This window comes from Leuresthes tenuis, unplaced genomic scaffold (genome assembly GCF_036924035.1).
Source record: "Leuresthes tenuis unplaced genomic scaffold, fLeuTen1.0.hap1 SCAF_17, whole genome shotgun sequence".
Taxonomy (NCBI): domain Eukaryota; kingdom Metazoa; phylum Chordata; class Actinopteri; order Atheriniformes; family Atherinopsidae; genus Leuresthes; species Leuresthes tenuis.
The window spans coordinates 18007643-18060644 of NW_027325371.1; the positions used below are offsets into that span (position 1 = coordinate 18007643).

General features: G+C 42.6%; 6 protein-coding genes across 9 annotated transcripts; 1 reads left to right on the plus strand and 5 right to left on the minus strand.

The window, feature by feature from the left end:
* Positions 1–8958: 8958 nt before the first annotated feature.
* Positions 8959–11572, plus strand: ccdc97 (coiled-coil domain containing 97). The gene is made up of 7 exons (XM_072369381.1): positions 8959–9428; positions 9531–9695; positions 10214–10373; positions 10522–10610; positions 10681–10852; positions 10954–11077; positions 11300–11572. Exons 1-7 carry the CDS (start codon positions 9270–9272, stop codon positions 11439–11441), a joined length of 1011 nt encoding a protein of 336 aa, XP_072225482.1. The 5' UTR covers positions 8959–9269; the 3' UTR covers positions 11442–11572.
* A 1873-nt stretch (positions 11573–13445) lies between these two features.
* On the minus strand, positions 13446–18160 carry LOC140273038 (uncharacterized). Of its 2 annotated transcripts, XR_011907999.1 has the most exons (9): positions 17755–18160; positions 17466–17528; positions 16646–16779; positions 16502–16555; positions 16372–16417; positions 16065–16286; positions 15687–15949; positions 15221–15286; positions 14652–14803 (listed from the first exon to the last, which is right to left on the minus strand). XR_011907999.1 is itself a non-coding variant. In XM_072368563.1 (8 exons), the coding sequence occupies exons 1-8, from the start codon at positions 18005–18007 to the stop codon at positions 13892–13894; spliced, it is 879 nt and encodes a 292-aa protein (XP_072224664.1). In that variant the 5' UTR covers positions 18008–18159; the 3' UTR covers positions 13446–13891. The 2 variants fall into 2 exon arrangements, 1 of the variants encoding a protein (XP_072224664.1); XM_072368563.1 differs by lacking the exons at positions 14652–14803; positions 15221–15286 and adding an exon at positions 13446–13912 and having other exon boundaries at positions 15864–15949; positions 17755–18159.
* Positions 18161–19925: 1765 nt separating this feature from the next.
* Positions 19926–22507, minus strand: LOC140273614 (GTPase IMAP family member 7-like). The gene is made up of 2 exons (XM_072369232.1): positions 22385–22507; positions 19926–21032 (listed from the first exon to the last, which is right to left on the minus strand). Exons 1-2 carry the CDS (start codon positions 22431–22433, stop codon positions 20110–20112), a joined length of 972 nt encoding a protein of 323 aa, XP_072225333.1. The 5' UTR covers positions 22434–22507; the 3' UTR covers positions 19926–20109.
* Positions 22508–23702: 1195 nt separating this feature from the next.
* Positions 23703–30387, minus strand: LOC140272888 (uncharacterized). Its single transcript, XM_072368393.1, has 3 exons — positions 29598–30387; positions 27766–28058; positions 23703–25782 (listed from the first exon to the last, which is right to left on the minus strand). Exons 1-3 carry the CDS (start codon positions 29725–29727, stop codon positions 24901–24903), a joined length of 1305 nt encoding a protein of 434 aa, XP_072224494.1. The 5' UTR covers positions 29728–30387; the 3' UTR covers positions 23703–24900.
* A 263-nt stretch (positions 30388–30650) lies between these two features.
* LOC140272886 (uncharacterized) lies at positions 30651–40800 on the minus strand. Of its 3 annotated transcripts, none has more exons than XM_072368389.1 (16): positions 40445–40800; positions 39034–39208; positions 37449–37673; positions 36824–36943; positions 36428–36561; positions 36273–36317; positions 36140–36179; positions 35717–35815; positions 35447–35599; positions 35172–35311; positions 33542–33610; positions 32832–32965; positions 32543–32660; positions 32368–32442; positions 32129–32272; positions 30651–32003 (listed from the first exon to the last, which is right to left on the minus strand). In XM_072368389.1, the coding sequence occupies exons 1-16, from the start codon at positions 40586–40588 to the stop codon at positions 31917–31919; spliced, it is 1902 nt and encodes a 633-aa protein (XP_072224490.1). In that variant the 5' UTR covers positions 40589–40800; the 3' UTR covers positions 30651–31916. The 3 variants fall into 3 exon arrangements, with proteins under 3 accessions (XP_072224490.1, XP_072224491.1, XP_072224492.1); XM_072368390.1 differs by having other exon boundaries at positions 30652–32003; positions 35447–35590; XM_072368391.1 differs by having other exon boundaries at positions 30652–32003; positions 35447–35587; positions 40445–40799.
* A 1101-nt stretch (positions 40801–41901) lies between these two features.
* LOC140272887 (extracellular serine/threonine protein kinase FAM20C-like) lies at positions 41902–51613 on the minus strand. The gene is made up of 11 exons (XM_072368392.1): positions 51550–51613; positions 50152–50697; positions 48219–48397; positions 46369–46447; positions 45204–45296; positions 43881–43996; positions 43619–43799; positions 42781–42890; positions 42588–42669; positions 42437–42496; positions 41902–42333 (listed from the first exon to the last, which is right to left on the minus strand). Exons 2-11 carry the CDS (start codon positions 50694–50696, stop codon positions 42075–42077), a joined length of 1704 nt encoding a protein of 567 aa, XP_072224493.1. The 5' UTR covers position 50697; positions 51550–51613; the 3' UTR covers positions 41902–42074.
* Positions 51614–53002: the final 1389 nt, after the last annotated feature.

Genomic DNA, 53002 nt, shown 5'->3' on the forward strand with positions numbered 1-53002 from the left:
CATTATACGCACACACACTTACACACACGTCCTTCTCACTAAATTCCTCTCACTTAGCACTTCTGATCTGAGCACAGAGTGCTGACGGTGATATGCACCTGTGGGAGTACCGCCTTATCATGATTTTCTTAATGCCTAAATCATTAAACGGCCAAACAAGAAAACACTCTCTGGAGCAATGCATATCTTTCTATTGTCTCTGTATTTATGCGTTCTTTTAGCTTCCTTTCTGCCCACATCTGTGTTTTACTTTCCCTGTTAACTATGATTACAGTAGTGTCAGACAGGGAATTATCTTTGACAATAAGGAAGTGGGAGAACACCGTCATTACAACTGGGTAGCACCAGTCATTGCCAAGCTGACTTAAATCTGAGATCTTTATCTGTCAAATGGATTGTGGTGCCTTATCACAAGTACAATGTGTAATCCTCGACCTGAAAGGAACTCAATCACTACAATTTTAGCAATGAAAGAAGATAGATATTGAAACACATTCTCCCAGCTCACCACATACAAATGTTTGGCTAGCAGCCCTTGGAGTCCTTAAAGTGGAGCAATCTACATGTATTCTTGATGGGAAAGTTCTTTTAAAAATGGACAGGTCCATATTCTAAGTTTTAAGGATTGGGAGAGAAATACAGCAGCTCTTAAAGCTCTTAATGACCAAGCTCCATCATAACTTAAAGATCTCGTAGTGCAGTATTATTCAAACAGAGCGCTTTGCTCTCAGACTGCAGGTCTACTTGTGGTTCCCAGAGTTTCTAAAAGTAGAATGGAAGGCCGAGCCTTCAGTTATCAGGCCCCTCTCTGTGGAACCAGCTGGCAGTTTGGGTTCAGGAAGCAGACACCCTCTCTACCTTTAAGATACGGCTTAAAACCTTCCCTTTTCAGTTAGGGTGACTCAGGCAACCCTGAAACAGCACATAGTTATGCTGCTGTAGGCCTAGATGGCTGGGGGACCTCCCATGATACACCTCTCCGCTCTCTGTTCTCTTTTTTTCTCTATGTACGTATGATATTGTTGTCATTAACTTGTGTTTTGTCTTTCTCAGCAGGAATCCCTGGCCTGGTGTTATGGTGTTTATTGTCCCAGTTGGTCGAGGTGGATGGTCACCCTTCCTGACTCTGGTTCTGCCAGAGTTTTTTCTCCCCACAGTCGCCTCATGCATGCTCAGGATGGGTGATTGGATCGAAGAGAAGTTTCAGTGCAATCTGTTGGTTTCCATAGCATGACTACTTTTTTTTAAATTGATTTTGTACGTATAAATTGGAATAATACGGAATTGAATGAATTTGATTGGATTAAGATTGTATTCCAATGAATTGGATTCTAATTAGCTTGATTTGGACTGTATCGTTGAAGTCCCTTGAGATGACATTTGTTGTATTTGGTGCTATATAAATAAAATTGAATTGAACTGAGTTGAATTGAGTTGTACAGGTAGGTTTGAGCTCCAGAACTACTGGATAAGGGTTAGGCTTCTCCTCCTTTTTCAAAGCTGCCATGGTGACATGTGCCACGACCATGAAGTCACCAGCAGGGACCATTTTGACTAAAGTTCCATAGTACCTACAACATAAAACGTGTTTTTACCTAGAACAACATTTGCGTGCTTTTACCTCTCAAACAGCATCATTGACAAGAGTCGTGAACAATGATTTTTTTTCTTTCTTTCTTTTTTAAAAATCAATGAACATACTTTTCAACAAAAGCAAGGTTTGGCCTCTCAAGGGGTTTCTATTTCATATGGATAGTTTCTTCAGAGGCTGAGTAATAAAGATTTTGGTGAACAAGCCTGTCAAGTTTTTCAGGAAACCCTGCGGTCTTCAACGCTGCTCAGCTATTTTGAAAATGGTCTTAATGTGTTAAAGCTGCCTTTCTCACTTCCCTTCAGCATGACTGTCTCATTCTCTCCACGTCTGTCAGTATAAAACACCTGTTCCCTCCACCGCCATTCCCGCTCTTCTCTATTATTCAGGCTCTGCCCCAAGTGACATCACCTGATATATGACATTGCATTAAAAGATGAGAGAGGGCCCTTTCACGGTAAAAAATTCAGCACTTTATTCTCATCCATCAGTTAGTTTTACAAGGAGCTGACGGCACTTGTCATGTTCACATTATGCTGGTGAAGATTATAATGGATCCAACAGCAGTGCGTGAACAACACTGACCTTGGCAGCAAAGAAGAATTCACAAGATAACACACTGATAATTACAGGCAGGAGTCTTTGTGTTAAATATGCAAGATGATAGGTCTGTGTGCTCATTGTAGTTAATATGCAGGAAGTGTGGTCCCCAGGCAAAAAACTCCTTAGTCTGACAAGAGAGGGGAAACGAATCAGGACTGTGATCCACCATTGCCTCAGATAAGGCCCCAACCAGAACGCCGGGATAATCCTGCTGTGCTGCTTGCCTTTGTGTGCTTGTGTGTGGGTGTGTGTGATTGATTCCTCTAAGAGAGCATCTGCATGTGCAATGTGTCCAACTATGTAATATATCTGTATAATTCATCCGAAAGACTGTATCTAAAAGAGTGTCAGCACATTTTCATGTGCATCAGAGTCGGTCACAGAATAGCTGCCGTGTGTCCATGGATCAGTAATAAATGCCATTTTGAAAAAAGCTAACAGAGTGAACTGTACACGCACATTTCTCTCTCCTCGCTCCCACACACAAAGCTCTGTCTTGCTGTTTCAGTGGAGGCAGATGTTAATCTGATTATTATTAATCCTGTTTTAATCCACTGATGTCTGAGTTGTTGTCCCAGTAGAGACCTCCAGGAGGTAGAGTTTGAAACAGCCAGGATGAAAATGTGCGCCTCCAAGTGTGAGACTATGGTTCTCAACTGGCAAAAGGTGGATTGCCCTCTCTGGGTTAGGAAATAGTTGCTACACTCAGTGGGTCTACATGATGAGATTACCTCGATTATAACTATAGTTGGGTTATTATTCTTGGATATATGACGGTGAATGAATCGAATCACTGGCACGAAGCATGTCATACCCCGGTACGATAGGTAGCGCTGTAACCATTTCAGCTATCGCTAATAGAGCCACCAACAACAACAAACTCAGGTATTTGAGAAAGATGGCGAACGAAGAGCAAGATGAAGCTACATCCCTCTACATTTCGTTTGTGATGAGCATGGTTATGGCACAAACGCGATGCACTACGGCACATTCTCCATCGCGTTGTTTATTTCTTTCCAACGGTGATGACAACAACAGTAATATCGTCTCCTTCGACTTCCGGGTGATGATCCCGGGAAAAAATCTCGAGCATGCAAAGAACGCTCAATCCGATCTACAACGTGCTTCTGCCGTCCACATGCACGTTTGGTGTATTTTTGGATCGAGTTATCTCAGGGTCTTAATCCAATCCCATCCGTTTTTTGTCAGATTAAGGTGTCTACATGAACTGAATAACTCAGTCTTATTGTAATTTAGCCATTAATCCGATCCGATGGCACTCATGTAACCCCACTGACTGATTCAGATGCTGTAAAGCGGAGCCCAGATGCAATCCGCTCTCATAGTCACAAGCTGCTGGGTTGTGACAGGAAGAATGAGATCAAGAGGCCAAACTGAGCTTCCTCAGAAGCATGTTGGTGCTGATCCTTAGGGATAAAGTGAGGAAGAGCTTTGTTATCCAGGAGGGGCTCAGGGAAGAGTTCCTTCTCCTTTGCAGCTAGACGAGCCAGTTTAGGAGCCAGATTTAGATTTTGCTGCCTCTTAAATGTGGTGTTGACTATTTTACTAAATGTAGTGACACTATATTTGTTCATGTAGTTATGTTTGTGTCCAGAAATACCAAAAGACTATGAAACTCTTTTGTGGGGAGATAAGACTGGGTTAGATGACGGTACTATTTTGTACACTCGTGCAGATGTTGTGCCATTGAATCCCCTCAGACTTTTCTGGGACTGGGAGAAGGATAGCTGTTGAGAGCTGCTGCAGCTTCTCTTTAACAGTTTTTTTTTTACCAAAGATTTGATTCTTTTTTTTTTTTAATCAAAGGGTGAGTTATTTGACAGGAGAAACGGGAAAATATGGTTAAAAAGATCGGAATAGTGATTCGTAAACCGCACCCTGTAACAGTTGACAAGTCAAGACAAGTGTTGTTTTTAATCTCCTGAACTTAACCTCAAAGCCTAACAGCATGTCTGAACCCCTGTTTATCTCATCTCTCAGGAAGTCATATACAAACTCTTAAAATAATTTGCTGATGTGCAATTAATCAATAAGACAGGAGATCAACAGATTGCTAAAAGCAGCAGCTATAAAATTGAGTGTAACTGCGGGGGTGTTTATTATAAACCAGACTTAATAAGTCAGAGAGAACCTCAGTGACCCTCTGTTCAGAAAATTCACAGAGACCAAGTCCTCAAGGCATTAAGCTAATGCCACACGTATCAGGATAAGGTTTGTTATATTCAAGCCATGGGAGTACTACTCGTTTTATTGTGGGGATGAAGTTTTACAAACTCACTTAGATGGTTTTCATAAGAACACTGGTCATGACACTGTCGTTAATGGGTAAAGAAGGTGTGCTTTACTTTTTAATGACTAAACTAAAGCAATAAAGCAAGCGAGCGATTACAGACTTTATCCTCCCTGTCTTTGGTTTCATCTTCCCACAACAGGACAGAGCTGTAAACAAGTGTCACATGAACTGCAATCTGAGATCTTTCTTTTCCTCCTGGTATCATGATTCACTCACACTGTGATCACATTAGCCTTGTTTCTGCTCTCAACAATGGGAATCTTTTAAATCTATTAGGAAATTCCTGAGATGTTATTTCCTCATTTAGCTCCTGACTAAATGAGGAAAACAGCGGAGAAACAGTGAAAACTGTTGATTCACGTGAGTTTATGCACCAAAACTACTAAGTAGCTTTGTTAGCTGGACAGAAATTACTCGGTGTCATGTTATGGAAATCATCATCTATCCTCTCCTCCTCTTCATGTGAGATATAACTGACAGAATCTGACGAACAGCAGCTCTTACACACAGACCCTTTAATGAAATACATTTTTAGGCCTGTGTTCCAAACTACAGTGTGCACTTGTTTGTTCACGTGTCTTTCTCTCTTGGGGTCCTAACACGTCACTCTAAAACATATATATACTGGATGGTGAATATCTATTAAAGACTGGATTAAAACCAAAGACAACCCACAGGTCTTTTAATGCAATATCTATCATCTGCCATCCTCACCAAAGACAGGAATATATATATATATATATATATATATATATATATATATATATATATATATATATATATATATATTAGCAGGACCTGCTTTGACCGCTGGATAAGATGCGTTTGGACTTTGTCTTTATGTTGTCCATATATTATTCAAAACTTTGTTAGACCTCATTTTTAGTTTTGTTCCTCCCTGATATAATCTGCTCTTTTCCTGCCCCCCACAGTATGCTTCACACTCCCTCAGCCAATACCCCCCCACACACACACACACACCCGCCCCCATCCCTCCTCTTACGTTACATCTCCCTTTCGTGTTCTGCACTTTCTGCCACAGGTTTAAATAGCACAACCAACTGGTCACATCACTATATCCAGAAGCTCTTTATCTGAACACACTGGAGCTAGAGGCTAAGATTACACACACAGACACAGGCTGTCACATACACAGAAGTTTTAGAGGTTTATGGAGTCAAATTAAAAGTAGGGTAAAAATCTAACTAAACTCGATACTTGGTTTATAAACCAGACACAGTGCTTTCATATTGGTTTTTGTCTTGGAGAATGGTAAATGGTAAATGGACTTGTACTTGTATAGCGCTTTTCTAGTCAAACTGACCACTCAAAGCGCTTCTAACACTAAAGTGCCGGTTGTGAATACAATTAAAGCCATGCAGCTGCAGCAGTCCTGCAGCCCACCATAAGACAAACGCTGCCAATAGCATCAATAGGAAACATCACACTGTGGTAAGTCAACAGCCTCCTAACCTCTGTCCAGCGTTCTTTTTTCATGCTAAACTCGATCATGTATAATAATAGAATGACTGCTATAAGAAGGTTATCACCAGCATGCAGAGTGTAGTTCAAATTATCTTATGTGGATACACACACTACAAATCTTTCTATCTTGATTGTCCTTTAGGGGTTCCACAAGGCTCTTTTCTTGGACCACCTGATATATGTCAAATGTCAGTGTTATTATCATTACTTATCTCACTAAAATCTGTCATGTTTATGTCATGTGTTTTTGTACCGATGTTCATCAACTTATGTTGACTAAGCAATTAAAAAAAGGTAATTAGATGTGTCACCTGAAGAGCTAATCTCCGGAGCTCAGACTCTTTCCATCATCCGATGGGATTCCATGTTTATAGCTTCGGATAATTCTCAACCTGATCATCTTCTCATCCATAGGTCTTCACACAGGACAGACAGTAATAGGAGTGGAGAGAGGGTACAGCTGTGGCTGATGAGATGTACCGTGAGGGAGCAAGTGGGAAAATTTAGCTTTTTCAGGGGCAGTGTTGGGCAACCTGCCTTCCCACAAACACAGGCGCCACTGACGTGAGAATATCCAGAGAAAATAAGAGACACAGCAGGACTGGAGAGGATAATATATCCTTCTCTACTAACTACTTTGTAAACAAGCTCTCTTATGTCTAAGAGTTTAGGCTAACTTTAATATAGATTTCCAGTTTCCTGAAAAACAAACAAAAGAAATCAAACAATGTTTAATAAAATAATATAATCTGATTCAATCACATCTTAGTATCTTAGCTCAGTACAACCTGGTTATTAATATATTTTAGGGGATCCTGGACTGTTGCTTTGGGGATTTTAGAAGTCATGTCTCTTAAATGAGTCTCTCAGATGCTCAGTTTTATGCATTTGAATTTAGTTCTTGTATTAGAATAGCCTCTGACTTCCCCTTTCTCTTAAAGGCAGGAGATTGTGGGTGGGCTGCAAAGATAATTCTTGCAACGTTATTTGCTACAGTTTCACTCTCTGGGTTAGGGTTGGAGGCCTGTGTATTTCGTATCTCTCCTAACTTGGCCTCCATGATTGCCAGGAAGTCTAACTGAGGCATGCAGATAGACTTGGAAAGTAGGTAAATACAAAAGTGCACACCTAGTCTCTGTCTATGACATTTCCCCTGATATATGAGCCTGGAACAAACACAGAAGGGGGTAATGGACATGCTGGCACTCATCGACAGAAGGTCTACTTTTTTCTCATTAATGGCAGCTCAACCAAATTCAGGCTGCAGCAGCGATAGTGGAACTAAAGACCTGAGCACCACATTAAACAATGAACCACTGGGCTAACTACACGCAAAAACAAAGAAGGAAAAAAGTTAAATTATGTACCCAAAGGTAAAGTTCTCAGACAAGTACCCTGTAAGGTAGAGATATGTAAATACCGTGCACCTTTTGTTCAGTTTATTTAAACATCTAAGGGTGCATAACTTTACCTTTAATAACCTTCAGGCATAGGGAAATAGGAGAAACTCTTGATCGATAGAATGGACTGTATGGTGATGATAGGTTAACTGATCATTCTAATTTGACTGTAGCTGTGATGCCAGTTCAGTTCACATAGATTAAAAATGATAAAGCTCCTAATAAAATTCATAATCACAACAATTTGGCTTCTTCCATATTAAACAAAAAATGAATGACTTCAAATTATTATAGATTGCGGAGCTCAAGACAATTAACGTTTCCCAAATAGAACAATATATCTGGTGACAGCCGGAGTAACAAGTTGGGTGCTCTGCCCATAACAGTGCATTCAGATATTCGACTTACTATTCAGTCTACAGACTACCTCCCTCTTGCCTCTTGTCCTACCAACTGCAACTCAACATTTTACACGCTGATCAAAGCATTTACTATAAGCCAGCAGAGGCCCAATGAAAAAAGTTTCAGCTTCACAGTTACAACTACTCCTCTGATTGAATTGGTCACAGAAGTTGTTAGTTCATATCTCTCAGTTTGGTTCATGAAGGCGTCCTATAATAAAGCACCGCTATGAGCGGCAGGATGGAAAATATGAATCATATGAGTTTTTCACATTCTAGCTGACCTCATTCTCCACCAGAAGTTGCGTATTCTTTGCAACCTCTCATTCTAAATGAAGTAATTACCGGCTCTATCTGCCTGCATGAACAAATACCACACGGGCATGTTTTGGGGAGGAGGACAGTCTCCAAAATTAACATCACAACAAAATACAATAAGTTTAGCAGCCGATGAAAAAATGCAACTTCAAAGCAACCACAAACAGCAACATGTTTTCAGAGTCCATCCATCCATTTTCTATACCCAATTAATCCAATTCAGAGTCATGGGGGAGGTGTATCAGTCTACCAGCCTATCACAACTTGCCATTGAGAGAAGAGAGAAGCGGGTTGAAACCTGTACGGGTCGCCAGTCCATCACAAGGCAGACACAGAGTCTATAGAAATGGATAGTAATTACTAATGGATGGATGAAAACAAAATAAGTTGAAGAGCAGCAGAGCGAGAAGTATATTTGAAATCTCTACAGACCTCCATGACTGGACTGCAGTGTTGTTTTTGTAGCTTGGCAACAACTGAGCTGATGATGTCACTTGCAGTGTTGGCAGAAAACACAGGTGAACTCTTGGTAGACAACACCGAAGGATACTTGTCAACAGCCAACAGTTCAACATCCGAACATCCAGGATGCAGAGACACCAAGTGCCGCAATCCCTCCCCCTTTACTCTTTGTCTGCCTGTATACTGTAGGCTGAAAGATATTGGTTTTGAGTCAACAGTCACCAAGAGTTGGGTCTATTTCATTCCAAGTGTCTTGCGCTCATTGTCTGGAAGGGTGTAGGAACGTTTTTACAAGTCTGCACAGAGGGATCCGTGAGCTTACGAGTCGTTTATAAGTCTTCTGTATCTAATGTAATTGTCCCTGCGGTCTACAGTCTACCACTAGAGGGCGACAAAGACAATAGCTCAGCAGTGTCGTTGAGTGGGATAGGAACCATTCTTTTGGGCGCAGAAATAGGGGGTAATAATAAATGACGGACCGAAAATAGTCGGCAAAACAAGGGAAAGACCGTGCGTTAATTACACATCACTCAAAAATTGCGAAAATTGTGTCACATTTTTTCGACGAGGTCATATTCAGTACAGTAAGTTTGGGTCAATGGTCGCGATAACCTGATGATCTTTAGTTAACTAACGTCAACTGCTCTGTAAAAGCTTCAGTCATCACGTTGCCGAGCAGGTCGCCACCTTTAGTTATGTGGGGTGAGATCGACCTTCCCGTTAAAACGCAACGGGGTGCGTGTGAATATGAGGATAAAAGTGAAGAATCACAGGAAGCCGAGGCACCGTCTCAGAGATACTACCAAACCCGCCCGAAAGGCACAGACACCCGGGAGCCACTGCAGGACACCCCGGTGAGATGAGCGTCATTTGCCGCTCCATGTCCACGCAGTCGCCTCCAGTCAGATGTTGTGTTTCTGTGCCGCTACTTCACTGACGTGCGCTCCTGCTTTCAGGCTCAGACCAGTTGCGTAAAAGCCATGATAGAGGACGTAACCATGAGCGGCAGCCTCGTTAAGAGCCAGCAGATAGGAGAGGCTGAGCTGACCGTGGGCCAGCGCGGAGACGAGCTGCTCCATCAGTACCGGAGCAGACCGCTGGTGTTCATGGAGAGGTACCATGTACGTGCTCTAAAGCATAGATTAGAGTGTCATAAGCCCCTGCCAGAACAGATAAATAAGACACAACCCCGCCACTTTTGAGCTTTGTTTTTACTCTTTCATTTCACAGTAACACGCTCCAAGCGTTATTGATCTCAAAGGAGGCAGACTTTGAGGCAGAGAGGGGTCCTCTGGGCTACTCCACCCATTTAGGAGATCCACTTGAATTGAGATGTAAATTAATGGATTAATCTGTTTTAGTTTCATCCAGTTTTTCTACCAGGGAATGAAACTCGTTCTACAAAATGATCACAATCGTGTAATTACTGTAGTAGGACTAACTTCAGTTAAGGTCTCATTTAATCCTCTTCACTGGTCTTTTGGTTTAGATTTATTTTTGGGGGGTATTCTGTGTGGAAAGAGGTCAGATGATTGGTTCACAATGACAAAGTGTACTGGAGGACAGTATCATTTTCACAGTTTGTGTTAATATGTTGACATCCCTTCGGTGGCATTACCGCATGCTTTGGCATTTTCAGGCCTGTCTGAAGCCCCAGCACCTGCCTGCGTTCGCCCACGTCAGCTCCGACCCAAGAGCCCAGCATTACAGCAAGCTGGTGCTGGCACGAGCTGCGGGACGCACCAACAGGACCAAAGTCCGAAACCAGCGCTACGCTGCCCTCAGGGCTCTGCAGAAGGGTGGGTTCTGTGTTTCAGTGTCCGCTACGAACGCACCGCCGACTTTTCTTTCTCAAGGATTACGTTTACGGGAATTAGATTTGGATGAAACATTTAACACACAAAAAAAAGTCGTCATCTTTCTCTTCTACCTCGCCTCTTCTCCCAGAGGGAAAGTACTTCAGTGAGGAGCAGATGCGGATCAGGGAGCCGCTGCTGTACGAACAGTATATCGGTCGGTACCTGACCGATGAAGAGGTTGGTTTTATTTCAGAAGATGCGTTTGGGTTTTTGAGGGGGATATTTAGTCATCAAATCAATATTTCAGGTGCTGGAGCGCTCCCAGGAGGCCTTGTCGGACGGGGCAGAGGAGGCGCCGGGGGCAGGCGCCGGAGGGCTGGCCCACCTCCTCCTGAACTCCTACCAGGAGCGGCTCATCCAGAACCGTCTGCAGGAGGAGCAGGAGAGAGAGGACGGAGCGCAGGAGGAGGAGGAGGATGGTGAGGGTTGGAGGAAAAGTTTTAAAGAAAAAAGCTAAACTATTTGACTTGTTTCCCGTTGTTGCAGACTTCATTTGTGGCTTTGTTCTCCCATCACGTAGATGCCGAAGTTCAGCAGAGGGAATGGGAGCCGACTCCAGAGGAGAAGGCTCTGCTCAGGGAGGAGTTCGTCAGTCAGATGCACCAGCGCTTCCTCGATGGCAAAGACAAGGATTTCAACTACAGGTCAGCCGTTTGGAATCTACATCATAACTCCTGTGACTCCTGTAAAACACTCCTGTGCACGGTACAGCTGTCTTTCAAAGAGCAGCAGAGAAATGGGACGCGTGCGGGGAAGAGTCTGCCGGTACTCTTATCAGGGGAAGTGACAGAAAACACTGAGAAAAGGCTGCATTTCCTCCAAGGTTAATGGAACTGAGAAAGTGTGCGTTTCTGTGTGCGTTACAGTGAGGTGGATGAGAACCCCGACTACGACAACTTGGACATCGTCAGCAGAGACGCGGAGGACAGGTACTTCGACGAAGACGATGACGAAGAAGAGGAGGATGAGATGGAAGAAGACCACGAAGAAGAGAACATGGCAGAATAGTGCTCGATCCTCTTATCAGCAGCTCCTCTCTGCTCAGATCTATGTGTAAATACTAAATGTACAAAGTAATATGGAATTTTCTTTTGATTTTCAAACGCAGTCTGCAATAAAGGTTTGGGCTCTTTTTCCAACACAGCTTTGACTTTCTCCTTTGAAGCGCATGGAAACGAACAGGCCGCTTTGTTCTGTCGCGCTCTGAAATGGCACGACTCCAGCTCAGAGCACAGCCCCGTCCCCCCCCCGCCTGGTTTTCTTCTGTCTGCAGACAGAAGCCAGATGTGTTGCGTCCTGCTCGGACAATCAGACGCTCCTCAATACAAAACATCGACGCCACCCGTTTACTTTCTGTCGGTGGGACATGTGATCGGTGTTCTCACCTCATGTTGCTACAGATTTAAATGTACAGATACAGCTGATGTGGTAACTTGTATGTTTTCTATCTACCGTAAACGGGAAAATATGCATTTACTTTGCTGTTTCTAGAATGCACAGCGTGGATCAAAGTGATCTGATAGCGGTCCTTGTGTGTTTTGTGGCGCCGCACCACAAGCAGGGGATGAGTCATGTCTTCTCATGAATGCACGACTCACTCAATACGACATTACAATCATTAGTTTTCTTTTTCTTATTTTATTTGTCATTTTGCTCTTTCCAATGTGCACTATAAAATATCAAACAAGTGGCTGAATTTAAAACTTCAGCGACAACCAGTCCATACATATATACAAATAAAAGGCAGTTATTATCATTTTTTGCAGAAAAAACATTCACAATCTCCGGTATCTCCAAATTTAAAATAGTTTATCTTATAAATTGGTTCAAATTCAGTTTTTTTCAATGATAAAAAGTTGTTGACACACAAATCAGAATCAACCTTTAAAGGCCATTTTTCCCCTGAAAAAGCTGGAATGTACATTCTTTATCAAACTGAGAATCACACAACATGATACAGGATTTCAGCCATCCCAAGACCAGCGTCACTGTATTCAAAGTTTGATAATCAGCCAAATGCTCTGAGTGACTGGTTTTAGCTGCAGGCAGGCAGTTAATACCTGCAGAGAGTGGTTTGGCATCGTCTCGCGGACACAACAGAGACCTTCCCTGACAGAGACGTCTAGAACTGCACTGGTAACAAGTCAGATAGTCCGTCTCCTCTGTAACCCAGACGACCAAGACCTTTGAAGGTCAGAAAACGGGACAGTTGGAGGCAGCATTTAAAAAAAAAGTTACCCAAATTCTGCCTGGTTTTAGTTGTAAAACCCCCCCTCCCCAACTCTCTTTTTAGACCCAGTCATGATAGTTTTTTTTCTGAAGTCTTGTTATTCCCTCCCAAATTTTTAAAAACTCGCCGGCATCATATTCAAAATGAGCACCTTACCCCAGTGAACCAATCAAATCTTTCGACATTTGGTGCGTTTGTGCCACTTCAGGCAGCATATTGGAAAAGGCTTTTAATCAATAAAACATTCTGCCGTTCTTTATTGGCTTCTTTAGCTCCCTGTAATAATGTTTTTCGCTGTACTGATTCTCAAAGAGTTCAAATATCTGTCAGCTTTTCATTTGTTTCCTATTTCAGTCAGTTTCAGAGTGTAATATTCCTCTTGTAGTTTTAAAACTTTCAGCTGCATTTTGATCTTCTCTCTCCTCAGCTGATCGAGGTCCATCGTATCCACATCGGCTGAGACCCTGGACGTGTCTGTGGCTCGGCACGTGCTGTGAAGGGAGTCGTCTTTTAAGGCTGCGCATTTAGGCGACATGATGCTGGTCTAAGTAATGTGACTGCCGTGCCTTACCGCGCGCTGGGGTGAGAGACGGTGCCACATGTGTCATTTACACTCCCACTCTGAGGTTGAGATGAGGGGCCTGTAAAATGACAGAAAACACATGAAATTTCACAGCCGCGTTCACAAAAGTCGCGGCTGCATTTGGTGTCTGCCCTCACCTGGCTGGAGGATCTCCTCCTGTATGAGTTGCTGTTCAGGCATCGTGTGTGAGGTCGCGTTTCTGGTTGAACAAAGCCGGTCGCTGTCCTCGGATGCTGACATGTCCAGTTGCCCTTTGTTTCTCGTTTCTGTCTCCTCCTTTCGTTTTTTCTCCTCATCTTTGCAAAACAGAAATTATTAAGCATGTAAAAGGTTTGCAGGAACTGTGAAGACTAGTTTGAGCTAACCTGTGAGGTCACCGCCTGCCTCGGTTTTAATTACAATTCCCAGGGATGAGGAACCTGACAAACACACAGGCGTCTCGGTTTACTACTACTCTCCGTCCACCTTGTGTGTCCTTATTTTGCATAAACTCCCCTTCATTTTCTTTCTTCCCTCTCTTTTCATCACCTGCATTGATGGCCGGGTCTGACATCTGGAGGAGGTCCGTTTGTGCGGATGCTGCGATGGACTGCTCACCCAGAGTTGTAGCGCTGCTGTCTTCCGTCTCCTCTTCCATGTCTGAATTTACATCCAAACACTGACAGTCTGTTCGCAAAACAGCGCCCTGAGACGGAGCAGAGTTTTATTTTGAGTCTATAAAAAGCCTCCACAGGTTGAATGAGTAGCAATCATAATATGTGACAGTGGGTGCTGTATGCCATTGTTTTTAAAGAAGGCCGGAGGATAAACAGGCTTCTGGCATCAAATTTAAAATAAGATTCGTTAAAAAAAAAAGACTTTGTTTGTGTGACAGATGTTAACGGTCAGGTGCAGCTGCTGGGCTAAGATATAAGATGCAGCGAGTATAAACTGGACAAGGATCGGCTCGTGAATGATGTGGCCAAAAGAAAGGCTAAAGGTGGCAGTGCCGCGGTGTGGCAGGTTTCACTCATCTCCTTCTACTCCCAAACTTTGTGATGACTGATGTAACTGTCTATTCTCCTGTTTCTGTTAGGAAGCAGCAGGGAACCCAGACATTCCTTTCCCCTACAACACTCCCCAGCTGGTTCTGGGGTAGCCTAAGAACTTCCAAAGGCAGAAGGGACATAATATCCCTTCAGCGGGTTTTGGGTCTGCCCCAGGTTCTCCTCCCAATTGGACATGCCCATAAAACCTCTAAAGAGACCCAGCCAGGGGGCATTATATTCTCTATCTCTAAGGCTGAGCCCAGACACTCTCTGAGGGAGCCGCTTGTATCCCTGAACACATTCTTTCGGTCACTAAATCTCATGACCATTGGTAAGGGTTGAAACGTAAATGGACTGGCTCTGGCTCAGCTCCTTTTTTACCACAAAGGACCTCGTTACTGCTGATTGTGCCACAATCCGTCTGTCCATCTCCTTCTCCAACGCGCCCTCACTTAATGAAACAGAGATCCTGAGATATTTAAAGTCCTCCATCTTGAAGCAGGGACCCATCTCCAACCTGAAGGGAGAACTCCACTCTTTCCAGGTTCAGAACCAAACTCACAGTCATGACATGAAGAAGTCAACAGAACCACACCATCTGCAAAGAGCAGACGTGCAATCCTGAGGTTCTCATACCAAAAACCCTTCTATGGCCAGATCCTGGCCATAAACACTACAAACAGAATCTGTGACAAGGGCAGCCCTGGAGTCCAACACATACTGTAAACAAGCTCCACTTTGTACCAATGATGCCGACACAGCCTATGCTTTGGTTGTACAGCCCATAACAACGACCACGGTACCCTGTACTCCCGTAGCATCCCTGAAAGAACGCCCCAAGGGACAAGGCCGTAACCCTTGTTCAAGACCAGTTTTTTTCCTAAAGGCACATCTGTCCACAGAGAAATACGGGACAGTTTCACCGCCATCGATCTCTTTTCTCTACCTACCTAATCCAATCCACAATATGCCCTTAGTTTTAAAACTGTTAAGCCTTGAACCAATCCTAAACCTGTCACAGTTTAGTCATCCAATCATCAGTTAACTCCACTCACCTGTGCACACAGCTGCCTCTCATCACATGCAATCAGCCCAGCATATAGTCACCAGCTCCACACTCTATCCTTTGCCAGATTGTTCTTTGCCATGCAAGTCTTTCCAGCGTTCTCCTGCCAGCTTTACCGGTACCGACCTTGCCTGTCCCTGATTCCCTGCTTCGTCTGCCTCCTGGTAATTCGACCCAGCCTTCTGTCCCTGACCAAGAACTTTGCCTCTCCTCTCCTGATTCCTGTTTGCCGGTTTCTAAACCGTTTGTCTGTCTGCCAGAGTCTCAGTAAAGCCTTGAACCTTTTACCACTGTCTTCTGACTCCTTTGTACTGCAATTGGGTCCATACACCACCCGTTACAAAACCGGATGATGGCGATAGATGAAAAACGTACTGGATCATCAGAAACATTGGATGCAAAGGAGATAAAGCGAAAAACAAAATGTTAATCCAACAATGTCAACCCCAGCGGTAGAATGGCACCTGCAAAGCTTTGGCAGTGTTTTAAAGACATACTGCAGAATATAATCTTGCCATCTTACCATTTCTAGCCTGTTGATGACAATTTTTGGTTCCATGTGCAACCCCTGCTTCTCAGGAGTTGAAGTGATCAATTTTCGGTGACTTTCTGAAAAAGAAGTGTGATATTTTACACTCAAACACTATCAAACACTAAATCCTAAGATGCAAACATCAACTTCAGCAATAACATTTCTTCAGATAATTACTCCTGAAGAAAATACCTTTAATAACACTTTGGTCTTCAGGGTTATCTGCGGCAGGGGGCGCATCCTCGTTATTCTCAGGATGTCCTGAGTCTCCCGCCTCTCCTTTATTTCCATCCGGAACCCTCTCTGTCTCCTCCTCTCGTGTCTCGGGTAGCGGTTCTTCTCTGCTTGGAAGGAAGTCATCATCTTGAACGTCAGTGTCCTCAGTTTCCTCTGCAGACTGTAGGTCTGAGTCTCCTGTGGGGATAGAACCGTGTGCATACTGAATGGTTTCATAGAGCTTCTGGTTTTAAGTCACGGCTTGAAGAAAGTGCAGACAAACCTCCAGAGAGATCATCTGACTCGTAGTTCAATTGCAGGGGTTTGTTCTGTTACAAGAATATAGAATAAATATTCAGCATCGCTGGAGGCGTTGCTTTGTTAAATCCTGCAGTGTTTCGACCTTCGGTTACCTTCGCAGTGTTGTTTCCTCTCCGTCTGTATCCCTTTGTGGACAGGTGCCCTTGCTGTGATCGGTTAGGTTGACAGTTTATTAGTTGTAGCAGGATTTTCAGGGGAAAAGAGTGCATTATGAAAAAACAAAAAACAAAACATACCTCAAACCAGAACTGTAGAGGTTCGTTTTTATAGAGAATAGTGGATTTCCATTTTTTAGCCGAGCCTTTCCCCGCAAACTCCTCAAAGGCAGGTGGCGTAAATAAGCAGCCTCCACACTTTATACACTCCTCACCTAAACCAGAAATCCACACCAAGTATGGAAACAGAAACGGGTACATTACCAAAACTGGGTTAAGACACCACCTGGATTTGACTAAGCAAGTAGGTACGAGCCTCCCATTGGACAATTACAGCACAGATGATCATGTTTCAGCAAGCAACAAGTTATTCAACCCTAACTGATGCGGTGAGTAGCTCCTCATTTCTTAAACAACTGTGTCGGAAGACGCATCCTGTTGTTGTGGAAAAGATGTTAATCTGTTTTAGAAGGGTCAAATTATTGACAAATTATACTCATATTGGGTTAACGCATCATTAGAAACTGGAAGGAGAGCGGGGAACCATCATCTTTGAGGAAGAAATGTGGTCAGAAAAAAACATCTTGAATGATCGCGACCGGCGATCACTGGTGAAATCAAATCAAAATCAAACAGTAGAACTCGAGTAAGAGTGGAAGTAAGAGCATTTCCACTCGCACAATGCAGAGGGAACTCAAAGGATTGGGACTAAAGACCTTAAAAAAAAGAATCGAAAAAAAAAAAAAGGCTTCAATTTGCTGGGGAGACAAACACATCTACTGTTACTGGGGTCAAATAACTGTGTCTTTTCCCCGTCTGTCCACATCTTAAAGGCCTGGGAGGTCACTTCATTCACTTCCATGGACTTGTTTTTTGTCTTTTTTTCACCTTACCCACTTACCTCTCGCCAGTTTCTTTGTATCCAGGACGCCGTCGTTGGTTCCGCAGGTTACAAGCAAAAGTCCTAGATTTGTCAAACAAACAAAAAAAAAAAGCAACATAGGTGTTGCACATGTAGTTTACTTCCAGTATGTTCATCAGCAGAAAGCATCAACTCCGCACATTTCGCTTTAAATGTTGAGTGTTGTTAGAAACTGGCAGAAAAATAAAGTGGATGGTAACGCATGGCTCGGAAGATGGAGTAAGTCCCAGGAATTTCTAGAGCCAAATTCCTGGGATCACCTGATTACCTTTGTCTTTCTCTTGCTCCTCATCGTCATTGTCGTCATTATCTTCTACATCACCATTGTCCGCATCTTCTACATCATCATCGTCACCATCATCACAGTCCGTATATTCTTCGTCATCATCTACATAATCATCATCCAAAGTATAACGGATTCTCTTTCTCTTCCTCAGGCTCTGCCTTCTATCTTCCCACTCCTCTTCTTCCTCGTCTTCTTCACCCTTCTTACCGCGGCACATAGATCTTTTCCTCTCCATCAAATCTTCTTTCTGAACTGAGCACGTTCTCGCAATCAGCCCGCATCCCTCTTCAAAGACCTTTTAACAGGCAGAGTTTCAGAAAGAAAAGAACAAGGGAGTGTTTCTGTCCTGAGATGAATGCTACTTTTTTTGGTGTGGTTGCTGCTGTTGTTGTTCCTCTGCCGGCACACCGGGCGAGCTTTGCCTCCCACCTCACGGGCGCAGGTTCAGTTCACGGCAGCGGTGCTTCTGGTTTGGCGCTGAGGAAAATAATCGTCAGCATTAGCCGGCGGGGAGGCTCATGTTGTAGGATCATGTCTTTGCTGTCTTTGAACAGCCATGGTGCACAATCCATCTCATGTGATACACACTGCACATTTTTTACTGTACTCCACATGTGATTCTTTTCATGTTTTGATTTGACAAGTACCTTGTTATGTTTTCTAGAAATCCAACTGATTATCATAATAACGTTTTCTTTGCATTATCAAATATCTTCAAACAGCAATTATTTAATCAAATCAATAAATACACGATTGTCAGTGAAAACAATGAATCAATCGGAAAAACTAATTGCACAAAGATTTCAAAAGACTTAATGAAACGAAAACACAATGTAAATTAGTGAGGGTTGATCCACACGGAAGTCCTAAGATGCTCTTTTTGATTATTTTCACCAAAAGAAAAACTTTTTTTAATAAACCACATTCAAAACTACGACAAAATATTCATTTTTATATTCATAGTATTTCTTTGGGCAGATAAATACATTATCTGCCAAAAGAAGAGAAAGTGCCTCGCAGTTACAGATGTGTGTACAGGTGCTGATTACTCTTATTATGGTGTGAGTTATGTTGTTCTGTCAAAGTTGTGCGAGTCACCTGTTAGTGACGTCATTACGTTCTGGAAAGAGTGCGCGCGTGTGCTGGTGTGATGAACGGAGAGGTGATAGAAGAGAGCCGAGTCTCGCCTAAATGTTCTGTTGGGAGGATGAATAATGATAATGTCTGAAGAAGGTGACAGAGAGAACTTTCTCAAACTTTGCTCATTGTTCACGCGCGTAGAGGAGAGCTGCTTAACGAAACCTCGACAATAGCTCTGACTAAAACGCCCACTTCCTACATATCTGTAAAGTTATTAATCTGTTGATGAAGCAAATTATGCCGCAAGTCAAAAATTACCACGTTAAAGAAGCCTAAAATCACAAGTCAGTATTCTTACCTCTGCCATCCTTGAACAGAGAAATGAAACTAAAACTTGTGGAAGCGGACACTCCCACTATATTATTTCATTACGGAAGACCAAGTGCCGGGCAAGGGCGTCGCAGTTGAATCTGCCGCCTTTGCCTCCCACGCTTTTTAAATTTAGAGCTCGTTTTTCCAAGCTGCCTTTTAACGCATCACGGTTGACTAGCATACGCACATGCGCGTTCGCTGTTACCGCAACAAGAGGGTGTCAGAATCACTGACTCTGAGTTTCACAATCGCTTTGCAAATGTTTAACTGTTATGCAACACCAAAGAGCAGACACTTATAGGCAGGTCTCTTATAGAGAGCCTTCACAGGTGAGGAGAAATTATGGCAGGGTGAGAGAATAATCTGTAGTTAACTGACGAGATTCATTTTAGCATACAGAACGGGACCTTTTCCCCACTTATCAGCTCTTTTTGACTGATTTGTTTGGGTCCTTTGCTATCATGATTCAGTAGAATCCCTATTAGTCCTGAAAAATCTGTGACCCTCACTTTTGAAATGATGGCTGCCCCCCCATGACCCATTGAGGAGAAAAACAGAAGTGATAAAATTGCTGCCATCTTTTAAACCCATCATAACAGTTAATTTAAAGAGACAATTCATTTTTTCATACAATCACAAAAACAAGGAAATCAAATCACTTTTGGCCTCATGGATGATAAACTGTCTTTAATTCGCACCATTGGGTCGCATGACATGAAATGAGCTTCATCACGACTGAGCATAAAGGCTACAAATCTTTATTTTTATTATTCCAGTTACCATCACAACCATTACATCCACCACAGACCTGAATAACTGACAGTCTTTGTCAGAGCAGTCGTGTAATAGCATTTCTATTCAGGCTTGCTTTGAAAGCCTTGGTGTTTATCTCAGCAAAGATGGAGGCGTCTTCAAGAACATCGCGATCCAAATGGCTGTTGCTGCGAACAGGTATTGTGCTGGAACTCCTAGAGGCCAGCCTATCAGGAGAACCACCAATACCAACAACAGGAAGACTCTCACAAGCTTGTTATAACTGATCTCCCTCTCTGCAGCCTTTCTTGCACTGTCCTCCTCATTTCTCCACAGCACTTTCATCTTCGTCGCCAGATCCTCCCCCTGGTGATGCGTTTTGAGGCCATCCTCCTTGGTGCTGATGGCGGCGCTTCTCTCTGCCAGGATGCTCTCCTGTCTTTCCCTGACCTTCCGCTCTTCTTTGGGATACAGCTGCGAGTGGTAGTGACCGCCTCCGTTCAGAGCCACCAGGGTCTCGATCTTCTCCATGAAACGCGTCACCTGTGTCTGATCCTCGGGGTTTTTGTTGTTGAACACATGGAAGCCGCCGCTGCACTTGCGTATGAAGTTGCGGAGGTTGTCGTCACCCTCGGTAATGACGTCATTTATTGTTTTTCCTTCCAGGCGATCGCCGTGGGTGAAGAGCACAATGGTGTAGTTCCACACGCTGGGGCCAAACTTGGCCTCGATCAGCGTGTTGGTGTCTTGGTCTTCCTGTGTCATCCTTCCTAAAGGAATGACAAATACAAAGACATGAGGGCCTGGCTCCTGGAGCTTCACGCGCTTAAGAATCTCTCTGACGATTTCCTCCTTGTTGCGGTCTTTCTCAAAAAGTCCAGGTGTGTCGATGACAGAGACAGGCGTATCCTCAACCATCCCAACCTCATTTTCACAGTGGACAGTGACTCTTTTGAGCTTCATGTCAGATTTAAACACAGTTTTGTTGAGGATTGTGTTCCCACTTGAGCTTTTGCCTGCTCCGCTTTTCCCAAGGAGCATGATCCTCAGAGGCTCTGTGAATAAACAAATGACAAATAAATGCAGCTTAATTTCCTCAAATGTTACGGCAGCGCAAGTACGAAACAACCGCTAGGAAGAGCTCAGTTCAAAGACAGAAAATAGACTGGAAGGGTAAGAAAAGAGGGGGAGAAACTACAAGAAAACACAAAACAAGCCGTCTTCTACTGCTTTCCTCGTATCAGATGAAGAATAAAGTATGCTCTCTTTGAATTCTAAGCTTTTACTTATCAGAAAAAAAAAGAATCATCTGGTCCTTCCCAGGCCTTAAAATCCCATAAATGCACCTGAGATGAACAACACCATTTTTAATCTTACACGATTTCATTATTCATTTGACAAAAGCTAAACCAAAATGTAGAGGCAGTTTTTAAAATACCACTCTTACTGATTCCATATAGATTACAGGGGTTAAGGAGCAGTCAGGTGCTGCTAATCAAATGCACGTGATACATTCATTTGATCTTCAGCGAGTGTGATGGGCAGGCCGCCACAAATCCAAGGTCTGCAGGCCTCAGCAAATTAAATGTGAAAGGTCTCTGACAGTACAGTTGGAGAGACTTCTTTGAAGGGGGTTGGAAGCTCTTCTCTCCATAAAGAACATGCCAGCACAGCTTTTGTTTATCTAAAGATTAGATTAGATCAAACTTTATTGATCCCTTTGGGAGGTTCCCTCAGGGAAAATAAGATTCCAACAGATCTTAAGTTTCATCGGAACGAACAACAAAACTTCTTGAACCACGTTCTTTGAATAGATGAGACACAAGTGGAGATTTCTGGTCATAATGCAAAGCAATAATGTGAGAAACTACTGGCATCATACAGAAAATCATTACGTTTTTACTGCCGCTGGAGCTTTTTCTACAAGCTTCAGTTGAATCATGGGACGTTTGTCCTACACAGCTTTGACATTTTGGCATGGTTTTTGTCAGATACACCATTACACAATGAAATAGTGTCTTGTATTGTTCATCTGAAGTTGTATTTACCTGGAGCTTTGACCTGGAAAGTACTTTTTTATATACATGACGGGACAAAACAGGTAGAAGGCTTTGAGTTTTGCATTTCAGTGTGTCCTGATCACAAACATAAACCAGCTCCTTACTCGTATTTCATGTCACCACAACCACAGTTCTACTACTTCCTTATTGTTTTTGTGTTCTTCTGCCAGTGTCACCCTCTTGCCCTTGAGTTGAAGTGCCACTTACCTCAGATCAATAACAGTCATCCAGTGACTTTGTTCCTTTACTACAAAAGAAGCAAAGCATCTCATCTCCTGTGATGAGCCAAAGTGGTGTGTGGACAGAGCCACATAGCAAAAGTCACAAGAAGCTAAACTCATACTTACTTTGGCCCATGTCCTCTTGTGCTGCATCAGACATGTTGTCTGGTCTCATGGCAGAGTTCTCACCAAAGGTATTAAATTTGCGGATCTGTAATGTAAACAGCAGTTTCCTGGAAGCAGCTAATATCTGGTCTCAGAGTCGACAGCCGTCTGCTCTCTCGGTGTCACTGGTTTTAGTCAAGCCTCTTTTTCCCCTTTGGGTTTACTTTCTGCCACTGATATCAGAAGATCCTTTTTTTTATAGAGAAAAATGAAGTGAAACTATGAAAAGGAAATGTGAGGAGGGTGGTACTTAACTGGATGGACACCACATAATAGTCACATGCTGTGACTCACTTTGTTGAAGGCCTTAAAGTTTGAGAAAACGTTAGCTGCTGTGAGTAATGGTCAATCAAATGGTGCCATCTAGTGGCAGATGGGTTGCATTGCTTTTAAAGGATGCTCTGGGGTCATATTTGTTGACAGGCCAATAGTAGAGGTAGAAAGTGCAGAAGAACCATAAAGGTCTGTCACACTTTAAGAAAACAGTGGCTTAAAGGGCATCTTAAAAGAGATACATTACGAAAATTAGAACTCGACTTGAATATGTCAACTTCAGCTGCACAACATTCAGTGACTTCTCAAGTTTTCCTCAAACGACGCATTTATTCCAGTAATTTCTAAAGATCTAGAGATTTCACATTGATTCCTTGGCTTTTCTCTCAAGGGATCTAAGAAGTTCATCCATAGAAGACTCAGTCTTCACTGTGGACTCCCTCAGCTTCTGCTTGTTTCAGGTTTTCCTTTAGTTTGGTTTTCAGCCAACAAATGCACCTTAAATCAGAATTATATGAGATGACTGACCCAGTTTGAGCTTTACCTTAAAAAGCTTCTTTGACTGTATGCTCAGGACTGCTGTCTTTAATTCTTGTATTGCTGTTCAGTCTCAAAAGGGGTTTCCTTCATCATACAAATCATTTTCTGCTCATCCAAAAGGCTTGTGTACCTCTGTCTTTATGCCCAATTTTCACCCAATCACTCACATTTTCATCTCTTTGTTCTTTGTGAAGGGGTTTTCCACTGCTGGTTCAGAGCCAGAGCCTAACTTAGAACCAATTCTTTCGATTGACTGACACAGCTCTGGCTCCAGCACCAAAAACACTGGCACTACAGGAGCACCAAGTCTTTGCTGGGACAGGGCAAAGAACTGCTTAGGTATTCAGGGTAGCAGGGGTCCATCCCAGCTGCCATTAGGCAAGAGGCAGGTTACATCTTGGAGCCAGCCCCAGCTGTCTTGTGGAGACCAACCAGATAAAATAAAACCCTGTTTGAAAGTGCAGTGTGGCATTTAATCATCTTTATTCAAGAGTGCAAAAAAGGAAAACTCAGCTGCCATTTCATATTTTATATCATCACTCACGTCTGTGAACGTTATTCAATGTGTCATATGGAGCAGCATTCATGAGCACCGGTTTTAAACATTGTTTTCAGCTCAGTTTAACAAAATTGTCGGGTGTTTTAAGAAAGTTGGCGATCCTGCTTGAAACAGCGTGTATCACTCCCATTTGTATGAGCAGGTGTTTAAAATGTTACCATGCTTAGTAACTGCTAACCCTTCATCGCACTGGGTGGGTGGAACCAGAGGATCCAACTGCGGGTTGCAGTCAGACCATCACAGGGCAGCGTTTGGAAACACCGGTTAGCATTACAGAGACACCAACTGTTCTTTAAGACGGCATTAACTAGACTGGTGATATCAAGACACCCGTTTGCAGGGAAACCGAGACAAACACTGATTTGTTGTCTTTGTGAAGATAAACTGTCTCCCTGCACTGTGGTCATCATGTTGACATGGGAGGGGCGGTCAAACAAGCACTGTAGGAGACGTTTAAAGCGACGTTATGACGTGGCTCTGGCTGTAGAAAACGTCTCTTAGTTACAATCGGACATTGTGACTATTTCGAGTTGCACTCTTAGTCAAATTTGATCATTTGATGAAGGTATTTTTGTAGGACTTTGGTGCAGCAATCTGAAGCATAAAGCTTAGAACGTCACATCATTTCACTATCTGTGATGTAGTCTGTACACTTTCATCCATTTTCTATACCTGCTTAATCCGTCGGTCGGGTCGCAAGAGGCAGGGTACACCCTGGACAGGTCACCAGTCCATCAGAGGGCCACACAGAGACAAACAACCACACACACGCTCACACTCACTCCTAGGGACAATTTTAGAGACACCAATTAACCTAACATGCATGTATTTGGACAGTGGGAGGCCTGGAAGGAACCCACACATACACGGGGAGAACATGCAACTCCACACAGAAAGTCCCCAGCTGGGAGTGGAACCCTGAGCCCTCTCGCTGTGAGGCGACGGCGCTAACATTATAACCACCACACCGCCGTGCAGCCCCCTGTACACTTTTACGTTAATCGTATTCTGGACAGTTAAACCCTGTTCAGGAGCTTGATGTGCTGGGTCACAACATAGTGGGAGAGCATCAAATGGGCCTGATCTCAGGATCAGAATTAAAGGTTCACTTCCGATCCGTCAGTCTCTGCAGGAGTGCAATGACTGTGTCCTGCTTGGAGGAAAGCAGCTCCAAGGCTGTGGCTATCCTTCCAAGGGACTCTGACATCCGCACCTCCCTCCTCTCGCGCCTCTTTTCTCTGGCTTCCACCCTGCGGCGGGCCACGCGATCCAAGTAGGCGTGCTCCTCCTGCCGCTTCATGACCTCCTGTACCAAAGTGATACTGTTTTGCTCCTTGTTTCCTTTCTGATTCTGCCCCTCAGTTCCTGGCATGGTTGTCGCCGATAACGAGGTGCCAATAGAAGAGGTGAGACAGGAGGACGTTGGTGGGAACGAAGGGAGCCCGAGAGCATTCTGACTGTGGCTGAGTGGCGTCGTACTGAGGTGAAAAGGTATGACACCAGATGTAAAGGACGATGCTTTACGGCTTGTGTAGCCTGGCACGTTGAGGTCTATGCTGCTGATCGAGCCGAGGGAGGGCGACGTAGAGGCTGTTTCTGTAAAACAAGGTGAGGAGATAAAAGATGGAGCCGTTGCAATGGTGGCTGACTGAATAGTAGTGGTAACAATGTCACCATTAAGGACAATCATGGGCTTTAGCTCTGGAGCATTTATTGGGCTCATGGTCGCTGCACTCAGTGAGGCACTGGGAGTGGTGCTACTGATGATCTGGCTGGTGGCGATCCCCAGACTTATGGACTCCACACCACCAGATGTGGAAAAGTCACTGTTGGAGCGGATGATAGTGGTCGGCTGTGAAAGCTGCCCTGGCTTTGCAGCAATCTTTGTCAGGGGACAAGGTAGCGTAGAGGCTGTGATGCCACCTTTGTTTCTTTTGTTGTTGATGATCTGTGTGCCAATAGTGTCACAGAGCGTGGCGTCCATCAGCTAGAGCGAGAAAGGAAAGAGACAAAAGGATGGAGAGAGGACATAAATATTTTTTGTTACTTGTGCCATTAACGCCGGCTGATAATCAATCTCCTTCAGCAGTAAACTTCCAAAAGGGTAAATCCAATGCAGCTGCTGCTGCTTCTGCCAAAGGACTGTGGTTTGTCTATCATACTTTTTTACTGGTGTCGGTTTTATCTCTTTCAAACAGCAATATAACCCCGGTCTTAATTAATAAATATATCTAAAGTGCAACTATCAATGCGTCAGTCTTTATCAGACAAACTTATACCGAACTTCTGGTTGTTTCTGCAGGTCTTCCTCACAGCTGTAAATCCCAAATCCGTTTCTAAACATGTCAAGAATCCTGTTCCAGCACTGCACACTGTATGCAGTTTACATGCATTTACAATAATGGGGTAAAATTTGCTTGCACTCCGCAGGTATTTTTCTAAAGTAACCTACAACACCATAATAAAAGCAGCAGCTTTCACAACTCTTTCCTTTGGAAACAATGACAGGCTACCACTGACTTTGGTTTGTGCTCGCTTGTGGAGCCACATGTTCAGCATTTAACGACTGCCATCTTCAGTTTTGAAGCCCGAGCTTTTGCTGTCACACAAACAGCCTCACATTTGACTCTAGAGTACTTTGGGATACAGAAGAGTTCATGGCCAACTCAATAAATGCAAGGTCTCCAGGCCAAGCCAAACCCATATCATCAGCTCTCCACCACTGTGCTTGATAGTTGGTGTTGATAGGTGCTGATATGCTGTGTTTGGTTTTCACCAAATCTGGTGCTGCGCTTTATGACCAAGCATCTCCACTTTGGTCTGGTCTGTCCGAAAAAACATTGTTTCCAAAGGTCAGGTGGTTTGTTCACATGTAATGTTGAGAACCTAAACCTTACTGCAGTGTTCTTCTTGCACAGAAGATGCATTATCCTGGTAAGCCTGCCAAACAAGTCCTACTAGTCCTACAGTCTTTTATCTATTCTACTGTTGTGAGCTCTAACATTCAACATGCTATCTGAGGCATGTATTGTGGGATTTGTAGCTCTTTCATTTTAGTGCAATTTCTCTGAAAACTGCACCGTCCCACGCTTGGAAAAGCTTGCTGGGACTTCCGCTCCTAGGAAGATTGGCAAGTGTCCCAAATGTTTTCCACTTGTGAATAATCTCTCTCACTGTAGAATGGTGGACTCCAAATTTTTGGAAATGACCTCACAACCCAAATAACAATTGCCACACGAAGATCACTGCTGATGTCTTTCCTCCTTGGCATCATGTTAACACATACCTGCCAAAACTTCTGCTTTTATAAAAGGTGCTCACACTTGCCGACGATCAATTACTCAAGTGCATCTGATTCTGCAGCACCCGGCTGCTACTTACATTCTAAATTCCTGTGGAAGCAGCAAGGGAGGGACTTGTTTTTTTATGATGTCTCTATACATAAAAACGTGGAGTCTAAAGAGAGTACACTTTCTTTTTCCACATTACCACAGATGTCAAACTATGACAAGACAGTTGCTATTCGAGGTTGGGTTTTGTGGTAATTGACATCTTTGTTTTAGTTTAAATATGCCAGAGACTCAGAGAAGTATTGACATTTTAGTGAAATATATTTTAACAGGCTGTCTCTGGTGTAGACTCATGTGAATCCGAGGGACGCATACTTCCTAAACTGAGGAGGCAATCAGAAAGGGGGGCAGAATTAGAGTGCAACAGTGAATTAGTGGATTTACTTCAAGTAATTAAAATTCCCCCCTAAATTTGCAGGGTAGGTCCTGGCAGCTTATTTTTGGGGCAGTCCGGATTTGTTTCTCCTGCCAGTTGCAAGTCCCAACTGATTCAAACATTTTTTTTTTATGTACAGAACGGTTTGATGTTTCTTTCAAGGATGTCATAAATCATCAGTGTGGCATCTTTAATAAAGTGTACGAAGGAAGCGCTTATCCCCAAGCTTCTCTTCCTGACTTACATCAAAGAACTCCCAGGATGTCTTAGCGTGCCCCGTCTCCCGGCTGCGGTCTTTGACCCTTTTGTACGTGACAATAAGATTGTTCCACTTGCGACGAATTTTTTCAACCGGAAGCACGTGCCCCTTCGAGGCCATCTCCTCCTGGACACTCTGGAAGAGCTGCGAGCGTTCCCGGGTCTCGTACAGGCCCCAGCGGCGCCCGACAGCCTCGATGAGACACAAAACAGCTTTGGAGGAGAAATCTGAGCCGGAGGAAAGCGTCTTCTCTGAGAGAGCAGGTGGCATCACTGCAGCTGGGACAGGACAAAGGTGACTTTGATTACTTTTTGTGGCGTCACTTTATATGTAGATGGTGTCAGGGGGGAAAATACCTAATGCATTACCAACTATTTAAAGATTGGCTGATTTCAGCCAAATTTACCATGTAGACTATATGTAATGCTGTTAGTCTTAAAGATTCCTAACTAGATTGATATCTGCATGGCTTAAAAGTAAAAAAATATATAGCAACATTTGCATCAGAATCTGGTAATAATAGTTGGGCTTTTTGGTTGTTATTAAAAAGATGATAAAAAAAAACATCAGTACGCATACGATAGGTCCAGTTCACTATAAAAAAGAACTGTGAATCAGACACATTTCCATCAATTGATTTGAAGCAAATAAATTAGGCTGTGCAGCATTGTCAGAGGGTGGCAGTGCTGGCTACGTCACTGTTGGATGTAATGCAGTAGAACAAGTGGTTGGCCTAATAGGGGATAAGCTTTGAGGAAGAAAAGAACAACCACTGCGGTGGACATCCACAGGAGTAAAAAGAAGAGAGACATTCTTTAGGAAAAACGTACATCCCTGGCAATATCTGGGATATTATGTGAAAGGCACAAGTTAGTAATGAGTGTTTATAAGCTCAGAACAGCTTTTGAGCCACTCATTTTGTTCCTTGCCAGGTCGGACACGAGTCCAAAAAGGTGTCTTCTTTGAAACAGGCAAAGATCGCCTCAAGAGAGCGTATAAAGGTTTTATTTTTCCAATTTTTGTTTTTACAGTTTCCATTAAACATTTTTTATTCGCAACCTCCGAATGATAATCAGAAAAGGCAATCTAAACCTGGTTATTAGGTTAGTCCAATTTAAATTTGACTTAAAATACGTACATGTTAGTCAAGAGTTAAATTAATCCTGCAGGTATTTTCAGAGGAACTTAAATTGGGCCTCTGTGCATGCTACACCATGTAGTGCATCTGATTTTTAACCCAAAAAATGTAATAAATGAACAGAGCTGTTTGTCCGACTAGCTGCTCAACGCAGTATTATTTTGCCACCAGTTTAATGCCAGTTGTTTTCGTCTTGGAGCAATGGGTCAACTTGGAAAAAGGCCGATAACAACAAACTATCATAGCGGAGTTGAACATACTATTATCAATACATCAGACTTGCTCCTGCACTTCTAAACAGGGGCAAGAATAAACTGAACAGGTAAACATACCGGCGTGTACCTGCATAAACGAACGTTAAACAAATGGTAAAACAACAGTAAATAACCAAACATCATTTTAGAATATTATTTATTTTCTCATGCATATGAAATCACCTATGTGTGTTTTTTTAATTGATTTTATTAACATTTAGTGAGCTGGATTTACTTTTATTGTATTTTATTCAGAAAAACAACACATAACAACTTTGGGAAGTGAAACCTTGAGGAGTTTTAAATAGATGGAATTACCCGTTCACTGCCGGGGACACTGAATTTATATGTGCAGCTTTGCGACATTATTCATATTTAGTGTGTGTTTTATGAGCTGATACAAGTCGCTGCTCTGACAGACGTACCCGGGGCAATCTTCAGATATGTTTTCCCATCTGCTGACGTGGTGAAGAACCGATCAGTGCTCACTGGATCTGAGGACAAAACAGATGGAAGAAATCCCCTGAATAAAGTTATTTCATATCTTACCAACATAGAGCGTTAAGTCGAGGTGTTACCCTGCAGCGGATTTACTGTCTTTTTTTTTAACTCAACATTTTAAGTATAGTTCAAGAAGACACATCCACTCATAAATTAACTCATCTGAGCGCTCACACAGCAGAACAGGGGTTGTCGTGGTGGCCTGCAGCTCCGTGTCAGCCAGCTCCTCAGCAGTCTGCCCCACTCCTCCACCTCCTCCTCCACCTCCTCCTCCTCCGCATGCGGTATCTCCGCAGGGCGCATGCGACTCCCGACTGCCCAAATCCAGCGCAGATGGGTTTTCATCCACCGCCTCGGTTTTCACGTGCATCGCTGCGACGTCGGTGCCGCCTCCTTGCAGATTTCCCTCCATCGCTCCACTCGAACACAAATATACGGGCCCCGCGGTCGCGAGAGCCCGTTATGTCTGCGCAGGCGTCGGATTGGGAGAAAGTTTGGAGACGGCGGTTCGCGATCAGAGATGCAGGCTTCAGCGTGAAGTTACGCCGCAAAAAGCCGCGATTCCACGTAGCCCGAGACGTGCGGGATTCAAGCCACCCGGTGCGTTTATTTTTCGCGATGAGCAGAGAAATGGCTGCGCTGTCCTCAGCTCAGCTGACGGATGCGCAGGGCGGCTGCGCAGCTCTCGGCACAGATTTGCTGCTGGCAACCGTGGCGCTGACGTCACCTAGCAGCACAGCACGTGCTTGGTAAACAATGCAGCTTCAGAATAAGACCGTTATGTTGGAGGGGGTAACTGTCATGATGTATTTCAACACCGTGCAGGACTATTCGGACCATTTCGGAATTGCTAAATGACCTGCTCTGCTGGTATAAACTATGGACCAGCGGTTACAACAAGGGAATGGCAATATTTTCATAGCCTCTAAAATCATAAATCTGGAAGTTTACTCTCAAAAAGAGTTCCTTTCATGAGGATTATTATTTATTTTAGAAACAGACATCTACACTCAACACATCAGAGACACAACGACAGAAAAATGACAAAGACACAAAACCTTAGTTCCATGTAAATCTTCTTCAGGCAAAGACATTCAGTTTGAGCCCCACATGATCACAATGCAGCTTCTGGTGAATGTAACTTTTAAATATTGTTACTAGTCCAAAATGCTGCAGCCACATTGTAAAAACCTGAATAAAAACACATCGAGCCTTTGGCAGTTTCTGCTCGTCTGTAACTGCCTGCACCTTTTTACCAAAACATGGAAGTTAACGATCCACGGCTACCACAGTGAAAGGTGTTTTCCAGTCCTATTTGTAGAAATGTCGCACTCTTTTGTGGATGCACACGATATTAGAATATTTTGTTTCCTGTTTAACTTATAGCTTTCATTTTTAAATTTTGTTTCTCAAGTAAGATTGCATGACGTAGTTATGAGTAATGAGTGTCTTCCCTGCAGTCAGAGCACTTTTAGTTCATAGAAACAGGGAGATCTTGAGATTGGGAAGCGAAGCTAAGCAGCTGTTAGCTACGGCTTCCAATCAAACGGCTACTAAATGAGGCCCACAGATGAGTTTTCTCTATCTAGACCTCAAAAACGTCACAGTGGTTCAAGCAGAGGCTGTGTGTGAATAAATTTACATATTTTTATCAGGTTAGACACCGACACTTCATAAATAACTCATGAAACCCCTACTTAAAAAAAGAAAAAAACCTTCCAAACCGCATGATGGCCCAAATACTTGTAATTTCGCAGACTGAGCAGGCAGACTACTCATTCTCGTGGATCTCTTTCATTCAGGAAAAAAATCAAACTTGTTTAGCGGAGAGTTTTATGCAGAAAAATTGCCACTATTCGTGCCTGTACAAAACCACTGGAGAAATACTCTAAGATAATGAGAAGGTCTGACTCCTATATAAAATATAAAGAAATGATAGTTGGATCAAGACTTTTGCACAATACTAAAAGTTAAGTATGATGTTACCCACTTGCACACAGTGTGCAGTATCCTCCACAGCATGTGTGAACACCTCAATTTAAAAATGACAGTGAACTCAGAAAGTACAGTAAGTTAATTTGGGTATGTTTCCTCTGACCTTCTCTTGGTTACTAGTTATCTGACATGCACAGCATATATCAGAACTGCCTAAATGTCACCGTTATGACATTTATATGTGCTTATTTTGTAGCATTTTCCCAATTTAAGGAGTTTGGGAACCTCATGCTGCGCATCAGAAGAGTTTAGTGACGGATGTTGAAGGCCTTCTTAAATTCTCCATCAAACTGCTGCTTCAGCTGGTTGCCCATAGCGAGGAAACGAGCATTACTCTGCAACAAAACACAGCAGTTCATGTCATGGTTTTATTTCTGGAAGAGAAACACTTTTGCTATTCAACACCGTGGGTACAACATGGGAAAAGGATGGAAGCTTCCATCTGAGCATGCTCTCTCACCCGGTTGAATGCTGCACAGTTGGTGAAAATGAGCTGGACGTCAGAAACAAACTGGCCAACGGTCTTGTACTGACTCCCCTGGAGCCTGTCTGCTATACAGCCCAGCCACATCGGAGTCTTGACATGAACGGAGTAGTTTTTTATCTGTGGATATCACGCACAAAATATGCGCCGTTTATTGTTAAGTTTCAGATTACCGTAAGACAGGAACTATCAGTCGTGAATAGAAAGAGACTCACATAAAGCTCGGGGTTTGTGGTAAATGTCTGCTCCTTGTCTGCGCTTAACAGGTACAGGAGGAGATACTGACATTCCTGTTGATGTCAGACAAGAGGGGTGAATGACAGCAGTGTGAGAGAAAGACAGGCAGTCAGGTGGACCGATCTACAGACAGGAAAAGACACCAATGCTAACCAGCATGTGCTGAGATATTTGGCGCGACATGACAGCTTCCGTCTCCCGCTCATCGGCGTAGCGGCACTCCTGAACTGCTCGGAAAATGCAGAACGTGCACATCCACGGTCGCTCGTCCCTGTTCACGTGCACACACAGACATGAAAAGTATAGTCATACGAGTTATTATCAAATAAACTTCAACAGGAAGAGCGGAGGTGGAGTTGATGCCTGGCTTTTGCATTCATAAGCAGATTCATACAGGTTTAGAAAATACGTCTTAGTTGTATCCTGAACATGCAAATCTCACATTAAAGTGTTGTCTTCCACGTGAGGCAGGTGACATATAGGATGGAAGGATCTCGGGCAGTGATCACACTCGACCAGATGTTCCTCTCCTTCGCTTTTACAGATGCAACACTCATCATCATTTTTCTGATTCTCCTGCCAAGATAAACAGCACACGACAGCAGTTCTGTTCATGAAAAGGCACCATTGTCTGTTGCGAGGTTCATTTGTTTATGAAAACTCGGGTTTGGGGAATAGCTCACGGTGAGATAGTCAGTGCAGTTACATGCGGGCAATCGGATCGGATTAATGGCTAAATTACAATAAGACTGAGTTATTCATCCAACAAGAAATTTAATTGGATCGGATTACTTGCGATCGAATTAAGACTCCGGGATAACTTGCCCACTGAACATGCCTGGAGACGTCAACAGGAAGTGGCTCTATTAGCGATAGCAGAAATGGGTACAGCGCCACTTATCTACTGTGGTATTGCATGCTTTGTGCCAGTGATTCGATTCATTCACCGCCATGTAACAAAGGATAATTATCCTTGTTCAGATAAGGAGCATAACCCAACTATAGCTATAATCCAGTTAATCTCATCATGTAAACCCACTGTATGTTATTGAAATGTTGTCTTTTGAATACAAAACCATCTGCTGCCAAAAAAAAAGAAAAAGAGACAAGTTCAGTTGTTGCTTGTTTGAACCTCGCTGATGAAAGACTTACCAGGTCCTCCGATTGTGGTCGGCACAGTCTGCAACAGCACAGCAGAGAGTGGATCACCAAGATTTTTGCCTGAAAAAGACAGATTAACAGTTTCTTCCTCTTTGTTTCATACTTAAGCGCTTTTGGTTCAACAAATCATGAACCTCTCCCATTACCTCCCAACATTCACACTCATTTTTAGAGCTGGGGCATAGTTTGATGAAACTGCATCATTTGTGCCGTGGTTCCTCTAACCTGTCTACTTGTTAATGTCTGACTCTTAATGTGAGCTGGAATGACGGAGTGGCAAAAGTCCCAAAATATTTCAGAATCCAACAAACTTTTATGAGACCACACTCTTATTTTGGTTTAAGTTATAGGCCTAATTTTTCCTGCTAAAGTGATAAAAAGTACCAGGTCAGGTCGAACTCTAACCGTAGCCCAAGTCAACTGTACGCAACGGGCAAAATGTCATTACCAAAGAAACCAGACCAAATTCACATCAATCAGCAGATTTACTCCAACCAACAAACCAACAAAAAGCCAGCATGTTGGGCTAAATGTAAATTCCACCCCATGCAGTCAGGTCATCAAAGCCCAGCACCAAAATGAGGTCTGTTATTCTCCTCCAGGCCACACAGTATCAAACACAGCCAGCCAGTGACCACCATAAGCAACAACAACCAACCGTCTAACGGTTAAGTGACACTGTGTATCCTTATCAGTCGTTTTTCTGTCTTTGCCATATTTTATGCCATAATGCTCAAAACTACCTTAAAAAAATACTAAGCACGTTTAAGGCCTCTCATGGCGCTGATCGTGATTTGCACAAAAACACAAAGACCCACAAAAACGTGCCAAAGACCCTTATCACTTGTATGCAAAGTGCTAGCTGAGACGGAGTTGCTAGCTGAGGGGGCGGCCGACCCTTCTTCGCAATGTCCCGATTTTCTTGAAAAATCCTTCTCAAAAAAGGCTCCTCTGTCAAACACTGTGCATTTAAAAAGGAAAAACCTATGGAGAAGGTCAGTGTCAGAACTGTGTGAAGTGCTAGCTACTTCACTTAGCTAACTAGCGAAACTGCGACCAATGTAAGTGGAAAAACCAGCGAGAAGGCTCGGCTGGTCAAAGAATACACCTGATATGACAAAGTCACAGTCTCACTGATTAAAATATACAACATTAAAAATTTTTGTCTCCATTTGTTTGAAAAGCAGAGATTTTCTGAGCTTATGAGAGCCTACATGTGCCCAAGACAGCACATGCTAACTATCAGATTGGAAAAAACTTTTTTTTTTTGCTGCAATGAAAGCAGTGGAACAAACTTTGCAAAATACACAATAGTTTTAAGGAAAAAATATATTAATTCTTAAATTTTCTAATTCTGACCCTGATGGCCCGCCTGCACGGCCCAACTACACAGCGTAAAACAGCATCGTTTGGAGCTAGCAAAGGAGGAAGCAGCAAAAACAAGGCATTGGGTTGGTGTCAAAATGAAAAAAAATATATATATAAAACATAAAAACTGTTCATGATTTCACACAAGCATGAAAATCAGAAGCACAGTTAACAATTCAAAATGCGACCAAGCAGTAGTTTGTGATGACAACACGTACAGTATGTACTGTGACAGCACTGTGACCGCTGTTACCTCTGTGAGGTCACCGAGTGGTTTTCCGTCATACTTGATGTCTTTCTTCCAGGAGCCATCTGTCTGGCACGATGCTGCCTTCACGAACTCCACCGGGCTCATCCAGCTTGTCTCAGTACGAATGCTCTTCCCAGCTGTCCCTAGTTGGATATGCAGAATCACAGGGGGAGATTTGAACTTGCTGAAATGTTTCACGTCATCGCACTGCTCACCAGAGTCACTGCAGAATCTGACAGCAGAACGGTTTTTCTCTGTTTTCGCGAGGTACGGGTTACCTGATGCAAATCGTTTTTTGTATAAGGTCCCAGAAACAGCTCCACATGTTACTGTGAACGTCATCTGGCTGCGGTCAAAACCGCCACCTGACTGGTGCTCAACCTGTTTTTCTGTGTCCTCCCCTCCTCCTCCTCCTCCTCCTCCTTCTTCTTCTGCGCGAGACAATAAAAAATGTAAACAAGGCCCGCAAACACAACCGCTGATTAGTTACACCTTCTATAATTTGACAGAAAGGTCTTTCCTGAATGTCACTTTATAAAAACTGGCACCTGTCCCATCTGTGCAATTCTCTTCTTCACTTGATGAAACCTGATCCTCCTGCTCCTCCAGGTTACTCTCCTCATCTTCCCCTTCCTCTCCATCAGACTCTACATTATAGGATTTTAGCAAATACAAAGAGCAGTTAAGAAGCTCACGCTGCAATACGTCTGTCACGATATTCTATTTTCAGCACCTGGTTATTCTGGCAAAAAGCACTCACGATAACGATGTCATCGTGAGCATTTTTTGCTGACTGAAGCACAAAGTAGAACGTTACAAAATGTAAAAAATGTACGAAAACCAATCTGCATTAGATAATGCTTAGATTGTATCATCTGAGATCAAATCTCAAATCTGTTATCAAGCTCAACAATAATACTCAAAGGATGATCTTGTATCTAAACTCAGAGTTTTGCACCAACACAACAAACCTGTGGCTGAACGACTGGAGGTAAAAGGAAGTTTCTTGGCCTAACAGAGAGAAAAAGAATGTTTTGGTTAAGGCCGGATTACCAAAATAAAAGCACTTAGTATCTGTATGTGTTTTTGCCAGCTCATTCTCACCCCTTTACTTCTTCTATTATAGTTTGCCGATTTCAGGTGGCCCTCCTGTAAGGCATTCCATGAACAAAAAGCACAACTGTGAGTGATGTTGTTTAAAGTGGTACAAGGAAGTCAAAAAGGAAAAGCAAGTAGTGTCTCACGGTTCCAAACCAAACCTGGATAAGTTTCCCAAGCGGGGTGCCGCTACATCGAATGCTCAACTTCCAGTTCTTGCTCCTCTCCTTCCCTGCAAACTTCTCAAATTCAGTGGGAGTAAACCACTGTTTCTCAGCCAGAATGCATTTGTCTCCTGAAACATTGAGAGGACGAGGTGTTCAAGTAATGCTTTTCACAGAAGGAAATGCAGATATTCCAATGACAGAGTCGGAGGAAAAAGGAAAATTCGATTATTGCACTTTCTTTGTGTAATCAATCCAGTACACAGGGGATCGCTTTACTGTAATTATGTAACCCCCCCCCAAAAAAAAACATGTACCCAGATGGCAAAGAAATGTATCTCCACACAGAAAGTCAGTCACATCAGACATTAAGTTTTACTCTGCCTCTCTCACCTTTAGCCAGTTTTTCTCGTACAAGTGTTCCCTTCATATGTCCACAGGTCACAGGCAGCTGGGACTTATAGAGAGGCCATGTCCAAATGTCACCCTTCTCTCCCTTCTTCAAAGGGGATGCTGGGGGTGGGGGGATAGTTAATTCAATTCAATTCAATTTTATTTATATAGCGCCAGATTACAACAATTGTCATCTCAAGGCACTTAAGTAATATAGTCCAATTCAAGCCAATTGGAATTCAATTCATTGTAATCATAATCCAATTAATTCATATAGAGCCAATTCAAAAAATTAATATCCTAGCTAAGGAAACCAACAGATTGCACCGAAATGTGTCTTCAGTCCAATCTCCCGTCCTGAGCGTGCCTGTGGCAACTGTGGAAAGGAACGACTCCCTTTTAACAGGAAGAAACCTCTGGCAGAACCAGACTCAGGAAGGGTGGCCATCCGCCTCGACCAGCTGGGGTTTGAGAAGACAGAAAAGAGGGAAAAGAGGGGGGAAAAACACCATAACGCCATTCAAAGGATATCTGTTACATCCTGTTTATTTTCCTTAAGCTGTAAAATTTGCTGATTGAAATATTCTTCTGATTTTTTATTTTACGCAGAAGAGAGGTGACTTACAGAAATATAGTTTCTTGGACTTCTTCCTCTGACGTGGAGTCAGCTGGGATGATGGACCCGGCTGCTCCGCCTCATCGTTGGACGTACTCATACTTCTGAGTTTTCTCCTTTTTTTCCCAGCATTAGCGTTCATTTCCTCGTTCTCTGAAAGTGCCAACTTTTCCCTTTTTTCTCTCTCCGTCCTTTCCACCTTCTCAGGCAGTTTGGGGTCAAAATGGAACGTCCCTGCAGATAGATTCACGAAGGATGAATCAATTATCAAATGCAGTCGACTCAAAACTCAAATATTGCATATATCCATGTTGCATTAGTGTCAACTTGGGTCAGATCTACATTTACACTACTCCCTTTTTGGAATATAACAGCTGCATAGTTTAACTAGCGTGTAGCCTACTAATCCTTTGTAAGACTGTCTTTATTTCAACTTCATGGGAGTAAAACATTTTAGCTCTTTACATGAACCAGCAATCAGAGGCATTTTAGCTAGCATTTTAGCTAGCTTGCTTAATCATTTGTTAAGTCATAAAGAACTAATGAACTATCAAAAATGAAGTTCAAACTTAATTTTTGCATATAAATCTTGCTACTATGTCAAAGATTCTGTTTTTGCGAGCTTCTGACATAAGACCTGCTGTTGCTGACTGTGTCCAGCATTCACTCGTTGATACGTGGTGCCTCTGCTACCTCCACTGAGCCGGTAAAAGGCTAGCAGGTCTGTTGTTGTTACAGCTGCTTTATACAATGGTAACAAACAACCTTATTTTTATTTGTTTTTATGTCATTCATGGTGTAAAATCCATCATATCTCCGAAGACCACTTCTTCTTCAAATTATCTGGTGTCGTGATTTTTTAAAATTTAAACATGATTTTGCTAGCTAGTCTCGTCCATTTTCGCAGCAATGTATAAAACATAACATTAGCAACATCAGCTGTTACTGAAACACAAGGCTAACTATTTTTAACGGCCTGACAACATCAGTCTGTACAGTCTACGATCTGAAGAGCTTACAGACTTAATTATTTTATTTGAACAGGACACAAGCATCAAAAGTTTCTCCGCGTTCAAACAGATTTTCGGACGATGAAGAAAAAGTGAACCGATTTCAACATGATTACATGTGTTTGGACTCACATAAAGAGGCAGAAGCTACTGCCTAAATTCAAGTTCAAGTTCTTTACGAAGCTCAAATACCTTTAAAAACTACGCTGAGATGAACAGATTCTGTTGTTGTCACACCAAAAAATGTCATCGATGTTTTTTCTATCTAATTTGAATTAAGTTATGGGATTTCTGTCTTTTAAGGCTTCCTCATTGTATCGGGAGTGCCAAAAACCTCTGTCCATTATTACAGCTAATCGTAATGACCACTTAAGGGTTCCTGCAGCTCATTCTACTCCTAAAAAGATGAATGTCATCTTTTATTTATGCTTAAATGTACGGGTTGATACGGGGCCTCTGTAAACCAAGCAACTGAGTTTTATAAACGAGACAAAACATCATTCTTGTGCCTGTAGAACAAAGAGTTAAGCATAGAGAGCCGAATCAAAATCAACAAAACACGAATGCCCATAAACATGTCTTACCGTGAATGAGACTGTTGCGCAGCAGTTTCAGGGAGGGGTTCTGGTTCATGATGGTCTCGTTGAAGACACAACTCCAGAACAAGCGGATGTGCTCAGATCGCTCACTCTCCAGCCAGTCTAGGACTTCATAAATGGCTTGCCTCATGTTTTCTTTACTCCTCATGCGAATCACCTTCTGCATATACAAAGGTTTGGAGAAAACAAGTGTTGATCGATATGATCCCGACTAAAATTGAGATAACGATTATTTTTCATGATCAGCCCAGGAATGATAGATTGAATTATACATGTCAATGCTTGCTCCCTTAAAATTTCCTGGTCTTTGTAAAAAAATGGGAGTCAGGCAATTTGCTTACTGAAAACTACAATATGAGTAAGCTCAATGAGATTCACGATATAAGCAACACGATGGAAGCTGATGATGCGGCCCATGCGGGCGACATGTCCCTTTTTGAAAATAATTCCTCACATCTGCATAAAAGCAAGACCAAGACATAATCGAAAGGGACTAAATTGATGCTTGCTCTTGATTATGTTTGGTAGAGCATGCATTTTATTTGGGTGTGAGCTGTTTCATTACACAAAGGAGCTGTGGTTCTTGTTGCTCACTGGTTTGGACATAAAATATAATTATTTTATTATATTTTTATGTAAAATATATTTATTCATTGACCACTACAGCACATTATCAACTAGAATTGAAACATAGAAACATAGAAGTGGAACATAAAAAGTGGACTTAATATTTCAAATTATAAAAACTGATCAGCTGTCTGTAATGCAAAGTGAGTGGAAAAAGATGGGGAGGCTGTGGCTTGTGGCTCCATGTGAGTGTTCAACAGGTGGCAACCTGGATGGGTTAAATGTGGAGGAGTAATTTTGTGTATTTCATGTGTCGACATGACAATAAAGTCTTAACTTAAAATCAACGGGGATCATCCCTGTTTTCTTCTTTGAGCTCCATTTTTTAGCTTATTTCAGCTAACTACTAAACATGTTGTTATATGAAAAAGAGGCATGGTGTCTGTTGAGGTGGGGGTGGGGGGTGTAATCGGTGCCCTCCTTGGCTGTCCTGGGCCCGGGGAAAACGTTAATCCGGCTCTGCTGACCTACTACTAGAATGTGACTTTCAATGCTAAAATGAGCATCGGAAATTATCAGTTTGGTGGATTGTGTGATAAATTAATTATGATGTAGTCATTTAATAAATGTTTTAAAAGTTTTTAATGTCCACTGCCACCACAGGAGACACTACACTGTATGAGGAGCCTCAGTGTTGAGTGTGTGTTCATATCCCGCTCTCACACACCAGCGCTGCTTGTATTCAAACGCGGCCAATGTGAGGAGATGAGGGCGTGTGAGACAAACGCAACAACAACAACTGCGTAACACCTCCGCTCGGACACTTTACCTTGTATCTGTCCTCCGGGATCAGATTGTGATCCCTGAGCTGGCTGAGGAAGGTGTGCGGGTTCTCCAGGCTGGACATCTCGGTTTTACGACAGTGGAAAAACTGCAGCAGTTCCTCGGACTCTAGGAAATACAGCTGGTCCATCGCTGGTCAGCGCAGGCTCCTTACGTCACTTTTTGAGGCAAACACGCCGGGTTGAAACCGAACGACCATAAATGCACTCCAAACTACAGTATTCTGTACAGTATTCAACTCTGCATTCAGGTTCAGCAATCCCCAAATTCAACCATATTGAACAGGAAAGTTAGAGAAAGACGGAAGCCCTCCTCGACATATCAAAACCTCTGGAGGGGTCACTCCCCCGAGTGACGTTTGGAAACCGAAAGCGATTTGGCGATACGACTTCTGTGCAAACCACAACTGCAAGGACCGCACGGTTGCGCAGAACCAGTAGACTGTGAAGTTCTTTGTTTGTTTTTTGTCTTTCAAACCGTTGGTTTGCGCTTCTCTGTAGTCAGAGTATTTTATGACGCCCACGTGAAGAAAAAAGACACCAAAGTGGCCCGTGATGGGGGTGACGTCATCAGCAGTGTCCTTAAAGGACTTCCTATAGGAGGGCCTTATTTTCTCAGAGCTGATTCACAGCAGGTATAGGAATTTACTCCACAGTTGTTCTGTGTTTGGGAAAGAGCCACATGACTGTTGCAGGATCCTCTGAGCTTGCTTCGCCAGAGAGAGTGGAAAATAAAGCGTGATCATCGCTTTCAAATGGATGTCCATGGGTGGAATTCAGAGAGAGGTGTAGGAAGGCTTAGGAAGTTAGACTGACTTAAGGAGAGTAGACTTTTTTGCGTGTTTGCAATGACTAATAATTCATTAAGACTCATGGATCATTTATACAGCAAACGTACTTCCCATTTTGGGATTAATTAAATATAATTTGGTTAAAATACATACATTCATTAAGTAAGGTTTGTAACACATAGCTCTTCCAGTTCTTAGGAAACATCAGATTGGTAATCGTGTTGTGTCCATATCACTACAGTAGCTGTTGCGTATCTTCTATAAGTCCGTGGAAGAGTGCAGTTTGCTTTCTAGCCATCTGCTGAGGTAGCAGCGTCACAGCCAGTGACACAAAGAAACTGTACAACCTGAAAAGCCTGGCTGTGTGCTCGGGACCGTTCTGGAGCCCCAAGAGCTGATTTTCCATAGAAGAACATTGCACAAGCTATTAAACAAAGTGTTCAAACAACGGAGTGTGTTCAGTCAGAGGCTTCTTCAGCTCTGCTGCAACAAAGAGCATTGCAGGGGGTCATTCCTTCCCACATCGATAACTACACAATAATCTTTTTGTGTTTTGTTTACTTTATTCTGCAGTAATATCATGTCCCTTTAGGGATTAATAAAGTATCCTTCAATTCAACTCAACACTGTAAGATGTATGACAGGGTGGGGTAACAAATATCCTGTTGCCCTTTTCACCAACTCTGTGATGCCCATTTTAAATTGATCGTGATCTTGAGCAGTTGAAACATGCAAATTTGCTTCTAAGTTACAAAATGAACAGGGGACAAAGTATGAGATACATACTGTATAAATAAAATATATCATTTATTTTGCTGCATTTTCCTCAGTCAGGCTGATGATCATAGTACTGGTCAGATATCTCTAAATCGTTGTAAATAACGTCATTGTGCTTTTCTTGACATTTCTGCACCGCTTGCAGGACAGTTGTGAGACGTCGGTCCAAAGCAGACAGGTGTGGCTCAGAGAGGAGGGGGGCGATGCGTGCCAGAGGGTCCTGAGCCAAAGACTCCCGCATGATGTCACCCAAACGGAAGTCAGGGTGGGACAAGAGACGCAAGCGGAGGAGGGTGGAGCGGCGGATCCTGCAATGATTGAACCAGAGGGAGAGTTCCGAGAGTTTGAGGAAGTTTTGAGAAGAAAGCATTTCAACATTTCATCAAGTCACACAGGTTTCACAGTATTTACCTGCAACACTGTGTCAAAGGTACTAGAATCGACGGCTCATCCTGAGAGTGACGCCCAAAGCTGTAACACAAACGACGTGTTGTCACGGTGATTGACACCAAGGTTGGAAATGAACTGAGATCTGTTGTAAGATGGTGTTCATGCTACTCACGCCCGTCCGTTGTCCAGGTGCAGCAGAAAAGTCTCATTGCCAAATGTCTCAAACGTCTCATAGTGATGTCGGTCCATGTTGCCTTTGCATGAGAAATGTCAGTGTTTTATAGCCTCCATTCAGGTACGTTTGTTTATAGTTTACTTCCAGAGAGACTGGGAGAACACATTAAGTTTCAAATCAACAAACTGACTCATGAGGAAGTCCAGCACAGCCATGTCTATGAGATCCACCAGCCTGGTGCCGCGGTTGTAAGGAGGCGTCTTTTTCACCGTGTCACAGTAGGCCGGGTCCTTTTCCCACCTGGGATCAACGGAGCAGAGACAATCAACAAAGAATTTTACGTCTTTTCTAATCTACCCAGCTGTGGTTGGCAGTGCTGCTCGTGCTCATTATCGTAGTTCTATGTTTGACAAATGTTTATTTCTGATGCCCAAGTGGAGGCAATTCGTCTTTTTGTTGTTGTTTTTTTTTGGTGCTTAGACTTTGCAGTGGAATGAAGTGGAGTTTTTTTTTTTAAATTCAAAGTTTGAATGAGCTCTGGCCGGTGACAGACACATTTATGAGGCGATACAACAGAAAATATACAAAAAGATGACACGATAACAGCACAAGTCGGTCCTAGTTCAGTCCTTATGTTAATTTTATATGATCTCATGTAAATTAAAAGGTGCATAAAAAGGTGTCCTGATAATCTTTGGAAAATATACACATAGCCCTTCAACTGCATGTGTTGTTTCTCTTTAGGTAACATATACCAACACAGTATCTGTGTTCTCTTCATCGTACACAGTCTCACATTTAGTGTTGGGTTGTAGTTCTTCTATCACACCACTAGAGGTCAGTGAACGCTCATTAACAATCGCTCTTAAATATCTATATCAGTCATCATTACAATAAGATTGGCTGTGGACCCTTACGAAGTCAAGTTTCAGAATTGTACAAAGCTGCACGCTGTGTATTTTATGACCTAACAAATTAGAAAGGGTGACGGTAGTCAGACTAAGGCACATAAAGTGATTGTGACTAACTGTGCCAGCTTGGTGCGGCTGTATGATCGTCTCCAGGGCGACCTCCATGACCTGCGGGGTGCAAGGGAGAGGTCAGGCAGCATAGTTGCAAGGGAAACCTCCACGGCATGGGGCAGACCGCACACTGGGTTCTCTGTTGAACAGTAGTATTCACACTGGCCATGGAAACACACATTCCCCGCTGAAGGGAGTCAGACAGAAACGGACTTTAGTAGAAAAGCAGACGTGGTGAGAAACATGTGCCGCCATTGCGCACACGTACCAGGAGAAGTGAAGAAGGTCCTGGACAGCTTGTGATCAGTGGTAATCTCTCTGATCTCTGTGGTGATATTGATAAGTCGGCCGACCACAGGAGGGATCCTGTTGAAGCCCAGCAACCTAAGATGGAGGAAGAGACAGGAAAAGATGAGAACAGCCACAAATTCTAACAAAACAATATATACCAAGAAATGAAGCTAAGGAGAGGGGTTGTCTGCAAGAACAGGTGAGACCTCCATTTAATCAGGGTGATGTCTTTTCAAGGATCACATTCACACAGTCACACCTGGAGGCTGCCCTGTGTCAAGAACAGCGTGGGCTGGGGGCCAATGAGCAGCTGTAATGGCGGTAGGTTAAGGAAACCCAGTCTGTGAAACAGACACAAAAACCTAATCTTTTGATCGGTGTCCACAAACTATAGGAACACACCGTCACAGACACAAAACAACTGTTGCATCACTGCGCAGGACGGACAATCCTAATTTAAAGGTCACGGGGAGTTGGTTTTGGAGCTGCAAACACAACTGTCAAGCCAAACAAGCGGATTTGAGTCCCATTGCCAATCACTTATGTTTCAAGGTAACTGAATGCTGAAATGTCATTTTAGGAAATTTGGTCACTGTTGTAAGGTTAGGTATTTCTGGTTGATATGAACACATCAGGGCTGTTTGGATCCCAAATAACAAGAGAGCTTTACAATATATATTTAGGTTTGGCATGAAAAACTTTATCATTAAGGTGAGGAAAACATCATAGATTGGGGTAAAACACACTCTTCCTGGATTACTGGTTCCGCACCATCAGCACAAAGCCAAACAGGTGGTTTTAAAAGCATGAATACAGACATCGACACTGCTGTTGTTTAGTTCACCAACTGCCAAATGACTGCCGGTAATTCTTTTTCTCTGTGGCACGTTTTTCTTGTCCACGGAAAATGAATCAAAAAGCTTTGGTCGCTCTTCCAGATCACGGTGGGTTAAAATAACTCCTCCTCCCGACCAGCCAAACAATTCCCCTGCATTAAGGAGATTTACTCCTCCCTCGCCGCTCATAGCCCGCTTCAAGTGCCTGCGAAGGGAAAAGGAAAGGACCCACTGGCTGCAGAATCTCGCTGCCTTGGCGAAAAACACAACCATTCTCACAAGCCAGTTGTTACATTTCAATTTTTCACTCGTCAGGTTTTTTCCACCTCTCACTGTCCAGCCTTGGTATCCCTGAGGCATTTAGCAGATCATCAGGAATCGCGTAGATTGTTACAGTCCGTGGAGACAGAACAGTCTGTCTGCTCCAGAGGGCACCTACTGACAGTGTGTATGCTCATCCGTACCTGTCAAGGTGGAAAGCAGCAATCTCTGCGTTGTGTCTCTCAAAGTCTGAGAAGTAAAAGAGGTTTACGTCTGTCTCAGCATCTCTGGGTTGTCTGCACAAAAAAAATGAGGTTTTATTAAAAACATCGCTCAAATAGACTCATTCTGAAGTTATTAGTCAGTCAGAACAATGTTACAGAAGTCTTTTAAGACTGGGCTGCTGTAATTCTGTAATTCTTACTGTTCCGAAAATTCTCTGAAAAAAGCCTCCAACTGATCCAAAACGCTGCATCGAGAGTCGTGACGAGAATTCAAAGGAAATGTCATGATTCTGCATGTTTTGATTTTTTTTGTCATTTGGTTTACTCGTCCCTGTTAAATACATAAAGGATTTCAAATTCTTCTCCTCACATGTAAAACTCTCGATGACCAAGCTCCATCATATCTTAAAGCTCTCATAGTTGGATATTTTCCCAACAGAGCACTTTCCTCTGAGACTGCAGGTTAACTTGTGGTTCCTGGAGTTTCTAAACGTTGGATGGGAAGCAGAGCCTTCAGTCATTAGGCTCCTCTCTTGTGGAACCAGGAGCCAGTTTGGCTTCAGCAGGCTGACATCCTCTTGACCTTTGAGATTAGACTTAAAACTTTCCTTTTTGATAAACATCCCTTCATTAATCTGCTATAGGCCTCGACTGCTGTGGACCTCCCATGATGCACCGAGCACCTTTCCTCGCTCTGCTCTCTTTGCTTTCCGTGCACATATGAGATTATTGTTGTCATTAACTGGTGTTTGTCTTTTTTCTATCTCAGCTGGTATCCCTGGCCTGGTTTGGTGGTGCTCGTTGAGCCCTCTTTCCTATCCTCTCGACCGACAACAGTTTGAAGCAGATGGTTGTCCTGTGGGAGTTTTCCTCCCCATGCCCAAGACAGGGAATTAAATAATTAAATCAAAGAAAAGATTCAAAGCAACTGTTTTCTTAAGTGAGGCATCTATTTAGGAATCTGTATTATACAAACACAATTATAATGAATCAAACTAAACTAGAGATTTTTAAAAATGGGATTTCACTGGATTGAATGGGACTGTATCTTTAAATTGCTTGGGATCACTTTAGTCCATTTCGTGTTTTTAAGTGTTGTGAAGTGAATTGAAGTGAATTGAAATGAATTGGACTGGCGTCTCACCTCATGGGTTTGAGCAGAGCTTGTCCATAATTTGGGAATGATAAAAGCAGCTTCAGCTGGGTGCCTCCGGTCTTCTGAACTAATAGACACACATCAAGCAAAAATAGGGAGGACATCAATCGTGTGGTTATTTGCCACGACAAGGAACACACATGCAGATGAGATATACAGTGTTCCTGCACGAACTGGACTGGTTATTTCATTTTTAAACTTGCCCGACATTGCAGTAATACCTCGATTAAATACATGCTTAATGAAAATTATTTCCATTGCTTAATATCAGCAGTTCTAATCATATTTGCTAAGCATTATTTATGTAAAACCTATGATTTCTATCTACCTTAAAGCAATTTTGCCTCACCAGTTTATAAACCAATTAGCCAGTTTTGAAAATTATTTGAACATGCTTTCCTTCAGCTGAGCTTTCTATTTTGGAGAAAATCCCAAATCTCTCGATCCCAGCACATCTCATCAGCCTCAGTCAAACTTGAGACATGGAGGCCATTCGAATTAGCAAAAACCTCGAGCCTCGAGATTAAAGCAAGATGTCAGAATATGAAATTGTTTTAATTCGTCACATGCCTTGCTTTTATGAGCATGTTCCGCCGAGGAATCAAAATGTATCAATTTTTAAAAGGCTATCAAAAATTCATGACATCCCCGACTGAAATAAAAATCTATCCAAATTCAAAATATGTGCACTGTGGTGATTAAAGTGTTAAATATGAAAAAAAAAGGATCATATGGTGGGGGAAAAAAATTAGCCTGTAGCTGAGTTTAGTGCTTAATCTGCGCCGTATAAAACAAATCTCTACACGTTATTCATTCTGCAGCGGGCTGACAACAGGCCCTAGAGGAGCAAACACAAAACGTACATGTATGTGTTGATGCAAGAGATGTTGCATGATTATCTTTTTCCGTGTGTGTGTGTGTGTGTGTGTGTGTGCATCAAATATGCATATCACACTTGTGCTGATGGCTCACCGTCGTTTGCTGTTTGTATGTCCGAGAGTTTTAGATTGCACAAGTTAGTAAGAGGGATATATCTATGACTTTACAACACAATATCACTTTGGCTGCCAACTTGAGATGTTATATCATCAAAGAGTGGAGAATGTTTCTCTGAGCTTTTCCTGCTTCTCTGAAATCAGTTTATTCACATGGCCACTTACCTTTTCCTGTTTGCATCCTCAATTTTTAATCAAGAGGACGCCTGGGTTGTAAAAGAGTGCATTGAATCCTCAAAGGTTTGGTCTGTAAATCTGCTTTGTCATAGCATCAATAGCAGTTAGCATATATTGACACATGAATGTGTCTTGTGGATGTTTGTCCTCAAAATTGTCACTTTAGCTTCATAATTCATAATAATATTGTATTCCCTCAGAGGAAACCTTTGGGGAAAACTCTGTTTTCACTTTTTCTCTCTTTTACAGAATATCTTGTTTGCATTAATGGATTAAAGTTCAGATGAAAGCGAAGGAACAAAATCCAAGCACCATTAGAACAAGCAGGGTAAAGATGGGGCCAGATTTTAAGTTTAATCTTTGCGTATTAAGAAACGCAGCCCTGTGAGGTGTCTTATTTTAGTAATCCTAAGTATAAGCCACAGCAAACATTGATGCAGGTCTGGGCAGAGCATGTCATCCACCTAGTTCATGCTAAAGAATTTTGCTTTTAGGAACATTTAGTTGAAAAAGAGAATAATTGAATCCCTGGTAATCCTTCATCCTCCTTATGCACCATCATGAAAGTGCTTTGCTTTGTTTTTTAACACTGTTCCACACGCCTATTCTCTCCTCTCTCTGCTCTCTCACCTGTTAGCTCCCACCTGCCCCTCCTTATTTGCTCACCAGCTCCAAGGATACGTTGCGTTGCCAAATAATGAGTCAGCTCGGTCAGGTTGGGGTCTTTCCTGTCATATAGCGCCCAGCGAGAGATGCCCAGGTGGAATCGTAGCCAGGGAGGGTGGGTCTCCTTATTAGTTGTCCAAGTGTCTTTGTCGTAGCCTTCTTCCTGACTGGCACTTTGCCTACAGGAAGAGGTAATACAATAAATTGGCAGAGCAATAGATGTCTTTATGAAACAATGAAATCTCTGCAATGGCAGCTAAAATGTATAATTTAGAAAATGAGTTTCACTCTCATATAAAGCAGCTCCTAAACACATCACAAACCTCAGATAATTAGATTACAGCACATATTCCGAGGAGGGTTAAAATGGTATGAAACTGTGTAATAGGAATAATTTACAAGTACCATTGTGTATTCTGAAATAGGCTGATTGCTCTGCAAAGCTGTAATTGCAAATTTCATTCAAATCACTGAATTTGCATGTTACACGTTAGACGAAAGCTGCTGTAAGAATGTTAAACACTGCTGTATACTCAGTTGTAGTTTAGTCGGGCCATAAAACTTTTTTTCCTTTATTTTCTGTTCAGGATCTTGAGGGCCTAAAATCAGAGCTCCATGACCCAGTGGTGTCCAAGTAGGGTGGGAAAGTGGGAGCAAAAGCCACCCCCACTACTAACACTTTAAAGTTATAATGGTACAAAAGCATCTACTGTTAATGGGTGCTCGTTGTACTCATTTTGTGCAGGGCAACAGTCGTAGAGGATTGAGGATCCTCCCCAACACCCATCTTATTTTTCATTTTCTGATATCTTGGGTGAATCCTCAGCATAATATACCTGCCATGAGAATTGGGAGTTGTGCAATTTCACATGTTGGTAACTTAGTCCACAGCAGAAAGGTGATTGAATATCTAATATTTGCAGTGTGCGTTTGTGATTTCACATCTTAACAATTTGGTTAATTTGGTTAAGTAGGTTGCCCAGTCGTGCGGTTCATTAGAGGTGATCTGAGATCTGCCAATCATAGTCATCAGCTGTAACACCCTCCTTGGAATGACACATTTCCTGTGATCTGACAAACTCTGAACGCAGATTTCTTTCAGCTTTACTTGGACTTTCAGCACCATGGTATGGTTTCTTCTGAACGAGCCATGTTGATCAAATCTTTATATTGACTGAAGTAACTCGGTTATGATTTTAAAAAAGTGTTCTCCACTACTGCTACTGTAGTTGGTGCTATGTATTAACAACGCTGCGAGAAGTAGCTAGTATTAATAGTATAGTAGAATCAGAGACTAGACTGGACTAGCCTAAAAAGCTAGTCTAAAAATAGAAAAGACCACTGAAGCACAGACAGATTTAAAACTAAACTTAAATCAGGAAGTTCCAGCAATCGTTTTAACTAAAAAAAGAAGAAATAAACCTGATTTTTAATTTGTCACTACATGTTTAATGTAGTTTTTTTTTTTGTGTGCATTCCACACACATGAAAACACTGTACACTGGCTACATAGAGTGCAAAATTAGTAGGAATATTTATGCAGAAACCTAGAAAATTCTAAATCTACAAAATTTCAAGCACCTGTAAATCACTTGTGTAGGCTTCGCTGGGGCCTTTTTGTGGTATAAATCAAACACCAGAATGCTAACAATGACAATGCTAATATGCTGATGCTAATCGTGTAATTTTACTTACAGGTATAAACCAAAGTACATTTACAGTTTGGGTCCAAAGTTCCAGGTCTCTGACAAGGCTTTAAAGTAACCTATGATCTTACTCCTAAAAAAAAACTAAACTTTGCATATTCACATATAGATACAAGATCAAGCTTTCAAGAAACACAGACAGCTTGAGCTTGGTGCCTCCAAAAATCACATGTCAGGTGTTTTCCAGAGCACTTTTTGTCTGTACTTTATTGATCTGTTTCACTTACCGTTCACTATCACTAGGGATCCAGTCCTCCATCTCCAACTCCTCTTCCTGACTTCTTGTATCGCTTGCTTCTTCATCTGTCTTCAACCTCAGCAGCCAATCATCTTGCTGCAGCTCTGGGTGTGGCAGATTGTACAGTGGATGTTTAAACAGCTCCTCCAACTTAGAGTGACCTTTTTGTTTCACTTCTCCAGCTCCAGTCAGTCTCTTTGCCTTTTCAGTGGCCTCACTAAATGAGCCATTCCCTTTATGGTCAAACACGCTGGCAGCAGGTTTGTGACGTTCTTCAATATGGGGGCTGGTTGGAAGTTTATTTGAAGAACAGGCAGCAGCAGAAGAAGAGGAGGAGTGTGAGACGGAATGATGATGCTGAGTTTCTGTTCTCGGAATGGAGGAAGAGGTGGAAGAGGAGGAGGTGGGAAGCACACAGGTGGTTTGGAGGACTGAGAGGCAGTAAAATGCCAGAAGAAGATGGAGAGTGAGGGATAGACACGCCAGACCCAGATAAATGCAGCGAGTGGATTGACCCAGGTTCAGCTTCACCATGCTGGGAGAATGAAAGGAAATTAAGACCATGAAGCCTTATCAACACTTACAAATGCATCATGCTGGGTCATAACAGTAAAACATTAGGACACCCAGAGAGTGCATTCTCCACCGAGGCCAATGCTGTATTTTATACGAATGTGACGCGTTAACATTCAACAGGGGCTCTGACATTTGGAAATGTAGTGATAATTGCACACAAATAGTTCTGATCTGATTTGCTGGTGATTCTGCTGCTGCTTAAAGAAGTTCAAACTGTTCTTAACTGACCCGGAATTCAATTCTCACCGTGGTGAGTTCAGACTCTGATCAGATAAAGTTAGTTTGACTAATTTGACATTTATGTGTAGCTTTGATTTAACATTGTAATATTTGCACAGCACAATACCCTTTACACAATGACAAAAGCTTCTGCAGCCAGTTGCTGCCTATTCTTATTTTTTTTTTACAATTTTCCCCACCTAAATTTCATGGTAATCCAGTCAATTGATGTCAATATTTTTACATTCAAACTCAACTGTCAAATGAAGCAGCAGCAGGCTGTTAAACATCTCTTTTGAAGCACAGAAGAATGTCAAAATAACCCAGCAAAACCAAATTGTTACTTTAGTCTTAGGACTATTTTAATTTGATTGTATTATGGGATAATTATAATAATATTATAAAGGCTGGAGCGACAAAAAGACAGAAATCCAGAAGTACATTCACTAGTTCAGTAAGAAACTCTCAGAGAGCAATTGACATCAAAATGTCAAAGGAAGAAAAGCTCACAAAAAAAGAAAGAATACATTATTGAACAATTAGCTGCTCCCAGATCCCCTACGAGGAGCTGCAGACTGGAGGAGTTACTTACATCTCTTTCCCTTCAAGACCTTTTTTTTCTTCCAACTCCTTCTCTGTTCTTCTACAGTTTCTTTTTTTTTTTTTGCAAATGGGAAAGAAATACTGAACTACTTTTACCAAGAAGGTTGCATTTGAATGTTTGCTTGTCATCACGTGGCCTCTGCAATGCAAACAGAGGTGAGAAGGCAGGTGTGTTACGGTGACCCGTGTCAGCCCGACCCCGCGGTGACAATGAAACGCTGCCAAATGATCTTTTAGGGTCAATGCAGGTTGGCTGATTGTGGCTGTGCTAAGCAGGAATCCTAATAGCACCCACACATAATATTACCATACGCCAGTTAATGACAACACAGATTCTGCAGATCATTGCACAGTTGAACATTTTGCTGAATACACTTTACACACTGTGGATTGAGAATGTTAATCCTATCATCTGTACATGTGTTCTAAAATGTAGATCCGCCCCTTCACTCCCTTGCCATTCCAACTCCATCTCATCATCTTCCTCCTTTTTAGTTTCTTCTCCCATTTTCAATGCTAATAATTTCACGTCCCTGGTTTCAAGAGGACACGTGATGCGGTTATGAATTGGAGGAGGCTCTCCTTCACAATGGTTTGCTTTAAACCTAAATGAAAATGGAAAAGAGGTGGGCCGAATCCTCTGTAGGAACATTAAGCCAACTTGCTCAAGTGCACATAAATAGAAACATAGAGAGTGATGAATTAATACGAAGGAGCTCTGATTAAATCAAATATTCATGCTCCCAACAGAGCCTCTCCTTTTTGTCATTCTTTGAACCTGCCACCTCCTTCACAATAAACCATCCGTTAAATCTTCAACTATGACTTAAAACCTTTCACTATTTTATTTCTCCTTGGGGTCGAAAATTCCTTCTCGCACATAATGTTGTTTTAATTAGCTGACTTTGCTCTGAAAGACCGTGTACTGTTAAAACATTCTTTTTGCACGTTTCAGCAGTTCCCGGTGGAGTAGGTTTATCAAGCCTGCGGCAATAGGCTGTAGTAATGTATGATGCTTAGGATGTGTTGGAGAAGCACAATGATTTCATGTACCGTATTTACAAAAAAGAGTAGAAATAAAAGTGCAGGGGGTTACTGTGGACGGTTTGAGTATCAGTGGAACAAAGCTGTACCATCCTTTGTTTGCAGTGTGTTGGTGCTACAGGAAGACAGGCGCCTTCCAACAATCCTGTCTTCATTCGACTGCTTATCGCAGCAAATCTTTCAGCAGTTATTGTGACACGTCATTCTTCGGGACGTAAAGTGAGAGTGCGAAAGAAATAGGTGCTCAACTCCAGTTACACATTTAGTAAGTATCTGCTTTAGTTCTTAATTTATGCTGTGCAGACTTACTTCTTGTGTGTTCTAGTGACTGATTTCTTTACTGTTCAGAGTGAATTTGCTTTTGCTCTTACTATCATCAAGTCTACGGTTGGCTTTGC

Coding starts and splice junctions, on each gene's coding strand:
- ccdc97 (XM_072369381.1), top strand. CDS start 9,270: ATGTGGGGTGAGATCGACCTTCCCGTTAAAACGCAACGGGGTGCGTGT. Junction 9,429..9,530: donor AGCCACTGCAGGACACCCCG/GTGAGATGAGCG, acceptor TCCTGCTTTCAG/GCTCAGACCAGTTGCGTAAA. Junction 10,374..10,521: donor CCTCAGGGCTCTGCAGAAGG/GTGGGTTCTGTG, acceptor CTCTTCTCCCAG/AGGGAAAGTACTTCAGTGAG.
- LOC140273038 (XM_072368563.1), bottom strand. CDS start 18,007: ATGGAGAGGAAAAGATCTATGTGCCGCGGTAAGAAGGGTGAAGAAGAC. Junction 17,529..17,754: donor GGAGCAAGAGAAAGACAAAG/GTAATCAGGTGA, acceptor TGACAAATCTAG/GACTTTTGCTTGTAACCTGC. Junction 16,287..16,371: donor GTCAGATGATCTCTCTGGAG/GTTTGTCTGCAC, acceptor CTATCCCCACAG/GAGACTCAGACCTACAGTCT.
- LOC140273614 (XM_072369232.1), bottom strand. CDS start 22,433: ATGAGACCAGACAACATGTCTGATGCAGCACAAGAGGACATGGGCCAA. Junction 21,033..22,384: donor ACAAGAGGACATGGGCCAAA/GTAAGTATGAGT, acceptor GTTTATTCACAG/AGCCTCTGAGGATCATGCTC.
- LOC140272888 (XM_072368393.1), bottom strand. CDS start 29,727: ATGTTGGTAAGATATGAAATAACTTTATTCAGGGGATTTCTTCCATCT. Junction 28,059..29,597: donor ATATCTGAAGATTGCCCCGG/GTACGTCTGTCA, acceptor GTCCTGTCCCAG/CTGCAGTGATGCCACCTGCT. Junction 25,783..27,765: donor CATCCTGGGAGTTCTTTGAT/GTAAGTCAGGAA, acceptor TTCTCGCTCTAG/CTGATGGACGCCACGCTCTG.
- LOC140272886 (XM_072368389.1), bottom strand. CDS start 40,588: ATGGACCAGCTGTATTTCCTAGAGTCCGAGGAACTGCTGCAGTTTTTC. Junction 35,816..36,139: donor CTCCAGTCGTTCAGCCACAG/GTTTGTTGTGTT, acceptor CCTATAATGTAG/AGTCTGATGGAGAGGAAGGG. Junction 32,004..32,128: donor ACTGTGCAGCATTCAACCGG/GTGAGAGAGCAT, acceptor GTTTTGTTGCAG/AGTAATGCTCGTTTCCTCGC.
- LOC140272887 (XM_072368392.1), bottom strand. CDS start 50,696: ATGGTGAAGCTGAACCTGGGTCAATCCACTCGCTGCATTTATCTGGGT. Junction 42,670..42,780: donor TGTGCTGGACTTCCTCATGA/GTCAGTTTGTTG, acceptor TCTCATGCAAAG/GCAACATGGACCGACATCAC. Junction 42,497..42,587: donor CACCTGGACAACGGACGGGC/GTGAGTAGCATG, acceptor TTTGTGTTACAG/CTTTGGGCGTCACTCTCAGG.